This window comes from Ursus arctos, unplaced genomic scaffold (genome assembly GCF_023065955.2).
Source record: "Ursus arctos isolate Adak ecotype North America unplaced genomic scaffold, UrsArc2.0 scaffold_17, whole genome shotgun sequence".
In the NCBI taxonomy this organism is placed as follows: domain Eukaryota; kingdom Metazoa; phylum Chordata; class Mammalia; order Carnivora; family Ursidae; genus Ursus; species Ursus arctos.
Window position 1 is genome coordinate 31782567 of NW_026622841.1, and position 72089 is coordinate 31854655.

The 72089-nt window shown below is 38.0% G+C and overlaps 1 pseudogene; it reads left to right on the top strand.

The window, feature by feature from the left end:
• The first annotated feature begins 1270 nt into the window (after positions 1–1270).
• Positions 1271–31525, top strand: LOC113253202 (axonemal dynein light intermediate polypeptide 1-like; annotated as a pseudogene).
• Positions 31526–72089: the final 40564 nt, after the last annotated feature.

The window sequence follows — 72089 nt, forward strand, 5'->3', positions numbered from 1 at the left end:
GAAGCAAAGTAAACTGGAGAGAGGAGTCAGGTTGAGAGTGAATGTAGCAACCTTGACTCATACCAGTTGGCTTGGCAAAGATGATTTACCTCTCAGTCAAATGCACACTGTAGAACACTATGGAAGCAAGAGTTGAGGTGTCTGATTTGAAGCCCGCTCAACAGAGGTACCCTCTGAGTGAACACTCCCAAGTTGCAAGAAGCAAGTGGGAACCCAAGGCAGGCAGAGCATGCAGGCTGGCTAGTGTCCTGATTGATCTGGAGGCTGTACTAGGCCCTCGAATTGCACAGATGGGTCCCAGGAGTGGGAACATCATGGACACCTGCCACACACAGGCCATCATTGATGATGGGTCAAAGGCAGAAAAGCAGGGCACATCAGCAGAAAAGGATTAACATTATGCCCAGTAAGATAAAGGACATTTGCCCTTACCCCTTGTTTTGTCCTTGTTCCTCATTCTTGAGAAACAAACTGGTCCTTAAGAAAAGGACAATGACAAGAAAGTGAAAAGTGCCAGCCAGTCCTTGAGCCAGCAGTAACAGAGGAAAGCATTTAGAATCAGGTAAGAGATAGAGCTTTTCATGTGGACTGACCAATTTTAATATACGAAACAGATGGAAAGTAATAGAATCTTCCCAAGATGTTGTTAAAAGGTAGGAAAGAGGAGGAGGGGATTCAGCTTAGCACGCTTTGAGGGAATGTTTAGAAGAAATAAAATCATCTCATCTTAGACTCAAGTGGAATGAGATTCCTTGGTAAACAGGTTGGATTGAGTTCAGTGTGGCTGCTCTGGGTCCCCAGCCCAGCCCCCACCTCGCAACTTTGCGGCAATCTAGTGTCAACTTACTTTCAAGAGAGACAAATTTTTGAGGTCTTTCCTAAATGGCATCTGGGTCCAGAAAATGAACAAATTTCTCAAAGTAAAAAACAAATGTTCAGCAGTACAACTCAGCCCAGAATGAAGGAACTGTTTTATGATAAATACAGAACAAATTTTGTTTCATTCTTCATTTGAGAATATGATGTTTGTTTTACCTTAATGTAACCAAGAGTCTCCTTACCAACTCCAAGTCCCATGAATTACATTATCTTGAAAGGTGATGTCAAATCTTTACCTCTAGAGGATAAGAAAATAAAATTTAAAAAGTGAACAAGAGCAAAATAAAATAAAGCTGTATTTAGTGGTTAGTGATAACTTTGCCTCTCTACCCCATCTCCCTCATACCATGGGTGGGAGTGGTGATGGCCTGGCAGGGTGAGAGAGCTGAGCATGCGTAGAGATGAGGATGCTAAATTTGAGGTGAGGCTCTGGAGAAAGGGTCAAATATTTGTATTTAAAAAGAGGTCTTTCTCAGAAAAGGCCTCAATAGTTCTCAGTCTATTTGTGACGGCTGAAGCCACAGACATGGATGATGCTGCTTCAGAAGCAGGTGGGAAAGTTAAAAAAGGAGCCCAAAATTAGGTCTGAGTAGTTTTACATTAAATAGCAATTTTGTGCTTTTGCTAAAGACCTTCACTTCCTCATTTTATTTTCATTATTTTCATACTTGTAGATGAAACAGCTATTATTATTCCCTCTTCATGTTAGGAAACGGAGGCACACATCTTTCAATCTTAAGTGGCAATTCCAGAAGGACAAATCAAACATCATGTTTTCTCATCTTCTGTCCTTTCCAGTATGGTGCCATTAATCTGTCATTTTTTTCCTCATGTGGAACAAGAATTTTAAGCTAACTTCTCTGGATAATAGTCCTAATTCTCTAGTTGAATGTTGAGGAATATCTCTAAGAAGTTGACTAATTGTCAAAAGAACTTTTAGAAATCTGTGAACTTGCGTTAATTGATGACCTCACATATGTTGTCCTTGTGTATTTAACCAACTTAAATACAGAATCATCTTTGATTTGATGCATACTTCAGGTGGTAATTTTAATAATATTTTAGGACACCTTTCCCATGCACGAAAGAATTCACAAGCATTCTAAATATCAACCTCCAACTACCCTCCTCAGGAAAGTGATATACTGCCTCTAATGAGCCTGAACTCTGCGATCCATTTAGAATATTTCGTTAAGCTCTATTTAGTACCAACAGATATGGCACACTCTGGGCGGCCAGTCCGGTCCCCATCCCCTCAACCCCAGTAGAGATGGGAATTTATACTTCGGTTCCTGGAAGAGCCCTGTGTTCATCTTAAGGTCCTTGCTTCTACTTGGAATTAAGAGTGAAATGCTTTTTTTCTCTATCAGCTGTCAGATTGTCAAAATGCACTGAGCTCGGTCGGATTTGGGGTATTGGAATGGTGGGGAGACCATCTGCTTTCTCTGACATGATGACTCCCCATCTTTTACAAGATGTAATTATTCAGTCCCTTGTACCCAGGCTTTCTCTGAGATGAGGCATTCAAAATGTCCAGCATTAAATGCTTTTCAAATAGAAAACAGGATTTTATGACCCTGCAACTGCAGGCTCAGTGGTTTTATGCTCCTTAGCCTTTGTGATAATGTGTGTCTGCTTCCCCCATGCAGGCTATGCTGTGGTTAGTGTTGATTCAGTAAAGAATTTTTTGTTTCGTTTCCACAGATATTGTGTCTGTGGAGGACAGATTGTATTTCCTGATAGAGCTTCCTGGTCTTAAAGCACACTTCACTAATCCCAGCTCTCATTTGTGGTTTTCAGTATAAAACAAGGAAACTGATTATAAAAGAATCGGCGAGAAACGAGGGAGGAGATAGAGGAGGCATATGTACAGAAAACAACTGAGAAATGGAAGCATTTAAAAAGCACTACATAGTATAAACTATATATATTGATTTAGTTAAAAGGATATATATGTCAGGAAAGCCTCTGATCTTACTCTCCTAGACAATAGATTGTGGTCTGGCTTATTGCATAGATTTTAATAGGACGTATGTTACTGAAGTTAACATTCTGGAAGATAGAAACTTGTAAATTTCTACTTATACAGAGTTTTACAGTTAGAAGAAGAATCATAACCTTTTTTGACCTTTAGAAATCTGTCAGCCTTGTGTGCTTCATTGTTTGTAATACTTTGTATAAAAAAAAAATACCTTTAAAAGCAGGAGGTGTCTTCTGACACGTGTCCTCTGAATCTCTGTAACGCGGATCCTGGTTATAATGAGAACTCCTTGAAATTGCTCATCTGTGCCATTGTTGTGTTTGGCCCATTAAACCCTGAGCTCATGAAAGAAAGGAGTTACATCTAGTCACTACTAGGTCAGGGGCATATACTTCCCTAAGAAAAGTGCTGGCTAGAAAGAAGTGATTGATGGGGTGTTTTGAAGTGTTTATATAAACACGTGAACTGGGTACATAGATATATTGTGCCTGTGGCCTGAGGAGACAGTAATAGAAGTGGCCGTCTGACAGCCTGCATTCTGTCTCAAATTTGCTTTTTTGGAGGGGTGGTGATAGAGGGAGAGGTGACTTTTCCACAGAATGAAGTCTGCATGTACAAGATCATTTGTATTTAAGGCAAAGTAACCACAAGGGTAATTTGCAAAGTATTTACTATTTAGTGACCTGTTATTCCTTCACTTACCTAGTGATGTGGAAATAATGTTTCTAAACATTAAAGTGATTGGTCAATCACTTGATGATCTTAAAATAGACTTCCGAGTGAAACTGGAACCTTTGCAGTGTCCACCACGGGCAGGTGGAATACCACTGCTCCCAGAAGGATAGAATTTTGCAAAGTAGGTGATGAGGTGTATTCCGTGAGAGGAACCAGTGTTCAGCTGAGGTGGAATTGAGGGATGATTCTCTCTGACAAATACAATTCTCCTTGTGGCTATGGTACAGCAGAGAATATCCGGCATGATAAAGAGCAGCCACACAAGGACTCTGAGGTTAAGGAGAAAAGCTGTACTTAGATAAACAAATTAAGGAGCCATTTTGAGGTGCATAATGCAGTCCTGTAACTAGTGAGAGGTGATAATGACCTTGAAGCAAGATGCTAGCTGCCCAAGGAAAACTCTCGTGGAACAGAAGCTGTGTAGGACACAGGAAGAATTAGGAGATCCTAGAAGACAACATATCCAAATTTACCCAGAGCTGATTCTCTTTTATTGCCATGTGGGCAAAGATTCTCTCTCAGCTCTTTAGTAAGAAAAACAAAATTATATCAGAAGCTTTGCACATATGTTGTATGTGTAAGTATAAATACAAAATAAATATGTAGTGAAGGTTAAGTGTTCTGTGAAAAAACGTGCTTTAAATGTATGTGATTTTAAATCCATTACTAAAATATTTCTCAGGCTAAGGTGGTGAAGACTTGTAACTGCAAATTTGAACATTTTTCAGGATAGAATTATTTGTGGCATGGTATTGGTGTAGAGCATGGGGTGCTGCTTACTCATGTCTGAGTGTATCGGGATGGACACAGGTGGACACTGTCGGAAGAACTTTGGCCTTGCTTCAAGTCCCCACTTGGTCCATCTGCATAGAAATAAAGATGTCATTTAGTCATTAAAAATATTTATTATGTAACTTTATTTTCTTAGAGACTATTACCTGCATTCTTCATTTCTTATTAGCTTACAGTACACCCTTATTCATAAATTTGGTAGTTTCAGATTTTATGTTTGCTTAGTACCTGTGAAGATGTATACATCTGATTCTCAACCCTGGTTCCCTCACGCATATTAGAATCGTCTGGGACGCCAAGCCCCCTTGCCCTGTACACACATGTATCTACTACATATACATGTAAACACACATATACACCCATGCTCACAGGGGTCCACATGAGCACACATACAAACGTGCGTGCACACACACACATGCACACACGCATATGCACCCCCACCCCCAAGGGCATAGTTTGAAAGAATCTGGCTTCATTCCACAGGTGGGGGGGGGGGCTGAACATTGGTATTTAAAAGTACCTCCCTATGGAATTCTAATTTGCAGCCAGGGTTGAAACCCACTGGTCTACAGCATGTAGTAATCTGCAGTTTTGCTGAGGCACAAAATTGAATCGCTTGTGCTTGGAGTAAGTGATTCAGTTGGGGAAGGAGGCTGGTCTGCCACTCAGCCTCTGGACCTCTGGACAGCCTAGCTTTAGTCTACCTGGGCTAGCACACACACTGACTTTTAGAAAGCAAACAATGACATTTCTGAAAAAAGAGCAAACAAACAAAAGCAAACCAAAATAGCACTCTGCTTCCTCTTCTTTGTGGGGAATTGGCTGAACAGGAAGAAACAGTCACTCATGTCTCAGATGTAAGTGAAAAGATTGTGAAGGAGTCCTAACAAAGCCCAGTAGTTGAAGATGCATTAACTGTGCTCTAATTAAGCAATCTTATATTACCTATATCCTCCTTATCTATAGTGTGATCCTTTTAGAGTTCTAAATTAATGCCAAAAAAGCAAACGATTTATCTGACTAGCTAGATGTTAGATGTCATTGGCTCCATAATGACTAGGATACATCATAGGAATTAAAACTGGTTCCAGACTGGCTCAACAGTGAACATTCTGAACAAAGATGGAATTAGCTGGGATTTTATGCCATAAATTTGCATGCATATGTATGTATATATATGCACACAAGCAAAAAACGAGAAAACAAAGAAAATACTTCCTTCATATTGAAATCACTCCTTCCAGGGTATGCAGTGACTCACAACCGTGACAGCACTGATTTTCCCTTCATTCCAAATTAAAACCTGTTTTTCTCACAGATCTCTCTTTTATTTATTATTATTAATCCTTTGCACCTTGAGACACTCACTGCACACAGACTCTACAGAGTTGGAACTATACCATCTATCTTAGGAACGATATTATAAGATCTAGAGGAAGGGATGGGGCGTCTGGGTGGCTCAGTTGGCTGAGCATCTGCCTTCAGTTCAGGTCATGATTTTGGGGTCCTGGGATCGAGCCCCGAATTGGGCTCCCTTTCCTGCTCTCCCTGCTTGTGCTCTCACTGCCAAATGGATGAATAAAATGTTAAAAAATATCTAGAGGAAGAGGATTGACAAGTGTTGTTGAGAGAGATTTTCTTATTTTCTGTTTGTTTTTAATAAATTCAAATTATACTCTATCTACTAAAGAACCCTTTCTAAACACTGAATCCACACTTTTTGATGGGTTCCCATTCAGCTATGGCACCTCTTTTCTAATTACTAGCCATTCATTAAATGACTTCTTACTGGAACTGCTCATGACCTCTGTTCCATGGAAAGCCTAAACAAGTAAGGATAAACTGACCCATTGCTCATGTTTCCTTGATCTGTTTCTTATCTTGTAGACACTCCTTTATGCCATAAGATATGACCCCCTTAAAGTGCCACGTAAATAGATATCTGAAGCAAAATAAGCCTCTTCATAGATGTGCCTGCCTTTTTCTATTTTGAAAAAATCCTCTTCAACATGTTCATGAGTTCAAGGTTCAGCTATGGTTCTTACAGTTTTCAATATGATGGACAAAAGATACTGCAGTAGAGGTTTTGCTTTTACAAACCTTACTTGTTTAAATGGCATCCAGCATGTGCATAGCGAACTCTCTTCCACACGCCCATCAAACATGTTGATTTTTTTTTTTTAAGATTTATTTATTTATTTTAGAGAGGAAGAAAGGGAGAGAGAGACTGAGAGAGAGAATGAGGAGGGGCAGAGGGAGAGGAGAGAGAAATCTCCAGCAGACTCCTTGCTGAGCATGGAGCCCAATGCCGGGCTTGATCCCAGGACCCTGAGATCATGACCTGAGCTAAAATCAACAGCCGGCCGCTTAACTGACTGAACCCCCTAGGCGCCCCTTGAGTTCTTCACCTGTGGGAACCAGGAATTGTACAAACAACAGTTCTGCTCACTGATGCCCAGCGATAAGGCCCTGGCAGTGCTTCCACTTAAGGAATGACTTCAAACTAGCACCCCTTGACATCCTCCTTATTTATTTGTCCAGAAGAGTGAGCAACAATCTCTGCGAAGTCTTGCACAGCCCCCTGCTAACAATGTAATTGCCTTCTGCCCATGTGCTGCTTGCATTGAGCCTACATGTCATGTTTGAGTAGTCCTTCTCACTAAGACCAATGAGACGCTGACACCTCATATTCTCGCCCCTACATATCATTGACTCTCCTGCTGCCACATCCAGGTAAGACCCACTGTAGACCCTGATTATAAAAATGGCCCATGGCATAAAACTTGTGTTTGTGGTAGGAACCTCAAGTCTGACTGCATCCATGAGCAGTTCCAAAAGTAAGTCTACACTCAGCATACCTACAAACGCTTCATTGCCCTGTATTGTGTCCAGTTTTATTTCCCAGTTGAATTTCTTTGGGTAAATAAATGGATTATGTCTTATCCCTATTTGTGGCTTCTCATAATGACTTGTACATGCTTTAGATATAAAATCCTTTATATTAATAAATAAATCCACAAAACCGAATCATACTTTATTAAATTCACAGTCCTTGACTGCAGTTTAAAACATTTCAGCCCCACCTCCACCCCCACCACACGCACTTTTGGTTTCCTGGATTAAGGTGAGTTGTGTCTCATTCAATGTTTCTGAAAAGTTTCTTGGGATTTTCTAATTTTAATTTCCTCCAAGCTAGGAAAGCAGGTAACTAAAATTTGTAGAATTTGCGTTAAGTTAAATGGGACACTCAGAGTCTGTGGAATTTATACCTCTAGAAATATATGTGTTTACCATATTGATCATAAAATTGAATGGGAAAAACAGTATCTTCACCCACCTGAAATAGAGTAAAGCACGGGAATTACATAGGAAAATAGGGTTTGAACACATCTAAACATCTGAATAGATTAATTCACTGTAAAGAAGACAAGTAAAAATTTCTGGTCTAATATATTTCTTAAATATAATACTAAATGTATTTGATATTGTCCCTAGTCCCTACTCCCTGATACAGGAATGAGTGAAGAGGATAAAATATCCTGTAAGTGATATTTAGTTAAGTTATTTTAATAGCAGTTTCATTACATCTAGCCATTGAAGAGGGTGGAAAGTGAACCCCAGGGAACTGTAATGACTTGACAAAGGTCATTTTAGCAGTAAATGACATAGAAGAGAGTGGTTTCCAGAGACCTGACCTCTAAACCCTGCCTCCCCATTCTGCTTTCCCCTGATACTGCCATAAATGAATATGCTATTTTGATGGTGACAAAGCAATAGAAATGCTTCTTATTTTATATGGAAAATGATGGGTTTTTTTACACAAATAAAGTGATATGGCAATACCTTAGAAACACAGGTACTCGTGAGATGTACCTGTCCTTACAGAAGTATGCATAAATGCCTATAAAGCTGTACTCTTTTTTTTCCTGTAATATAAGCTTTTTTTTTTAAATTATAGTTGACACACAATTTTACGTTAGTTTCAGGGGTGCAATACAGTGATTAGACAAATCTGTACATTATGCTATGCTTACCACAAATGTAGCTACCATCTATGACCATACAACACTATTACAATACCACTGACTACATTCCCTATGCTGTCCCTTTCATCCCCGTGAATTTTTTATTCCATAACTGGAAGTCTGTACCTCCCACACCCCTCAACCCATTTTTGCCCATTTCCCCCACCTTTTCCCACTCTGGCATCCACTAGTTTGTTCTCCGTATTTATGGGTCTGTTTCTGGGGTTTTTTGTTTGTTTTTTCATTTATTTTGTTTTTGAATTCCACATAAAAAGCTGTACTCTTGATGTGCCCTACTAAAACCAGTTTTTTGCTTCTTAACAAAGCTGTGAAGGTTCAAGTCAAGGTCCCATTAAAGGGGGGGGGAGGAAGGGAGGGAGAGAGGAAGGAAGGAAAAGAAAGGAAAAGAAAGAGAAGGAAGGAAGGAAGGAAGGAAGGAAGGAAGGAAGGAAGGAAGGAAGGAAGGAAGGAAAAAAAGAAAAAGAAAGAAAGAAAAGAAGAAAGAAAGAAAGAAAGAAAGAAAGAAAGAAAGAAAGAAAGAGAAAGAAAGAAAGCAAGCAGAAGGAAGAAAGAGGAAGAAAAAGAAGGAAAGAAAATGCTTATAATATTTCTTTTCTTCAGTTGAGACCATAGCTAAATGAGTCAATATACAATTTGTGTTGTCAAAAATGTTTTTAGCTCTCAACTGTTCTGACCATTCATTGCCAAACAGTAGAAATCAAGATAAAAAGCATTTTCAACTCTATCTTACTGTGTGGTGAATCTGTGAGGCCCTCAAAAGCATGTTCCATAAGGAGAATAAAAGGCCAGATCTTACCTAGACATACGAAAGATGATAGTCATGCAGTATGATGCAAGAGGGAAACACACGTAAAATCTGCCTATTTCTCTGTTTATCATTCTCATATTATAGTTTCATTTCTTTGAAGTCTTCAAGCCTCAATTTAACTATTTTTTTTTCTGAAAGATATCATACTTTAAACTTAAAAGTGTTACTTGTTTAAATAGCTATCACCTTAACTGGTAATTCATTGGCCAAATAAAAAACAGAATTTGGCATAACTTTAAGGAAAGATGCCTATCCAGCTGAGACTCAGCTCACAATCAGTTAGCTCATGTGAAGGAATGGAATGGGACTTGGGGGTAGGAAAAAAAAAACAACACATCTCAGTGAGAGAGCACTAGTAAGTGGAAGTTTTGGTACGCATGTCAGTAAGTGGAGGTGAAGAGTTCCTGCCAAGAGATTGGTGACATTTCTACCAGCCAAGCTGCCCTCTCTCTGAAGTGCTCCAGTTGTGATGACGTGGTAGCTTTCTTATTAGGACCTTCACCTGAATGGCTATTTTTGAGTCTATTTGGGAAGCACTCATTTAAAGACATTTCTCCATGCTGTGTTATAGCTAAAAACAAAACAAAACAGAATAATTTTAAAAATCCACTAGGCAGCATCTTCTTCAGAAAAACACTGTTCGTAGACAGTCATAAATTAGGGAAGGCCATCATCACCTTTTAACTTTTTCTTTAGGTAATTTTCTGGTGTATCCCCATAATGATATTGTTTCTGTTTTTAGAAATGCTTCTGATTTTCTCATCTTTTCTTTAAGTAACTGCAATTGCAAAAATTCTAAATGTGAAGTAATAAGTGCAGAGAATGGGGAAAATACTAGGCTTATTATGTTGTATATCATGTTTCTTTATGATATCCTGAATTTCTGTTGATATTTCTTATAATGGCCATATATTAACAAATATCATTCAGCTCTAAGGCAGTAAGAATCATAAGACCAAATACAAAATAGAAAACTATCTCATCCCATCATTTAAAATATGCTTTTTGATTAATCAGCTTGACAAATAATATCCATCAATGCATCTACCAACTGTCCATACAGTTCAACAGTACTGTCCAGCGGTATAGAAACATGGGGAAATAAAAGATAGTCTCAAGAATCTGAGAGTACACTGGCCATGATGTAGTGACCATGTGTGTTGTTTGCTATGTTCTTTTTGCCCCCTACCCTTGGGCTTATGGTGGGATTGCTCCTCCTGACCTTTTGTTATTTGAGTAGAGTAATGTGTCCAGTTCTTTCCAACAGGTTGTCAGTGGAAGTAAGATATTTGAGTGCAAATTCTAGACCCTCCAGATCTTTTATTTCCCCTTTTAGAGAGGGCTCCAGAGTGAGGATAAAGCACAGAAGAGTATCCTGTTCTCACACAATGGATACGTATCGTGAGCAGGGAATAACATTTTTTTTTCAAAACACTGAGATTTTTGTTACTGCAGTGTGACCTAACATCTGCTGACTAGACTAATAGATATAATCACCATCTGAACAACTATAAACAGAAAAAAGATATTTGTATTTGTAACAAATTTATTACATATATATATTTCTTGATAAATATATTTTCTAAGTTGATCAAAAGTTAGGCTTAAACTAAAACCTTGCCTATCCTAATTTCTGGACCAAGTATTTGATGGGCAAGAGGATATAATCTTCATTTATCAAAAACAAACATATCAACTGTATTAATTTCCTAGGGCTGCCAGCATTAATTATCACAAAGTGGGTGGCTTTAGACAACAGAAATTGATTCCCTCACAGGTCTGGAGTCTAGAACTCTAAAATTAATGCATCAGCAGGGCCATGCTCCCTTTGAAGCCTCTAGGGAAGAATCCCTTGCCTCTCCCTAACTTCTTTTGTCTCTTGACAGTCCTTGGTGTTGCCTAGCACGTAGCCATATCACTGCAAGGTCTGCCTACACCTTCACGTGGTCTTCCTTTATGTTTGCCTTATATGGTCTTTTTATCATGACAGCAGTCACTGGATCTAGGGTCAGCCACATTCTGAGGTTCTAGGTAACACATATGGTGGTGGGGGGAGAACATTTTCCACTCAATATGCCTGCACTGCCCTAAATATAGTTTGAGCTTCAAATATTATCTATATAATTATCGGGTCAACATCACAAATGAAAGACAATTATTACATTGGATTTAGCATCTATTCTTTTTTTTTATTGCTGATACTCTACATAACTTAGAAAAGAAAATCGAGGAAAAAGACCAATTATTACTTGTCCTTGTCTTCTCCATAATTAATAGATACGAAATAAATATTTGCCAAATGAACAAATTGATTGGATACATAAAATTATTCTTGATCAAATGACAACTAGCTTTCTGAGACTGAATCCACAGAGTTACTGATTTTATAATTCTGCTGCCATCTGGATAATTAGAAGGTCTGTAATAAGCCTGCTTATTTCTGACTTAAGTTTTTACTTTGCCCTGTATGTTGTATAATTTTTTTCTTTATGTGGTAAGTAGGTCTGTAGTTCAGACATATCTGTAGTGCTGTATTTGAAAATTGTCAATATTGACTGCATTGGCATCATTTTAAAATATGAATTGAGTATCTACTCAGTGTTGATGATGACAAATAGAAAGGTGAGCTATTTGAATCCAGTTTTGAAAAATGAATGACCAGATTGCTTTAGGCCATTTAGAAGTACACTAGACACAGTTTTGAGGATGATAAATAGAGAGAATACAACTCTCTTAGAGTATCATCGGCCTGAAATTAATTTCAAGGATTAGGTTTACCAAAACAAGCTTCATTAAAGATAATTTGTACTAGGACCTGGGTTAAGGCATTATGTTGTCTGAGCAGAGTATGTCTTTAAGGAATTAATGCTTTAGCTCCTTTAGTTTATCTGACTAAATCTATTAGACCTTGAAGTAACGAGACTCAATGGTGAATGAATTTTGGTGAGAAGAAAGGTGGGAACTTAATGCACTTTTTGGTTATCAGAACTCTGCAATTTAGAACTATTAGTTTCTAGTAGATGATAGCTTAGAGACAAAAGGAGCTTAGTCAGGATACCTGAAAGGATGAGCCGTATGCCCCGGAAAAAAATTTCATTTTTATGGCAGTTTTGCTAAGGGCTGTCCTTAAAAGCTTCGTAAGTCTTGGTTTCCTTGGATCTTATTTATTGCCTAGAATAGTGCCATGTTGCACTCTCATTTAGCATGGAGTATATGATGAATTTTTTTTTCTGCTTTAAATCCCTGCAGAGCACAATGATAGAGACATAATGCATCTGCATACACATGCAAGGTAGTTTGAATTTAATGCATTTCATATCATTAAAGTTAACATTTCATGTATTATATTTCCTTTTAGAATACACTTGCATACATCCATATCCATATAGATATATGCACGCACACACACAAAATCCCATTATGTAGATCAATTTACATGATCACAATGTTCATATCCATAAAGCAGTGAACTTCCCAAATCAGATGCATGCATAAAAGCATTGATGCATAAAATTTCCATCTTGCAAGTACAGAGAAAGTTCTAGTAGGCATTTAGTGCCATGACAGGTCACTTAGGTTACAACTAGCTATATAGGACATGCTAATAAGATTTAACCTTCTTTGTCTGTTGCGGAAGAGGAGGGAAGAGGGGAGGGGTGAGACCTTCTTATCTTTGAAGATATCAAAGAAAATTAAAAACAACCACTTTTCCTCTGATCCCTGTGGCTGAATGTTTTTGAGCTGCATAAATGAGGTACACACAAAAAGAATATATATTTAAGGAACAATATGAGGTCTTAATCCATTCGCTACTGATCATAGCATAAGTGACATTGATAAAACAGAATTTGATGGAGTGTGTGTATAGAATTACTTCCATCTCCATACTTGATGTAACTTTTCATCTATAGTAAACTCCATTGAGATTAATATTTAAAATGGAGAACTAAAAACCCAAAGTGCCATGTGACAACACTTAAGTAAAAATTTATTAGACTTGTCATTTCTGTTAATTATTGTCATTTCAGCTAATTACTAGCCATTTCTGTTCGTTATTAGACGTGTCCTTTCCCCTTCCAAGCTGCCATCTAGCACCATGTCTGATTCCGGTCTCACTGCTCACGCTAAAGCAAGGGGTCAGCAGCCAGCCCAATGGATCTGAACTCCAGAAGAACAGTTCAGAATTGCTGCCAAAAGGCAGAATGATTAGTGAAGAAATCCTTAACCATTCGTATCCTTCCCACTTGCTAGGGTGAGAGCGAGGGAGGTGGCATCATTTTGTTATAAACAAAACAACAAAAGCAAAAGGGGTTGTCTATGAGCTAGAGATAATCCATGAAGAGTTTATCAATAGCTTAACCAAACTCCAGAAATCTCTTGAACTCAGCAACATTCACTTCCCCAGGGTCTTACAATCTATATTGGACAATAGACTGAGAGGTGTCGGCTGAAGGGTAGCTTAGGGAGAGCAGCCTGACACTGATTTCCAATAAAAAATCCTCCCTGTCTGAAATGCTATCAGTGGATGTTAGAGAACTCTGTGTATGTGTGTTTATGCAAGTGTTTATTTTCCCTCGGTTTTCATAAAGTATAATCTGGTGATAGTAATAGAGGGTTTAATCTAGGAATTGCATCAATGAAATGAAATTCAGGCTTCACAAGAAGGAAAACACAGAAATGCAAACATTGTGTTTAAAAGAAATGTCAATGGACTTTAGCATCCCTAAACAATCAGTGTGGACACTCGATTTCAGTATCTTTAGGGTTTGATTGGGAATCATGGCATGGTCCTCATGAATAAGGCAGGTTGTGCTAATTATAAAGAATGTTCATGGCAGCTGTGTTGGATAGCTGGATAAATGCCCTCTCATTACATTTTGGTTTTATATGTAATCAAAATAAAATGGAAAACTGAAAGATTATTTTGGAATATACTCAGTAGAAGTAGCCAAATTCATCAAATTATTTTGTTGTGGAGGTTCTTCTCCAAAATAATCCAAATACACTTCAATTTGCCACTGTAGGCCCAGAAATCCACACTCCCCACAAAGGCTGCCTTTGAGTTCCTAACTCATTCATTTTCTAAGAGACCCATCTATGTTCATATTATATCATCAGTGTCCCCTCTACACATCGGGCTAAAGTAGCCATCCCTCATCCCTTTGAAATGTTTGTTCAGTGTTAGGTGAGGCGATAGCATTTTGGTCAAGACTACTGTTATTAATCAGAATTCAATGACATCTGCCAAACTTAGGGCAAAAGAGTGAAGGAAGGGTAAGGAGTGCCTAAGATTTGCCATAGTCTAAGAAGAACTTGGGTATTCTAAATACATGCACGGTATTCTCAGGCTTTATTAGATGCTTCATAGGGAGGCAGTGACACTAGAACAAAAAGGAGAGTCCAGCCATTCATTGGACTAAAACCAGATGTTTCAGAAAGTATCTTGTCCCACTAAAAAATCTTGTTCCCACAAAGGCTGGCAGTTGAAACGCCTTGCAGAAGACTGAGATAGGGAATAGCCCGTTGGTCATTAAACAGTTAAAGTTGGTCCACATTTTATATCCCTAGACTGTCAGAACTCAAGTATTGAGATTTGGACACACACCATCAGCTTGTGCATTCTGCAAGATTAGGAAGCAAAGAGCAGTCCCATCAGAACAGGATTCCTAGGGACAGGCAAAAATTAATCAAATGCTGATGAAATTTACAAAAGGTACAAGAGGTTTTGAAGGCAGGAGAGGAGTGTAATTGCTACAAGGCAAGGATACACAAATAACTTTAGGGAGCAAAAGATTACATGCAAGTAGAGGTAGAATTTTTTTTTTCTTGGGGAAGAAAACAGAGTAATGGGAATAATACTTTCAGGGTATATATTATAGAAGGTTGGATTTACTAAATGATGAAATCCGACGTTTGTACTTGGATTAAAGGCTAGTATGGTCAGTACCATGCACAAAATTTCTGCTCTGTTCAGTGTAGACAGAACAAAAGAAACAGAAAGGGTTGGGGAATGATAGAAGAATTCTCTCCTAAACATAATTGTTAGGTACTATTTAGGTTGACTTTCTAATCTGTCTCAGGGAACCGGAATAAACATCATGGCAAAAACATGAGAAATTTCTCTCTGTATGAAAACAGCCAGTAGGCACAATTGAGTTGTTTGTAACCTGTGCAAAAACTCCCCCTCAAGCTTGAGAACTTTGTTTCTATCTTCCTACCCCAAACAGGCAATTGGCTACAGGTATTTGCCTGGAGCAACTCCGGGACAAATTGGAAAGGGAATAGAAAAATAACTTGCTGCATGTGAGTGTGCGTGCGTGCTTCACCACAATCAATCACATTTTCTCTGACATTGCTTCATTTGTGGATTATTGCAAAAACACAGGAAGAATGTGAAAAGATAATGTTGTAAAGCCATCGGAATGAAATTGGTGGGAGGAACCCATTTCTCACTGTGTTCCCCAGCACCTCTGCACTCAGAATCCCAGCATTGTTTAAACCTCCATTCTATATAAGAAAGCTAATCAAATGACACTCAGGAAAATTGACTTGGGTTTTCAATCTAGTTTCAGATCTCTAGTGTACTTATTTCAAATGGCATTTGTTATTCTCTGCATATCCTTAGGAACATGCCCTGTCAAGAAATGCCATACAACTTCAAACCATGTTTTTTCCCACCTCTATAACTTTTTATGTATTCCCTTTTTACATTTTATTACAGCATAACATCTAAAAATGAAATAAAGATTATAGGCAATGCTTCAGGACCTAGAGTTCTATGCCTTGCCCTGAATATAAAACCGTGTTGATAGGAACCGCTGTTATACCTCTGTAAATTGCTCAAATCTCCCCACTGACCATCACTGTAATTATTTCTGCTTGGAAATGAAAGGTTTGATCGGCAGAGGGGTCTTTTTTTATGTCTATCTTTTCTTCCATTCATCCGAACTACACATTTCCCCTTGGTGGTGAATTACGGAGATTAAATCTATATTTATTTATAATACTTATCTCTGGGAGGGGGATAATCAAACAGAAATGAAGAGAAAAACAAGCAATCAATTTTTATAACTTTTTAAAGGTAACAGTATGAGAATTTGCTCTTCATTTTCATGATTTAATGAAATAAGAGTAATTGGTGTAATTGTTCTCTCTGAAATTGTGTATTTTGTACAATGGGGGAAAAGGAAGGGAGGGAAGAAAGGAGAGAGGGAGGGAGGGTGGGAGCGACGCATGGAGGGAGGGAGAGAGGTGTGGAGATTTCAAAGCAGAAATGGAATTTTCTAGAGACAGGGCAACTTCATCCAAAAATGTCTGCATTAATACAAAGGTTTCTGTAGTCAGCTAATTTTAAAGGCATGGAGTTTGTGATAAATTTATAGAAAAAGCCCTTTAGATTATTTCCCGTAGGTTTAAAATGTTTGTGTCAGATCTGTTCTCCATTCTTTTGCCTCTGCTCCAACTTTGTAACATGGCTCTCCTTTTTGGCCTCTGGCTCTATGCCAACATAGGGTTGATTGGTTTCTCCTTTCACCTGAATACCACTCTTTTTTGCCAAACATACCCGATGACTGGACTCTTGCTTACATTTTACAGGAAACAGCAAGCATTCAAAGATGGGAAGGTGGTGGGATAGGGAAGGTGATATGTGTGTGGATGGAGCAGATAGGAGTCCTGACTCTGCCAGTTACCAACTACTTCCATATTCTCATCTGTCCACCCTCAAGGATTACTTGAAGGATCAAAATGAGTGAAGATTCTCTCCCCTACCTAGTAAGAAGGTACTCAAGAGGTATTAGAGGAAATAACTTTAATTAATAATAAGACAAAAGCATAACTAATAGGAAATCAGGGAAAGGAGGAGAAATAGAGAAAGTTAGAGGGTGTCAAAAGTTGTTTTCTTCTATTCATAGGGCAAGGATAACTATGGCTGTAATGGTGGTTGTATACTGTTAACTCATCCACTTTCCCCAAAGTCCCAGAGAGCAGGAATTTTTTTTTCCCCTTTCTTCTTTTCCATCTTTCTTTCTACCATTTTCCTCATCTTCCTTTCCTTACCTTGTTCTTTCCCTTCTCTCTCTGTCTCTCCCTCTTGGTCTCTGTCTCTCTCTCTCTCCCCCTTTCTTTCCTTACCTTTCTCTCCCTTCCATCCTTCTTTTCTTCTTCTTTTTTTCCTTTCCTTTTTCTTTATCTAAACTGAATTTGATAAGCCCCATGAAAGGGCAGTGACCTCAGCATACATTTCCTGGAGAAAAAGACCCTTTTGAGTATGGAGGTCCTAGACTAATGAGACCCAGGCTGCAATGTGGTGAGATGCTTTCTCCAGCATTCAAATCTCAGGGGATGAATAAAAGTCTATCCAAACCTTTCTTGTTTTTTTTGTTTTGTTTTGTTTTGTTTTGTTTTAAATAAGAATGGAAAGACTCTCAATATGATCCCAGAGGACGTGCATGTCCTGGAACTGAGACTATATAGATTTCTTCTATGAGCAGAGTTTCTGAGGAAATCCTATGCTCTGCACATGTATCTTACTTTGATGTGTAATCTCTGAGTCTTTTAGACTATGCACACAATGCTAAGTTAGTGGGGTTAAAAACAAAGCACGTGACTGCTTCTTAGAATCATTGAATTTAAATGCTATCTTGCTCCGTTTTACAGATGAGGAGACTAAGGCAACTTGCCCAATGCCACAGACTTAGTTGGATACAGAACTAACACTAGAGTCTTTCTGTCTGCATGTTAGGATGAGTAACACTCTAGCTATGTAAGTAGAACTGATCTCACTGGGTATACACAGATGAGTCCGCTAGTAGACATCTATGGAACACCATTAATTACCAGCGAGAGAGCCTAATTAGTGGAACAGAATGTACCAGCTTGATTTGACTGTGGTCATGCAAAGTCACCTTTGGTTTTTAGTAGACTAAGAATGCTTTAGCAATGACCAGAACCTTAAAAGCTTCCAAGATAAAAGCAAAAGTCCTTGCCTGAAAGAGGAAAGGGTGTTAAGGAAATTGTTAGTGTGATTCAGAAAGAATACCTGCCAGCACACTGATTTCCCCATGCTTTAGTTGACTTCAGGTTTAAGAATTGTTTTTGATATGCATATCACTGCCTCTTGTTCGAGTTAATTTGTTTAAACATTCATGAAGGGGAAGGTTTTTTAATAGAAATGTGCCAAATGGTTTTTTTTTTTTTCAATTACAGACAAACTGGGGTGTTTGCTGATCCATGAACAATGTGAATATTCAGTTGTGGGGAGTTTTACTGCCTAGTAACAAAGTTGTTGTTGTTGGGTTTTTGGGTGTTTTTTTGTTTTTTGTTTTTAATTTTTGCCCTCTCTATTAAATGCCAAAATCTGTAAGGAAAATGATGGCAAACGATTTAGCATCAGTGTCCTCACAAATGGCTTGTTTTGAATAAGGCAGAGGTTGGACTGTGGCTTTATTAAGTTAAAGCAAAAAGAAAACAATTCTGTATGGGCGAGAGGCAGTGGAGGAAAGGATTTTGTGGGCTGACAAAATCAGTGAGGATGGAGGGAGATCAGCAACAGGGTTGGTGCTGTTAAGTTCATTTTATGATCCATTAGGTTTAGGACAGTGTTGTAGGAAATTGAGTCAGAGACTCCAGGGAAAGTTTGTTATCAGAGGCATGTTAGCTGACCTATCTTGGGGTTGGAGATCAAGGAATGGTCAGTGGATAGGTGAAGGTTCTGTGAGATCTGGCCAGTTTCTGCCCTGATCTTAACTTCTTCCTAGCCCCAACAGAGCATTTGGCAAATAGTGGAAGCTCAGTCGATATTTTTTTAATGAATCAGTGAATGACTACAGGAAATGAACAATAGAGGTTTGCCTAAGCAGACTAGCATTTGCAAATAGGAACATATTTTTAGTTGCAAATAACTTGGACCCCATTGGGAAGACTGAGGTTCACAAACAGGATGGCTCTGTAAAGAATTAGGCAAAGGTTTATGCTAGTGGAGCTAGGGTATAATATAACAATTTAGTTATAATTAGATGGCAAGAATTTAGTTTTTATGGGTAGAAGGATCATGAATAAGATGCACTTGGCTTTGAGCTGCTGAGCTTCTAAGCTAGTGACTAGGCTTCTTAAATTCCCTCACCCTGAAGACTGGATCGATTCCAGAGCCCAAGATTAAACAGAAGTGGGGAACGGACACCAATACAGAACTGTAGAAGAACCGAAAGCCAGGACACAATAACAAGTGATTTCGATCCCCTTTTATGGAACTTTGGGACACAAAGGAATATCGCTTGACGGATGTTTCTTCCAAATTACTAGCAGAAAAAGACAACTTTGGTTTTCAGAACCACAAGGGGTACTTCAATTAAAATTTCTTCCATCTTGGAATCTCTATGGATTTCATTGGCTAGAAAAGCTATTGTTCAGTTGAGCCTCATCATCGCAATCCATATCTTCTGCCATTTTCTGGATGCTGCTATCTCTGAGACAGATCACATAGAAGTCTGTGCCACTGAAGTCTCACAACCAGCAGAAGAAGGCGTGGCTATTGTTAACCATCTATCTTTAATGACAAGTCATTACTACTCCCCTTATCAAGAGATGATTGGCAGAATCTGCAAGAGATGACCTTTCCTTTCATCCTCAGGGAAAGAATGACTTTCTGTGGTATTTGCTCTGTTATAGAGTATTGGATAGGAACCCCTTCTCTCCTTCTTTAAATCTTTCAGGAAGCAGCCTCAGAATTATAGTCCTTCTCTGAAGAGTGGGTCAGAGGAGGGGTCGTTGGCATTTTTATTTTCTAATGTGTAGTATTCCAGGTTGGGACAATACTCTGGGTACACATAGGTGTGAGAAACTTACATGGAGGACAGGTCAAATTCCTGGGGAGATTTAGGACAAGTGAAGGTAGGATGATGCTAGTTGGTTGTTCATATTCAAGTCAGTCTTCTTGATGTCGAGCCTTGGAATTGAAACGTAGATTGGGTCATGTTTCAGAGGTTCCAGTAAAGTTGGGAAGGACAGTAAAGTGTTGAAGTCTAGTTGTATGATGTTGGGTTAACTGGTGGCACCAGAACTTCCAGAAAATACTGTGTGTCTCTTTGGGCATGAGTGTTCTCTTTCTGCAGAATACTTAACATTAACAGAAGTGGTAGAAGGCTTTGCTGAATGCACTTGAGCATATCAAACAACAGTTCTGCATTTGCATAATTCTTGAACCTTGAAAAAACAGGAGTTTTAGCAAAAGACAAAGAAATGGAGAGAAATGGAGATAAACTGTAGTGAATAATAGTCATAGATGATGAAATAAAACATGGAGTAGTGACCCCCAGTGGCTTTGAGTTATGAGAATATATAGGTAGGTGTTTAAGTCAGCAGTTTGTAAAGGAGAGCCTGAGAAACAGTAGAAAGTAGGCAATGTATTTGTTGTGTTTTTATGGGAGAGGGAGATGTTAAATTCCCACATTCTCTATCTTAGCCTCTCCTTTAGGTCTTTGGATCTAAAATATGTTCATTATTTTTGTGGTCATGTTTTGCAAACCTCAAACTGGAACCTATAGTCTGACACTGACAATCAGAATATTTAAACCAGGGCATACCTACCTGGAATCTTCATTTCTTTTTTTTTTTTTTTAAGATTATATTTATTTATTTGACAGAGATAGAGACAGCCAGCAAGAGAGGGAACACAAGCAGGGGAAGTAGGAGAGGAAGAAGCAGGCTCATAGCAGAGGAGCCTGATGTGGGGCTCGATCCCATAATGCCGGGATCACGCCCTGAGCCGAAGGCAGATGCTTAACCGCTGTGCTACCCAGGTGCCCCCTGGAATCTTCATTTCTTGATACCTTGCTCTCAGCTGGCAATGGAACTGGTTGTTGCAAATAAAGTAGATCCAATGCAATATCTCTGCATTTTTAAATTGACCTAATATCTGAAAAATCTATTTTGACAAAATACAGATCACTCTTAACAGAAGATTCCTCCATTCTGATAAGTTTTATGCCATGGACAGTTTAACTTCCTTCATATTTTCATTTGAAATATTTAGTAAAATCCCCATTTTTTACTCATTTTAAAGGACATTTTCTTTTAAAGAATGAGGAAGAATGTACAGGCATAATCCAAGGTCAGTATAATGGTGAATAGTGGCTACCCTTGGCATCTGCCATTCCTAGGTTATCAATGATATTAAATGATGCAGTAGTATGTGGAACTCATGGAAGTGCCTGATTTATAGCAGATAAGCAGTGACCCATTCTATTTATATGGCTGATCTTGTTTTAAAATATCTCAAATTGTCAATTTAAGGCCAAACCAAAGAATTTAAGTTTGTTCTTTGGTTTTCCTTGAAACTGTGTTCGCAGGAGCACTAGTATTCAAAGGAGATGCCTGGGGACTAATACAGAGGTAAAGAAGAGAAATATAACTGGTAATCAGGTGGGGTGGGACACATGGCCTCTGCCTTTATTCAAAGTAGTTTGACTTTCATTTGTTTTGGATAATAGCATTTTGCATGATATTTTCCTTTCTTAAAATATTGTTCTCTTGCCAATATGGAAGTTTTTCATTTAGGGAAGAGAGTGCAAAGGTTTATCTATGAGAGAGTTCTTAACAATCTTTATAAACACAGAAATGAACTTGGCGACTAATAAAGGTTTCTTCCAGTCTTCATCAATCTTTAGCTCAAGACCTTTAAGACTTACACAAGTCGGACTGAAAAGCCTTGATGGGTGAATGTACCTTCCCTTCAGAATAAAAAGACGCCAGTACTTAAGGCAACATGTTCTAGTCACAAATTTTCAGCAACTCTTCCCAGGAAATCCTCCAAACTAACCCAATCAGAGTTCATCTTTCCAATCCCTCTGCTCAAGCTAGGGAATGGTCTTTGAGAAATAACACTCCTGTAACTTTGGGTGCCACCAATAAGAAATGTTCTGTAACAAGAATTTTGGCTCTACTCTACCAATCCTTCTCATCAGCTTCTGTCATTTCTCTCAACAATTTCCGAAAAATCACTGGCCTGGCAGGTACCCTAACCACCAAGCCTGACCTCAAATCCTGTCTTCAAAAAACTTTATACACTAATAAGAAAACTCAAGTGATTATTGATAAAAACCCATCAACTTCCTTCCTCCACCGTTGTGAATAGAGCTCAGTAGCAATTCTTACCTGCTTTCTTTCAGTTCAGAAGATAAAATATCTCTCTGCTTCTTCAATGCCACTTCCTCACCTGTACTTAAATTTTCTCTAAGGCATCAATCAATCAAAAATTTACTTCTCTTCCATGCTCCTGAATTTTTTCCATCTATACATCTGTTCAAGAGTATCCCATCTTCATTCTGCCTTTGACTCCATGTTTCCTTCTAGCTACCAATAAGTTTACCTAAAGCAGCAATTAAAATTGTGTTTGTGTGTGTGTTATATTCTGTGGCAGGTGTTTGTATCAGAGTGTTCTTAAATGTGATAACAAAAATACAACTAGTATAAGAATGGAAACATAAAGGTTTTTTTATTACTTTACATGCCTAAAATTCTGGAAGTGTGGAAGTTGGAGGTTCCAGGGCTAATAACCAGATGTCAGCTTTCATATGTAGCCTTGTCCCTCTTGGTTACAAGATGACTGCTACAACTCCAGAAATCATAGCCTTAGGTGACTCCGTCCAAAGGCTAGAAGATGAAGAAAGGGCACGACCCTTTTTGTATCTCTCATTTAAAACTTTCACAGAAGGCTGTGGCATGTTTCTTCTCATATCTCCTTGGTCAGGATCACCACTGTGCAGGATTCATCCCTGGGGTGACTATGGGCCCAGAACCCCTAAAGTTTATGGCCACTTGATATCCAAACTAAATTAGAGTTCCTCAAGCAAGGACGAGGCAGGGGTGGAGGGTGGGTGCCAAAATGTTCCTTAAACTATGCCTTCAGTCAATCAGAATGTCAAGCCTGGGCATCACTGTTGGGTGCAGTTTTGCTGTGCTGCTCACACGGTCTGACTCCACTGGGGTCTCCAATAGGATATTTTGTTATTTTTTGTTAGTTGGTCTTTGGATTAAAGAGAAAATAAGTAGGTATTAGTATGTGTATGTTTGCAGATGGAAAAGAGAAATGAGGGGGCGCCTGGGTGGCACAGCGGTTAAGCGTCTGCCTTCGGCTCAGGGCGTGATCCCGGCGTTGTGGGATCGAGCCCCACATCAGGCTCCTCTGCTATGAGCCTGCTTCTTCCTCTCCCACTCCTCCTGCTTGTGTTCCCTGTCTCACTGGCTGTCTCTATCTCTGTCGAATAAATAAAAAAAAAAAAAAAAAAGAAAAGAGAAATGAGAAAAGTAGAGAAAATTCAGTAAAATTCATAAATGCATGACTATGTTTCTGAACTGAATTCTTAATTATTTATAACACTTGACTGCTTCATATGCATGTTGGGAAATCTACCATTTGAATAGCCATATGTCTATTGGTCCAGAAATAGAAGATATTAGGACAAAGGATCAGGTTGAAATTCAGGCTGGAATAAGCATTCAACATTACTCTAATTCATAATCCTTTCGAGTTATACACAGCTGTGACTATAAAGGAACACTTTCGACAACACACAGAGATGGATCTCTATTCATACCTGTGTTCCTCCAGGCTGAGGACCTATGCTGACTTTTCAATGATATTATGGACTGTTGGAAAATTTAAGAGGGATCTCACAGTGAATAGTAGTCTCTGCTGGAGGCAAATTTGAAGATAAGTCAAGTTTGATGCTTAACTATGTTTACATAGGTTTGCCAAATCAATATCATTTTTCTCTGTCTTTATTCTCGGTTCTTTTCTGGCATAACCTCATCTTCCCTCTCCCTTTTGGCGTCTCTACTCATTTCCTCTTGTCCTCCTCCTTTTCCTTATATCTGGAATTCCTTTTTCTCCTTCAATCTTTCCTTCTTGACTCTTATCTGGATTCCTTTGTTTTTTCTCTCCCCATTCCCTTCAACCTTAGGAGTCAACTAAGTGAATATTTGTTCCCATTGGACCAATTTACACGATTAGGGGTCCTCCCTGTTTAGTCTGCATTTCAGCTTCTGGGAACATCAAGGTAAACTGCAATAAGCAAAGTCCTTGTTTGGTCAGGTTTGACTATGTAGACAAACAATCTAGATAAATAATTCCCAACCTCGGCTCACAAAAACACCCTTTTTCTCCTTTGTAGTGTGTTTTCAGGCCTTAAATTTTTTATGTTCCTGCTTTAACACTTCACTTCACAATGCCTCCATAAAAAAGTAATGCCTTTTCTCTTTTGTTAAAAGAGGAATATCCTCCCAAGCAGCTATCTCTCAAGATGTGTTGAAATCCCAAGAGGAATTGTGTTTTACATTAAAAAAAAAAAAAGCCTTCCCATCTATTATCTTGTTAGATAATCCCCCAAATCATGTGAGGTAGGCAGTGAGGCATACCTGCTTGAGAGAAGTTGGGTAACAATATAATAGGCTAATTGAGTACAGAACCTAGATCTCTCTCAGCCTGTACAGTACTGATACTTATGAATTTACATTAGAATAATTGTATATGAAACAAGCACATATAAAGACAGTGAATATGGAATAAACACATATGATTTTCTTCTCTTTATTTTCAAGGAGAAGTAGCATTTGCAATTACTCACCCCATGGAAGCTGGAATTGCTTCCCCTGGGTGACAGACACACCCTTATCTCTACAGGTCCAGCTGCATTTCTCTGTCCTTTAGTTCATTTTATTCAGATGCTTGACGTGGCATCAGGACCAAGCCCCAAAGGAGCATTGGTTTATTCTCTCCTTCCTCTCTTGGTTCTTTCTTTCTTTTTTCTACTCTCTTTTTCTCTCCCTCTCTCCCTTCCTTCTTTCCTTTTCCCTCCCTCCCTTCTTTCCTTCCTCCCTTCCTCTCTTTATCCTTGTCTCTGTCTCTACTTTCCATTTCTTTGTTCCCACCCCCACTACTAAGAAGTGATGAGAAATCCTTGATTCCCTACATTCATGTTCTCTTTGCTTTTATTCTTTTTTTTTTCCCTTGGTCCAATAATGTAATGCCAATTATTAGGAAATATATTTCACTGTGTCTCACACTATTATTTATAATCGACTTGAGCATTTCCTTCACATTCTTAATATCCCCAGTGTCGGAGAGAATTACAGCTGGAAAGCTGACTGCAGGCCTTCGTGTAACGAGAGGAGAAAAGAATGTTGTTTTCACAGGCAGATTTTCTGTTGCATGGTGGGGTTTCATGATTTTCCTAGAGAAGTTGGACTTTTTGAATGCATTTACAATTATTTTTGCCAAAAAAGAGACTTGATGATTAAGTTTTTCTTTGCTTTCTTCAATAGGAATAAAAAGATTAAAATGTTTCAGTAGATTAGTTTAAAGGAGAGAAACTTTACAAAGAGACTTACAAAGATATCCAATAGATGGGGATTCCTGGGCAGTGTAGATCTGTAATATGGCTCATTCTGTACATCTAACTTTCTCTGGCTCCTGGGTTCTCTCCTCTCTCTCTCTCACCATCATTCTCTTTCCACACTTCTTTCTCACTTAGTCTCTACACACACACACACACACACACACACACACACACACTACATTAAGGTGAACTCTTTGAAGATAAATAAAATCTATATCTTTCCTTCAAAATTCAGCAATCAGCTCCATCTCTGTTCTGGGAACTCTGTTTTTTAAATTTTTTTATTTTATTTTTTTGCCAAAGACAAGATTTATGAACTTACCAGGAGTTAAGACAGAGCTAGACAGAAAAGAGAAATAGAAAAAAAATTATTTTGGCAATAGATGGTGAATAGGAAAGGAAGTGAGAAGAGCACAGAAGATAAAGACAAGGTAGAGAGAAAAATTAGTCCCTCCTGGGCAAGCAACATGCCATCTGTGACCGAGACACGAGGGAATCCCAGTGAAATTTAATATCAAGACCTTGGGTCCTTTGTCAGGCCGGGACACACACACACACACACACACACACACACTTTTTCTTTCAGGGCCACCAGCCCCAGAGACTTTGTCTCTGTCCTATTTTTATATTGCAAGCATGCACACATCCTCTTGTACTACTTCTTATGTAACTCAGGGGTAGACAACAACCTCTCTAGGTACCTGCCCTCCTCTTGTCCTTGTCCTACTCTTCCTGGAAAAAGCAAACAGGTACTTATATTTGAGAATTTCTGTGCTAACCAGGATAGGAAAATAGATAATAACAATAATAAACTAGAAGCAGTTACAAACATTTTCAGATTTTATATATGATCAAACTGTCTAATGTGCATTTTATAAAATCCTCTATAATTTGTCCACCCATTCAAAGAAATGATACCCTTCCATACCATTTTTATAAAATAGGTCATGGTCCCAGTGGAATAATTTTGATTTAATTATAAATATTTTCTTAACATTGGGCTCCATAGTTTAGAATCTTATTTTTTTTTTGTTTAGTTGTCTTTTCTTTATTATTATAAGTAGGCACAATACATTTGTCCATATGAAATAGACTGAGTCGTATAAAATCAACCATTGACTCCATGAAACATACTTCCTTGGACTGTAGGCAAAGACAAATTCAGCAATATTACCAATGCTCAATGGTAACCAACTAAGATATGGTCTCTTAATTTCCTAGGGTTGCCATGACAAAACACCATGAACTGGATGGCTTAATTAAAACAAGAGAAGTTTATGCTCTCACATTTCTGGAGGCTAGACATTTGAAATCAAGGTGTCAGCATGGTTTGTTTCTTCTTGGGGGTGAAATGAATAATCTTTTCCATGACTCTCTTCCAGCCTCTTAGGTTTGCTGTTGGTTGTCAGCATTCTTTGGTTTATAGATGGGTCAGTCCAATCTCTGCCTTCACCTGCTGTTTTCTCCATGTGTCTGTGCCAAGTTTGCACAAGTGTCACATTAGTACACATTAGAACATGGTGTTTCCTCTATGCATGTTTGTCACATTAGTGAGAACACAAATCATATTGGATTTAGGACCCACTTTAATCCAGTATGACCATGCCTTAACTAATTACATCTGCAAAGATCCTATTTCCAAATAAGGTCACATTCTGAGGTTTCAGACAGATATGAACACTATTCAACCCACAACAGATGGTAAACAAGAACCCTTCTACTTACCTGAAAGGCAAAATAAAACAAGATGGTATTCTTGAATATTTTATTCCATTATCCACTTAGTCTGTATTTTATTCTTCTGCAGAATAGTGAAGTTTACATGTACTTTTAGGGTGAAACAAGTCACATTGACAGCTACTTTACCATATCTAGATCATTCCTTGAAAATCAGTACAAATGTCAGAGTCACATGCCCAGTGCCTGGGGTTCTGACAATAAAATGTACTTTTTGTTTTGATTTAAAGTTGTGTATTTGTAATTCACATGACTAGACAGAAAAACTTCTTCTTAAAATTTTTTTCTTTTTTAAATTTAAATTCAATTAATTAACATATAGTGTATTATTAGTTTCAGAGGTAGAGTTCAGTAATTCATCAGTTGCATATAACACCCAGTGCTCATTCCATCATGTGCCTTCCTTAATGCCCATCACCTAGTTACCCCATCCCTCCTCCCCTCCCCTCCAGCACCCCTCAGTTTGTTTCCTATGCTTAAGAGTATCTTAAAAAAAAAAAAAGTATCTTATAGCTTGTCTCCCTCTCTGATTCTGTCTTGTTTTATTTTTCCCTCCCTTCTCCTATGACCCTCTGTTTTGTTTCTTAAATTGCACATATGAGTGAGATTATATAATGATTGTCTTTCTCTGATTGACTCATTTCGCTTAGAATAATATTCTCTAGTTCCATCCACGTGGTTGCAAATGGCATGATTTCATTCTTTTTGATGCCTGAGTAATATTCAATTATATATATATATATATATATATATATATATATATATACACACACACACACACACACACACACACACACACACATACACACACACACACACATATATCTTCTTTCCTGGCTCTTTCTGTAGTTTGCCTATGGTGGACATTACTGCTATAAACATTGAGGTGCAGGTGCCCTTTCGAATCACTATATTTGTATCCTTTGGATAAATACCTAGTAGCACAATTGCTGGGTCAGAGGGTAGCTCTATTTTCAACTTTTTGAGGAACCTCCATACTGTTTTCCAGAGTGGCTGCACCAGCTTACATTCCCACCAACAGTGTAAGAGGGTTCCCCTTTCTTTACATCCTTGCCAACATCTGTTGTTTCCTGACTTGTTAATTTTAGCCATTCTAGACAGAATAACTTCTAAAATGACTTTCAGAGAACTAAATATTTCCTAACTTGATCTACTCAGGAGAGCTTCTAGTAAAGACCAGGAGTTAAAAGGAAGGCATATCAATTGAAATTGGTGAAAAAAATCATTCTATGTGGTGGTAAACCATAAAAACATAAATATTAACCCCCCCCCCCCAGGAAAATAGGGTCATCTCCACAGTTTGTATTATTTTTTTCAGAAGAAAATGTTTTATTTTCAAATTACAGTTTTATACCTGTTTATAAAACAAACACATTTGCTCTTTAGTCCCTCTCATCCCAGATTCTTGTCAGAGCAGATTTTCTGTCAATCTAGTTAAAATTTTGTATCAAACCTGTCCTTCCTCCCACCCCACCATGCTCTTGTAGTTTTATTTTGTTCCATAATAAAATAATTTGTGAATAGGGCTTAGAAGCGGCCTAGGGTAGCAATTAAGAACATTGATTCTGGAACTAGATGGATTGCATTCAAATCCAGTCCCCACCAGGTGTGAATTTGGGTCAGGTACTTGACCTCTTTGTGCCTTAGTTTCCTTATTTACAAGATGTGGATGGTGAAAAGAGTACGTTCTTTATAAGAATATTAGGAGGATTAAATGAGTTAATATCTCTAAAGCTCTTATGCATTATAGAGTATTTGTAAAATAACTAAACGTCTGCTAGAGCCGAGGCTTACTGATGATGGTTCTGTGTCTTGCATCTCTATTATTCTCTATGGCACCAAACAGTGTTCTGCACTTAATAGATATACAACCCAATATCTATTTGCATACTGTATAATTGAATTGAGGTGAATTATCTTCCCCTAGCAAAATTCTTGTCCCTACATATGGATTGATTTTATTTAGGGGGAAGAGGGATGTCTGTCCCTCTTGGAGGTTTACGGAGCTCTATGGAGTTAGGAACGAACTGATCAGTGCGCATCGAGCATAGCACTGAACATTTTGAAAAGGTCTTTTGCAAGTATCTTTTCTAACTTCTCTTGTCCGAGCTAAATAACCCAGCTCAAAACTTATCTGCTCTTAGAGTCTTTTACATTAACCTCAGAAATATAGCTCTTCCCCTGTATTCCTCAACATTATTTTTGTGTTCCATAAGAATATGATTTATAAAGTTACTATAGTTTGTAAAACTGGAAGGCATGGTAGAAGTTTCCAGGCCAGTGGTTATTGCCAATGGTGCAGATCACAATCCACGTGGAATTTCGATTTGTCTTTTAATACACATGACTGGGGCCCATCATCAGAAAATTTGGATTATATAAGACAGTAAGGTATTGGTTTCATGTTTAAGGTCTGAAGTCAGATAGGACTTGATACATAGTATGGCCCCTTTTGTTTGTCATCAAATGACTCAGACAGTGCTTGTCAAACTTTAATGTACACATGCATCACTGGGGCACTCTTAAAAGTGCAGATTCTGATTCAGCAGGTCTGCAAGAGGGCCCAGGATTTTGCATTACCAGCAGCCTTCAGCCAATGATGGTCCAGAGAACCATACCTTGAGTATTAAGGACCTAGAAGCTCATTGCTTAATATATCAAAATCTCAGTTTCCTCAATGTCAAATAGAGCCTCATATGTCAAATTAAAGATCTAATGTATAAGAAGTAGCTTTACCACATAGCCATGCATTAATAAATATTAGACATTTTATTAGCATCATTATTAAGGCCAGCTTCATGGGCTTGGCCCAGTATAGTTGCACAGAGCTCTGTCTTAAAGGGGCTCTGTATTTGGTTTAATGCTCTTGTCACCATCTTGAATTCTTTATAATTTTATCTTTGAACTTGTATTTTGTAAGTGAAGTTCAGTGGGGCAATGGGGCATCCATGTGAGCAGAGTAGATTCTTGAAATATGCATTATTACCAACATTACCTGCCAACCATTTACATTTAAAACTTACAAGTTACCAGCAGCACAGAATTCTGATGGACCCAAAATGAATCTGAGTTCAGTAAGACTCAAAAGTACAAGGTAAATGTGTTACCTCTATGACTAACTAAGGCCACGCTTTCCCCCCAAGAGACCATGCTTTCCATTTGAACAAGAACTTGCTCTGAATGAGGAATGAAGACAATTGCAGTCTAAGAATCACGAACATTCCAGGATCTCTATTATATCCTCTCCTACTCAAGTTACTTCTCTGTAGATTAGCTAACCACTTACACTGAAAATATGCCTTAGAAGGAAAGAAAAAAATAGGGCAACCCACAGTTCTTTCCTTTTCCATTATTTCTTATTTATCATTCAGCTGAAAGTGGAGAGTAGTGGTAGAACATATGTGTATCAGAAAGGGAGACAAGGAACCCCAAAGCAGGCGGGTTCCCACTGAAAGTCAGTCCCCAGCATCCTGGACCCTCAGGTCCAGTCCTACAGGCACCAAAGACCAAGCTCCCTTCAACTTCCTGTGTCCCAGATCCTACAAAGAAGGCAGAAGAAATCTTGAATGTCATCCTGCCCCCAAGGGAGTGGGAGGCAGACACGGAGCCATGGATCCAGCAGGCGTCCAGCACCGCCTGCGCTGGGATGGATGCGGTGCCTCCCTGCAGCAGCTGGGTCTGAATCTGCAATAGCAGCAGGCCCGGGAGGCCACCATCTGCCCGGTGCGAGGAGAGCTCTACCCGCAGTGTTTTGACGAGCTGATGCAGGAGGTCACCATCACTGTGCGGAGAGGGTTCTGCCTTTGCTGCAGGTCCGGGACCCGATCCCTCTGACCATCACCACCTACCAGACCTCACATGAGAGCAGCGTGGTGTTCGACTCGAGGAAGGCACTGCAGCCTGAACAGAGAAGTCAGACATGGAGAGGAAAATTGCAGAATTAGAAACAGAAAAGAGAGGTTTGGAGAGGCAAATGAAGGAGCAGAAGACCACGTGTGAGGCCACGGAGAAGCGAGAGGGCGCGGGGAGACAGGTGGAGGAGAAGCGGCACGACAAGGAGACTCCGTTCCTCAAGCGGACAAGTCGACAGCTGAACGTCCAACTGGAAGGCGCTATTGCACCAAAGAGGTGATGATTACCCTATGGGTCTGCAAGCACTGCAAGCACTGTTACCTACCACAAGCCCCTTCTAATAAAAGAGCTAGTTTCCTGAAGAAAACAAAAGGAAAATGCATATAGTTGTTCGTTTTGTGTAAGGTCCACTGTTCTGGTAAGAGCAAAATATATATGGATATGTGAGCTCAGACTGTGAAGCGTGCAATTTTGGTGATTCCACACATAAGTACTTTTATATGTGCACTTTAAACTGGCATTGTGCAATATAAAGATGAACACTAAAAGTCATGCAAATAATTTAAATTGGATTTTTCACTAATTAGAATGACATTAAATAGCAAATAAAACACACCATGACAGGTTGAACAAGAGACCACGGAATAAAGGGGAAAGCTTTATATTTTAATATCTTTAATGGATACTTTATTGCTCTGCTTTTTGAACTGGAGTCCCTCTAGTTTCATTTTATACTGAGCGCCAGAGATTATATAGCTGGCCCTGCCAACATTATTATAATCACTATCAACAGGTCTGGGTGGGGCCTCAAGTTGAAAATCCCTGATAAAACTAGAAGTAATTTTGCAAAATTATACAGATCAGGAAACTTATCCACAATTGAACACAATTCTCACCCTATAATTTATTGGTAAAACTAACAATATTTTTTACTTTGCACAAATATTGTATTCTGAGCAAAGTCTGATTATTTTATGCTGTGTTCAGATTCTCCTTTGGGAAGAAAATATCAGCATGGTGCTTGTTCTGTCTCTCGTCATCTAGAATTGGACCCTATCTTTCCTGGATGCACGTCTTATTTCAGTTGGCCACACCTGTGACACAGACCATGCTCTCACTTGCGTTGGGATTACACATCGTACCTCAACCCCAACTATACTGAGCCTTGAAGGCCTTCCTTGTAGCACCCTTCACCTTGGATAGATTTCCACACAATATTGTCTTTTCCTGATGAGTGAATGAGTGAATAGGCTAAGTAATTGAACAGACTGTGAACCCATTTTAATAATTACCAAAGGAAGAGAGGTCAGATTCTGAAGTGCTATGTTAAATTCTAGTTTTGACCACATTTATGCTTTCACCAGACAGGAAGCAGCCATGTGTCAGTTATCATAGAGTGTTGTCTTCATCTTTCTGGAATGAGGCTCTTTGATTCCACTATCTCAATTTATTATTGTGAGATAAATAATAGTTCTTATAATTGAAAGTGAGCAGGAAGACATGGGACACAATTTTTAAAAGTAAGAACTGCCTAAATTGGTCCTCAACTGATGTAGCGTCTGCCCTGTGTAGACATCTTTAAATCCATATTCCATTCATATAGTCCCAGCCTGAGCAGCTAAGACTTCCACCCCATATATTGCACAATTGACTCTCTGCCTTGTGTGTGGCGGGGAGGGGAGGTGGGGGAGTTTGCTCTCCTCTGGTGCTTCATGTATCATCCGGTGCCAGAGGCTATGAGAATACAACATTGATGGACCAATGGGCTGATCCAATATGGCAAATCCTATATTCCTGCTTGCGTACAAATGAATAACCTCATATAGTTCTGCACACATTCAACAAAATGATGAAAGGGAGAAAAAAACAAATGGAATTTCCTGATCATTGCATTCCACTTTATTTCTCTGTCCTAACTTTGTAAGTGAATTCAATGTCTGTAGAAGGCAATTGATGGCTCTAAAAGAAAAGGAAAGAAAAATGTTAAAGCCCCAAACCACAATTTGAGCATTGTTAAGCTTGGTTTTCTTTTCCTGCTGGAATCCTCAGCTGGGCTGCTCATGTTGCCGCCTTCAAAGGTCATCTCAGCATTTCAGAGCTCAGGGATTGTAGATTCTGCAGGACAGGGCTGCAGCCCTAGGTCTGCTGCCTCTTATTAGTAGGAAGAGCAAGGAAATGAGGACAAAGAAGGGAAGAATTGAGTAGGCATGTAGGAAAGAAGAAAGTGCTTCAGTTTGTCTCCAAACCTCTCAAATATGTCTTCTAAGGGATTATGCTCCATGCCCATCATTTCACTTTCTCCGCAGCCTGCCCTATGCACACTTTCAACTTCTAACTTTCTAGAATGCCCTACAATTTAATTTTTCTGCCTATCTCATTCTTGTGCTATACATTCTGTGTCCAGCCTCCAGTATGAAGTCTTCCTTAATCAACCTAGACTGCAATATTCCTCTGTCACTGTGAGTTTGAAGGATTTATTATATATTTCTTATTTGTCATCATGTTGCTCTACACCTTAATTTTTATTTTGCACAAACACATGTTTCTTCCTATTCAGTAGGTTAATTAAGGGAAGGTTTTGTGCTTTTCCTCACCTACAGTTCTGGGTAGTGTCTTTTACATCATAAATTCCTAATTAATATTTATTAACAAAAATTACTGTGTTGTCCTTAAAATAAGTATATGTAGGCCATTTGTTTTTATATACATATATGTATATACACACATAAATACTTAGGCATATATATACATATATGGGTATATGTGTATGTGTGTGTGTAGTGATTTTTCTAAGTAAGTAATTTTCTCCATAGTCAGTTGGTTTTCTTTATTTTGAAGCTCCTACACTGGTTGAAAATAGCTGAACAGAACCTTTATTTCCAAGGGCCAAGTGCCACCAAGCACTACCCTATTACCAGAACTGCCCACACCCCTCTCCTTACCCCCCTCCCCCCAGCATTGAGCATCAAGGACCAGGAAGTCTGATTCCAACTTGATTATATCTAGGTGGCGAAGGGACGAAGGAGGATAACCCATCCATCATACCCCAATCAGCCAATTTAAAAGATCAGGGCATATTAACCAGCCAAGAATGAGCAGGACAAATGTGCAAAAGGCCCAATGGGCATAAACAATATATGCAACGCAAGGAGCCAATACTGCAGAAAGAGCGCAAAAATAATTGAATGCGAACACTATACATAAATCCAGATGAGATTCAAGCTGTGACCTTGAGATGAAAAGCCTCCTTAAAAGGCAACCAAAGCTTTCTATTCTAAAGGGATTAAATCTCTGAAAATCATTCTCTTTCTCTGCATTCATGTTTCACACTTTGTCGTGCTCACATAAAAAGGGCAGATACACCAGCAGTTCGGTGTTTACTTTCTTGTGTTTCTTTTCTTCCCAGATAGCTGGTATCGGCTTTACCACAGATCAGAGTGGGTGAGCCTTTTTCACCTTCTGATTATGGCTTGTAATTGTCAATACCAGGTTAGCAAGCTTTCTAATGGAAATTACCAGTGCACGGAAGAATGATAAAGCAATCTGCTCAGGTGGGAGAAGTATAGGCTCCGGAGCTCAAGTCATCTTTTCTAGGGCTTACAATAATTATGAGAGCAAATTTAATAAACTTTTGCATGAAACTTGTAACAGAATATGCCTAGATTCTATTGTTGCCACTGCACTGCGAACTTGAGAATACCCGCAAAGAACTCACATGTTCAAACACAGGCTAGGCAAGGCTTTATCTTGACTGCTTTTCTATGGCCTCAGTGTAACATTCGAATCCAACTCCTAAGACAGGGTTGCCTGGAGCATTTACGAGTTTGATTTTTCCTTTCTCACCAGACAGGTGGCAATGATCACAGAGCTCAAACTTATTTAGAATGGCAGCTACCACAACAGACAGTGGTTTCTTAGTTCAGAGCTTGAAAGGATTAAAACTGGATTAGGAGGAGGAAGGATGTATTCCCAACGGGCAATATTTATAACAAGGAGAAGGCTTTTTTCCACCTCCTCTACAAGAATAACAAGGAGGAAAAATGAATCCCAGCAATGATTCTCAAAATGGCAAGATGTGGGCAGGACTTAAGAAATACACCTTTCTAATTCCCACGCAATTTATTGTGTGTATGCCTAAGTATCCAATTAGCAGGCACAGATGCCATTTTGCATTAAAAAAATATAGGGTTTTACAACTGCAAACCAGCTGTGCCCATAAATTTCACCAATCACTTTGCAGAGGTCTATCGAGAATTTAGACTTGAACCTCATGGAATTTATTTTCCTCTGTGTTAAAATAATCGAAGATTGATTGGCATTTTTTTGTCTAGTAAAATATTTTCCTCAAAGAAGAGTGAGGAATCACGATGCAGGTACAGTAATAAGCCTCATAAAAATCAACAGAAATAGATTATTCCTGACCCATGAAAAGCTTACATTCTAAACCAGCTCTGGCCAATGGAATTTTTTGCAATGATAGAAATGTTCTAAATTTCCACTGTCCACTATAGCAGCCCCTCAGCACATGCAGTGATTGAGCCCTTGAAAGGTGGCTAATGCAACGGTGGGACTGCATTCTTATTTTTACTTAATTTTAACTAGTTCAAATTTAAATAACCACATGAGTGGTTACCATATTGAACAGCACAATGCAAATCATTCATATTGTTAATATGTCAACAAATTAACAAATGATAGTCTGAATTCAAATAGACACCTGCTGCTTAATAGCCATGTGATAGCCATACAAGTTAAAATGGTTAACTTATTGTTTTTATCTGGTCAATGGCAATAATAATGGTTCTCCCAGTATTGTCAGGTGGTTAAATGCATGAGGTATAAATTATTTGACCTCCTGTTTGAAACAAAGTAGGCCTTTAATCAATGTTCTTATATCTTCCTTATTTTGTCTTTCCTTCTTTTCTTTTCTCTTTTCTCTCCTTCCTTTATTAGATAAGAAAGAATTAACAACAACAACAACAAAAACAAATGGACAATATCCTCAATAAGGAATATTGTTGCATCTGTCACTTCTTCAAGTGCCTTGTTCTACATGGGAATTTTACATGAAAGTTGCCAGTAAAGTACAACTAGCTTCTATTACAGAGCCCCTCTGCATTAAATGCACGTACTTACAGCGCCACATACATTCCACTCAGCTCTCCATTTAGCTCTTGGGTTTGGTGGTTCTCAATCAATTTTTTATCATCTTTCCAAATTCCCGGTTAGAGAAATCTAAATGGATCGAGATGATCCTCTCTGTTATTATCAAGATCTTGGGGTTCAGCACAAACTCCTGAAGAGCATCTGTCCAGAACATGGCTGAGATCGACTTGCTCTTTTTCTGCTTTAACTTCCAACTCATTACCCATGGCTTATAGGGAAGAGTGGGCAACCGAACAGGAGGACATTGACTAAGAGCAAATATGGAAAGGTCAAGAAATAATCAAAATATCAAAATAAAATATTTTTACTGATAGTTCTTGATATTTGCATAATCATTTTTACCTATTCGTAGAATTTTGGCATTTCTTATTCTCCCAATTTCTTTTATCAGCTTTTAGAAGGAGATCCTGCAAACATTATTTTCCCTGATTGATAGGTGCGTAAAGTAATAACCAGAAAAATTAAATAGAGTGCTCAGAGTTTCTCATGAGGGTGGCAGAGAGGAGACTAGAATTCAGTTACATTTTTTTTTCTGGTGCATTTGCCCCCTGGGGCCTTATATTTGATTGTGCAGATAATGTAAAGAAACATAATTCCATTAGGCTCCAGATAGGTAGGGACCCTCTACTAGACTCGAATCAAAGAGTATTTGTATATTAGGATGCAGGCCCTTATTTTTAAAGTCTGCATATCTTTGTATTTTTCTTTTGAAAAAGTCGTTAAAGCAAACCACTGATCTCCTGTGTTCTGACTGTTGGGATCTTTCTAAGAAAGGCATTGTGGAGGACTACACTTCATGCACATAGGATGATGGCAGCTAGCAGTCAGCTGTGCCTGCTGCTGTGCACTTCGCAACACGTTTTATGTGGCTGGGAACATTTACCTTAAGGTTAATTCCATTGTCAAAATGGAGAATCACAGCTGAAGGATGCTTAGCAAAGTGCATTGGTGTTTGGCAGGGGAAATGGAACTGATAAACCTGCATGTGGCTGGTCTACCAGCTGGTGGGTGGTCCTAGCCATGTTGCTGGAACACTATTCAATTCAATCCAACAAATATTTATTGAATAACTAGATGGTACAAAGCACCAGGGAGAGTGCTGACGGGGTGGCAAGGCAGCACAAACTTAGAAGGGTCTCCAATAACAAAAGATCTGAATATCTAGCAATGACCGCATGATTACCATATGTTCTAAACGTTCTACATGTATTAACCACTGTAATGTTTATAGCAACTCTATGAAGATAGGTGCTCCGATTTCCCTATTGTATCAATGGGGAAACTTGATTGGATAGTATGGTGCTTTTGCTAGTTTTCATAATGTCCCCTTTTTTGAGCATATGACAGAGCTGCATTCACTACTGCCTTGGAGTTGGCCATGTGGCCATGTGTCTTGCTTTTGCCACAGAAATGTGAGCAGCAGGGATGTGTGTCACTACTTGGGAAAATGTTTAAAAGCTGCCACACAATTCCCCTGCTGCCATGGTACCCACTGACCTTCCAGAGGATGGAGATTCCGTCAGTCTGGGTCTGTGAGCAAGGACAAACGAGAACAGGGACTTCACTGACATAAAATAGACATAAAGTAGGGTGTCATTTAAGCCTCTGAGATTTTAAAGTTGTTTATTATGGCAGCGTAATCTAGCACAGACTGGCTAATGAAACGTAAGAGTAAGAACAAGAGACATATGAAGTTAATTGACAAAAAAGATAGCACATGATTAAGTCCCAAGGAAAAATAGCAATAATAAAAGCAGCTACCATTTATTACATTCTTAGCAAGGTGCTAAGCTCATTACATACATTCTGTCTAGTTCATAAAACAAACCTACAACATTGTAATCCACATTTTACAGACAAGAAGCAGAAACTCAGGTTAACTGAACTACTTAAGATGACACAAGAGATACAGAACTATGAATAAAATCGGGTCTTTCTGTGTTCAAAGCTCACACTGCGTATAGACAGGCCCGAAAGGATCTCAGACAGCCTTATCCTTCAGTTCCTCCACTACAGAGCTGAAATGATTATAAGCATCTTTCCTTTCCCCCTCCTTCCTTTTCTTCCCTGCACCCTTTTGTCCCTTCATCTCTTTCTCATCTCTTGTCCTTTAATTCTGTTCTCTCTCACCCCATTTCTCCTCTCCCACTTCCCACTTTCCCATTTTCCCCCAATATCTATTGTGCATTTTCTTCATACCATGTAGGGGAAATGGGAATTTCCTCAAGTTTGCCTCCTCATTGCTACAATTTCTTGTGGATAGGAGGCCAGGGATGCTAGGAAGTATCTCAAAATGCACACCACCTCCCTGCAATAAGGAAATATCTAGCCCCAAATGTCAAGAGTGCCAAAGTGGAAGAATCCCGCTCTACATGATTAGAAAATGCATTACTAGCTCTTCTTCAAGTTTGAATCTGGGACGCCCTACGATACTTCAAGTCTTTTGGTTAATCAAAACTCCATTGCACTTCTTCCACAGGAAGAAGTAACACTTCATTTCTTTCTTCCCAACTCCTCAGTCTCAGGGGCTTCCTACTTATGTCTGTGTACTTTCTCTGGCTCTGGGTAGAAGATGGTGTGTGGGATCTCAAATTCCAGGTCAATCCTTCTAATAAGATCATATTATTCATTAGAATCCTAGGATTTCATTTATTTGTTTTTTAATTAATTAATTTATTTATTTATTTTAGAATCCTAGGATTTTAAATCTCATATTCCTCTATTTCCAAAAAATTAGATCCATGGAAAACGTATGTGCATAAGATGTTCAAATTCAATGAAACCAGAAATTTCAAAATGTATGTTATGTTTGGAAAATGCTATGATGGAATTCAAAAGATTTCTTTACTATAGAGCTTTTCTGAGCTTTTAATATGCATTATGTCTTAAGAATCTACAAATTGGAAATGATGTATGAGTGTTTCTTCAATATATTTTACAACAGAACATTTTTTTCAAAGATCATCTTTTTGGACTCTTGCTCTGTAGCACATAGTTTGCAAATTGTGACTCCTCCAACTTGCTCATTTGACTAAGGTCCAGAAAGTGATATGACTTATTCCAGTGTAAAGGGCTAAATCTTGACAGTGCTGGAATCTGAAGCTAAGAGTGCTGACCCTAATTCACTCTTCTTCTCAATACATGTCGGATAATAAAATCACATATCAATTCCAGTGCATCCCTACATTGCAAGCATTTCTATTTCATTCAATTATTCCTTTAAAATCAAAATATATACACATCAATATAAGAATAACTATGCTATTCTCTTCATGTATTTTCCTCATGTAATATTTAGGTTCACATCTTGTTTTGCACATGTTTGTTAGGACATTTATGCATGTCTAAAATATCTACAGTTTTGGTGAGATTTCCTACACATTATCATCTGAGGAAAAATTATACTTATCCTGATAGATTTACCTAGTTCTATGAACCCATAATATTTTATATTAATATAAGAATTCTTTGAGAATCTTTTATAGTGGAGTGTACCTTATTTCACTGAACATTCCACTCTCATACTTTTTTCTTTACGATGTTCCAGATCATTAAACACAGGTTATTATCTTATCTTGGGTCCATTGAAAGCAGATCTTAAGACAAAGAATAAAAGTGAAGAGAGGAAGGGAGGCAAGGAGAGATGGGAGCCATGTGATGGGATATGTTCTTACATGGCCACCACTGGATAATTAGCTGCCAACTAAACGCTATCTTTTTTACTCATTTCTAGTTTCCTACATTAACCAACATGACTTGCTTTAATTTGGCAGATTTCTAATCTTCAGAAAGTCTCAAGATGTTCTGCTTTATTTCCAAATTCAAATACCAAGTTTTCAGATTTTCCCTGACTTGTCCATAACTGGCCTTTATTTGAATCTTTTTGGAAATTTCTGAGCAATATATATATTAAGCCATTCGTAATGTTCCATGCTTTATAAAACGATTCCCTTTAGACATGTCTGATGTTTCTAGTAGATTATAGAAACCCTATCTGGGCAAATTATGTTGCCTTTTAAAAATCTTTGTATCTCCCACAGGACCTTGCACGTTGCCTGTTCTCAGGGTAAATTTGCTAAATAATTGCTTGTTTAACTTTGTTTACATTTTCTTTCAATATACAAATGTACAGGCTTTTTCTTTTTCCAATCCTGACCTTTCTTTTTTTTTCTATTTTTCTCAGGAAGTTCTTAACCCCTGTTGACATAAGGCAATTGAAGAAAATGCAAGTTAGAAAATTGTTTTCCTTACATAAAGCTTTAACAATTTTGCTGAAAGGAATAATATGAAGTAGTTACAAGTATAGCAGACCAACATTTCCAGTCCTTGCTCTGATGCTAATTAGCTAAGCAACCTTGAGAAAGTCATCTTACCTTTCTAAGCCTTCATTTTCTTATCTTTAAAATGAGCTATAGTGTTTTCTATATGAGCTACCACACAGGACTGTTTCAAAGAACAAACACTATCACATAAATACATTTTGGAGGTGCAGAGCACCATATAATTGCAAACACTATCATGAATAGAAAATAATAGTGTCTTTGAGTAGGGCAGTACTTTGAAAACATTTAGTCCTGTCCTCTTATGTTAGTGATGAGTAAACTGAATACTAGAAGGTTATAGAACTTGTTCAAAGTCACAGAACTGGTTGATGCCACAGCCAAAAACTGAACCAAAAGATTGAGTCATCCATTTGTATTTCTATTAAAATTCTACTTCCAGATCTCCAGCTCACCTGATCTCTCTAGACTATCAGATTTTTTCTATCCTCTGTCCCCAGTGCATTCACCTTCTGTGGTTCATGGTTATTTTCTTCTGATCCCTTGAAGAGGTCAGAATCACTATGTTTGGCATTTATATAGGCTCTGTTACCCTTCTGTAATTCAAGGCTTCTAAAATTTGACTTTAAACTGGAGTCCTGGCCAGGTCTCTGAGTGGCTATGTGCCCACATTGGCTGGCATCTTCTAGCCTGCCCATACTAAACCAGCCTGCTTTGAAGATCATAGACAGGCTCCTTGACTTTTCTGATTTGATAACTTGCCCTCTCACTTCCTGTGAGTTATTCTTTCCAGATAGAGTGTTTCTCCCACCTCTCTGTGCATTTGTACAACAAAGATAATTCTCTGGGATATTCTTTGGTAATTTGTCACTCAGGTATTCCCAGAGATGGAAGATTAGTTCCAAATTCTTTTAATTGCATGATATAGTCCATAGTATTTTAAGCAGTAAAATTAAGTACATTTTTTTCAACAAATTCTGGCCTTCTGACTCCTAGATGAGTTTTTTTTTAACATAATACTGTATTATTATTCTTATCATCAGTGCTACTATTATTTTCAAGAATATGAAAAATAGATCCATTTGTTAACTCAACTTGTATTTTTTCTCATTCTTGAAGAGGATGCTATATTAGTTGCTTTTGAATCTTATCAATCTATTATTTTCTTTGACAGTGAAAAAAAAAGTCAGAAAATCCAAGCATTTTCTGTTGGCAGTAGTCAGATGAAACTCATATATACGAAATGGAATGAAAAACTGTTCGATGAGCTAGACTTGAGGCAGGAGGACAGGCATCATATATCTCATTGTTTTATTTGCCTTCTTTGGTCCTCCAATAACTATTCCCAATTTTGTTTTGCATCATCTATTCTCCCAAAATATACTCCTTAGGCTCTTATATTTATAGGTCCTTCTTTCCTTCTCATTCCTTTGATGCTCTTTTTTTTTTCCCTTTTTTCTTCCTTCCCCAATTATTCTATGGGGGTTTTTATTGACTTTAGCCTTTGATAGCTCTATGTATTTGAAAGAAGCCATTCACCACCTCCTCTGGAGAAGTACCAATAAAGTGCAAAACCATTATCACAAAACTGTTTCTCAAAGTTTTGTCACATCCCAGACAGTTTCATGAAGATATGCTGAAAGGATTTGTTTTGTTTGTTTCTGCTTTAGGGATTGCTAAGGGCAACAGGCAATCCAGGAAAGGGGTTGTAAATCATGGATTATTGTGACACATCTTATTTGTTTCTGGGGTGTTTTCTTTTCTTGAGGCCAAAAAATTCAAAGTTTTGTTCAAAAATATTTTCTGATATTCTGTGCCATATCAGAAAAATAGTGCATGCTTACTTACTTAAAATGTTGAAAATTCTCCAAATGATTTTTGAATGATTTTCAATTCTAGGTCAGTAAGAACTACATTAAGTAGCAACAGATTTTAACTTTAAACAGTTCATAGAGTATTTTGTAAGAACAGTATTCAGAAGCCTCTTATGAAGTGCAGAGAAGGACATAGAATCAGCCTAGGTAGATAATAAAAATAAACTGACTCAAAAGAGGATACCCATTGTTAGGTCTCCTTTTAGAAAACTGTGGTGTTGTAAGTCACTAGGAATCCTCTTCATATGACTTTAGTCTGATGTTCTGGTGAGAAGTATCAACAGTCCAGAGATTCTGTTATCAGGTTACCTGAAGTGATGGAGGATGTGTGGATGTATTTTGAATGAAAGATGAATTTTGAGTTTTGGAAATCTTGATTGAGAAACCTGATGATGTCCATGCTGAGCGTTGGTCCATGCATCAAGTCTGGAGCTCACGAAGGAGATCAAAATAAAAACATAGGCCTTCCCTACGTTTTACTAAACTAACAACATCAAGCTGCTGAATGAGGACCCCCTGTGGTGGGCCCTAGAGGACCCATTAGTAAAAAACTAAAAACCAAAAAATAGTTCTTGACCTCAGGGAGTTTAGGTAGAGTAACACAGGTAAAAGAATTTTAAGCCATCCCTATGGAAGGAGCTAAAGGAGAAGGAGTCAGAGGAACAGAAAAAAAAGAAAACTGACATGGAATCCGTAGAAGGGAATTGATGAACATACAATTTTCAACTATATCCAACTCGGATAGGGTATCTTAGGAAGGTGAATATTAAGAGAAAGATATTGAAGTCAGTGAAGTTAGAAAGAAATACTTTGTTTTGTGGAAATACATTTTTTTTTGTCTATACTAGAAGAACCTTATCGACAACAAAAATAGCTAAGAAATCACCATTTTCTAAAAGATATCTATACTATAGATTATTTTTCTGAATTTACAGATTTGTTTTTCTGAATTCCCTTGGTATTTATTCATGAATATAAATTTTATCCTATACTATCTTGCATGTTTATTATTCGTTTAATATTCAACAACTCTTTTTTTTTGATTGATTGATGAAAACAAAATGAATATCCATTTCTCCCCAGTTAGCACAGATATCTTCTGACAGTCTAAATTCAATAAAGATGTACCAAGGACTTCTTAACTATGTCCCATACACAAGACTTGATGCAAACACTGAGCAAATGGTACAGATGTGTTAATTAATATACATGAAAAGTAAATAACAATTTGAAGCAATGTAGTAGGCAGTTCAGTAGGGCTTTTATTAGATTCATTTGATCTCTCATGCATTAGACCAATTATTCATTCCGTGTTTATCTATTGATATGACCTCTACATTTCCTTCTAAATCTAAGCATCTCTGATTATATAATTTGATGACTTCAAATCCATGCACTGGCTTAGGTTTGCCTTGATTTTTTTTTCTTTCTTTGTGATTTGTCTGATCCAAACTGCCTTAAGAGGTCTGAGGACATAATTTCTCTTTGCATATCCCCTAAAACTCCTGGCAGCATGTTACGAGAGCAAGTGATTTTCTCTCCATACCTACTCGCTAAATGAGAAAAGTATAAATATGTATATAAACACACACACACACAGATATACATAAGTATATATGTCCTCTAAATGAAGGGTCAGTATCTCACTAATATTTTGTATTTTGTTCTAGGTTCAGTTACTTATCCCAAGCAGTCTCTTGCTAAACTATGCAATCAAGTATCATCCAGGGCATTTTGATATACACCATTTAATATGGTGTCTAATGTGACCGTTTTTATTCAAGGGATTATTTGAAGAGCTTTCTTTCTTTTTTTTTTTTTTTTAATTTGGCCCCATCAAAATGTAAATTCAACGTCCTCTGTATCTCTTTGTTTTTATTTACTAGAGAAGGTATGTAAATGAAGTCTCTGATTATCAATCCATTCTTGATCTTAGCTCCAACACAATTCCCATCCCTGAGGCAAGGTGAGCAAAGGAGCCTTACTTTTCTCATTGTACATTCATTTCTGTTGTATTTGTGTGTTTCCTGCCTTTTCAAAATTCTCCATATTTCAGTTCAAATTACAGAATAAGTTAGTCTGACTGGCCTATTTAGTTACTATTAACCTTATTGGATAGAGTCATTTATGACTGAATACACTATTGTTCATCATGCAGTATCTGCCCAGTTCCCTTTGACTCACAGGGGCGTCTGATCCTGATTCAATCAGCAGCATTTCTGCCTAGAGAACACTTCAGTACCTATTTCCCAAGCACTGGTCTGTGGATAGGGCAGGTTCCTAAAGAAAGAGATATTAGACATAGTTTGGCTGGCCACAGGTGCTAATTTGCCTGAGATAGCTCCAGCTTGCATTTGCTGTTCTGCTTTCCTAGCCATCTAGCTCACTGATTCTTTTTCTACAGCAGTAGTGTAGATATTCTATCCTTCATGCCATTGGCTGCCATCTTGCTACATATACAGTTTCAAGGATGCTCCTGTCTAACATGATCCATGAGAATAAACATAAACACAATCATCGCCTTCCAGCAGGGAGGCAATTCAAAGACATCTTGGTTTACTTTATCCATAGGGAATATCACAGGCTCCTTTAAACGCTGTTTGTGTTGGAATCCACAGTCTCCATATGTTGTATATTTCTCCTCTAATTCCATCATAATCCCACCCAGATGTTACCAGATCATCTGTAAGCTATGGACTACATAGTAAATCTAGCTACCAATACATCTTTTGTGTAGCAAAAAGAGAATAATTAGAACACATATGAACAATAGCAGTAATAATTAGATACGATGAAAGCAATATTTTTTATTTATAATGCATGTCAAAACACCTTAGCTGGTATTATTTTCCCCAGGGCATATTATAGTCTTTGATCTCAGTCCAGAACTCCAGTTGGCCAGAACTCTTAGTCCAATGGTGTGAAACGCTTGGTCATCAGGAATCCAAGGCATATGTGGTGTTGCCTTTGAATGTAGTAGTAGACTGCTATTAATTTTCACCATAGATCATGGTTATATAAGAACCTCCATAGGGGATTCAGTAAGTTCCAAATTTATCTGTACCCAAATCCATTTCTGCATTGCACTATAGCACTTTTTAAAAAACCTGTTTCTATGAAATTAAGGAGTTTTGAGATGACTAACATGAAGTTTCAACTTCCAACTTACTGAAATATTTGTCCTTTTCCTGGGTTAAATTATCTTTCTTTTGGCTTTTATCACTATAGAGAACCAGCAAACAAAGATCTTGAGTCATTCTTTAATCATGAGATTCAAGTGGACAGCTCCAAACCATGGTCTCAGGAGTCAAGTGTTGTTACAGAGGAATAAGCCAGCAGCAAATATTAGATGACGTTTTAGAGCTCAGATCACAACTTGGAAGACAAGTTCTTCTGGGAAGAAGTGCTCATCTTCTCAGTAAGGAATTCTCCAGTAGTTTTTGTTTTGTTTGTTTTGTTTGTTTTTAAATTTTATGTTTTATAATGACAGTACCTGTGTATGACAGGCTACGAGACTAGTGAATCCCATTTGGATCAAGCCGCTTCCCTTCTGGAGCACATACTTTTTGTTGCCAATCCCAATGCTTATTTTCCTCTCTTGCTTTCTCAAAAGAATTCCACTTTTATGCAACTAACTGCCCCTTGGGGAAGATAACCCTATTCCAAGTTCTTTAACTAAGCATGGTAATTTCATTACACTTGCCAGTGATTGGTTTAGGGGTGTGCATATGACCTAATAGGTAGCTCTGTTGAGAAGCTTCTAAGAAAACAAAACAAAACAAAACAAAACAAACATCTGTACTCTTAAAAAAAAGAGACAAGAAACAGATGAGGTTTTTTTCTGCTAGATGTTATTTTCTTGTCCTTAGATATATAACTTCAGCAGGCCTTTGAAATTTAAAGGAAGGTAGCTAGCTTCGAAGAAAATACTGAAGGTGAGTCAGCAGACCTATATGAAAAGTACACTGCCCTACTGGCGATGTGCCCAAAGTGTGGGCAAACACCGAAGAAGAAGTAACTAACTCTCCCTTGGGGAGTTGTAAAATGTTTAAGCAAAGGTGATTTTTAAAAATAAGAATTCATAGATAAATAGAAGTTCATCAAGGGCGTGTGTGGCAGAAAGAGGTGGTCCAGGTAGAAGGAATAGAGTATACAGAGGCACGAGACTTAAAAGAGCATGTCATATTAGAGGGAAATTTTCCAGGGATTATTTAGGGAGATAGTCAGGAAATGAAGCTAGAAAAAAATTGATCAAGGCCAGATACTGGGGGTCAGTTTCCAAGTTGCTTTAAGGAGTATGAAATTCAAATGCAACTGATAAGGAGCAGCTTAAAGTGCTTAAAGATTACACATTCAAACTCACTTTTAAAAAGGTTTTTGAGAGGATGGATAGAAAAGAGTAGATTTAGGTTTCAGGGAAAACCATCAGCAAGCAGTTAAAGTAGTAAAATAGGTGAGAGAAGTGAGAGAGCTAATCAAAGATATTGGTTTCTCTTAATTTACTGACCCTTTCCTTTCAGAGAACTTCAGATCCTACAGCTGACCCAATACAATGTGTATTTGAAACCTGGCTTCAGTCCGCCAATTTCCAAGACAAGTCCTTTCATCAAATGTTCACAAATATTTTATGTTTTCAACCTATCACCACTAACGACTCTAATTTTTGATGTCCTTTCTCCAGTCTTATAGGAAAGCATCAATTGTCTTTATGTTGTTTTCCCTCTTTCCTAAATTACATGGAAAACTTCTGCCAAAGGCATAAAATCATCATTAAAAAAATTTCAGTCAGCCCATCTGTTGCAGAAGTGCCACCTTCCCTGAAGACCATGAACACATTTTTCTCCCTCTCCAGCAGTCAATGTTGCTTCTAAATTCCCCCAATAGAGTCTTTGAGAGAATCTCAAATTCTTCCCCAACCTTTTGGGTCTCACTCTCTAAAACATGGATGAGATTTAGAGCTGATAGATGAAAAGGACACCTCATCACATCACATTCTTTCAAGCTGGTATGACTTAGTCTTTTAGTCTCTCAAAATAACCACCATATCTTCTTAATCCTGAACCTTGCATGAAATTTGCACTTGACATGGGCTGATCCCACAAGTGTTGATGAACAGTGCCACATTAGTCTCAGGCTAATGACCTTTCTGACGCTCCTCTCTCCTGTGCCTCCGCACAGTGGGAGGTACCCATGAAACTGTGCAGATGTGCTCACTTGGAGCCCTTATTCCTCTTCTAGGCCATGCTCTATGTATCTTGGACTTCAGCATTCTTTGTCAAATCAGCCCCAAACTTCCTTATGAGGGCTGTGCAGGCCTCTTCCCAAGTCTTACCTCTGAACAAGTGGCCAGTGTACTCATTTCCAGGGTCAAGGGTTAGCCAAAAGGAAACTCTTTACAACAAGTGTAGATGGAGTTTGCTGTGCAGTCTCAAGTGATCACATGTGTGTATACCTGCATTGCTGGACAGAGCCAGTAATAGGAAGGGAAAGAGATAGTCAGCTTTTCCCACACTGCCGTGTTTCTTGTCCAGGACACTGAAGAGTCAAAGAATTCTAAATTCAAAGGTATCTTTCCATGTTTTTATGAAAGTACGTATTTTAAAGTAGGAAGATCAAATATAATTTAATGGTTTGTTGGTTCGACTTATAAAAATTTAAATATTTAAACATATGTTATGTGGATCTCCAGTTGTACTCTTGCCCCAGGAACTGCACACACTGGAAAGATTAGATGATGAGGTATGAGTTGATGGATCCTAAATAGCTTTCTTGTTCAAAAATGTTCCTCTATAGCCAGTTGCTGTCTCTGAGATCACTATTCCTTGTTCAAATGCAAGCTCACCTGAGAGCATCATTTCTGTGGGATTGGCATTTCCAAATTCTCTCCAGATGGTAGGTTTGAAGAACAAATTTTAACAACTGGAACATGGAAATGCAATGGAAATAGGCCATAACCATGTGGGTCTGAGATATACTTGGGGAAAACATAGAGGAAGGGATTATCAAGGAAACACACGAGTGACCTTGCACAATTTAGTGAGCTTCCTAAGTGGCTCTTTTCCAGAGGCTTGACAAGTTCACCTCCATCAGATCACCATCCCCAATCACTGTACTTTGCCACATTCTTCTGAGGCTTGGTCCAGAGCTACTGCTTTTCTTGGGATTTATGGCATGGTGAAGCAGATGGGCCAAGGAGTGCTGCACCCAGTGCCATCTCTGACCCTGTCGTGGCCTTAGAAATAGATCTTTGCCTCCCATTTCCTCTTCTCCTATGATGGAGATAACTTTCCCTAACAAATGTCACTCATAATGTATTTTCTGATTGGTTTGACCAGTTCATTTGTTTTCTTTTGCTTTTGTGAAACTTAGATGAGAATGAATTTAAAGAGTTCTATAAAAGAAAAAGTATTGTACACAAATGACTGTTAACATTCTTTTGTACCCAGTTTTGTCTTGCTTTCCTCATTACTGTAGAGTGTGTGTTTGTGTGTTTGTGTGTGTGTGTGTGTGAAGCAACCTTGGATTACTAATCATGGTAAAGGCAGGTGCAAGAAGAGCACTACAAACCAATGGGTTCAGGTAGCTGTAATTGCTGTGGTTTGACTCAAGAAGGGACAACCTGGGCCACCTACTTCCATCATTCCCAAGTGGATAGTTCACAGAAACAGATTTAAAAGAGTTCATCAAAAGCCAAGTCCCTAAGCCTACTTTCCTGATTAGCTGGAAGCTGGAAAGAGCCCTAAGGCAATGGATGGTTTCAGGGCCAGAGAAGATTTAAAGGGCGGGATGTCTCCTTGAGATGGTAGGAAGATAAGGGGTGTTACCCACTAAGTGCTTTTTAAGGCTGTGCTTTGTCTAATTAAAAATATTCTAAAATCAGATCATATTCCAAATAATGCTTATAATTAGTATCATGGTTGAATGCTTATTCCGTACATGATATTAGGCAAACATATTGAGGACTTAGCATGTGCCAGGCATGTCTTAAACAAAAACATTATCTCCTTTTGGCTTTATAACAATACCAAGCATTAGGTAAAATTTCTATTCTCATATATTAGTAAGGTTCAGGCAGGAAAACAGACCCCAGGAAAGAATGATTTTGATGTGGAAGGAGAAAATGCAGTTAGAAGTAATGCCTAAATGAGGAATAAGTAACTGGGGATGCTGTTTGGAAAGATGTCAGCAAAGCAAACTGCCAAAGCCAAAGTGTGCCATTTCAATTCTAACCAAGAATCATATTTCTAGTGAAAAAATTGCAGCAACAAAACAACAAAACATTGAACACCTAATATGTGCCAAGGCAAAGCCTAGAGTCTTTACGGGAGGTGAAAATATAAAATAAACACAATTTAAGCTTCCTATATGAAAGGCAGATGTTCAGACACATATTGAAAGAAGGTGTAGTAAGTGCCAAACAGTGGGATGTACAGAGAAGGGGCTGAGTAACTCAGCATATGGGGACTGGGGATGGCTTCATAGGGGAGGTGACAATGGGTCTGGATTTTGAGGGGTACATAGGATCATAGTCACACATCATAGAAATTATTGGTGACATAAGCTACATTTAAAAAGGGAAACTTTTATAATACCTAACCAAAACAGAAAAGAACACATATTAAAAAATGATTAGGGGCACCTGACTGGCTCAGTCGGTGGAGTATGCAACTCTTGATCTCAAGGTTGTGAGTTCGAGGCACATGTTGGGTGTAGAGATCACTTAAAAATAAAATCTTAAAAAAAGAAAACGATTAGACAAAAATTACACTGTTCTTACATGTCTTATTGGCAAAATAACTTTTTAATAGAGTAAGATGTTTATTCTTCCATCTATCAGCTATAGTATTTTATGAATCAAACTCTCTCAAAATTATTTAAAAAAACATATGAAGTAGAGGAAGGTTGATTTTGGTTTCCTCCAACTATTCCTTTAAATACCCTTTTCCTCATGCTTCACAACCCCCTTCCCTTGGAATATACAACCCCACATAAGGTGATGGCCATTCCCAGATAAATACATGCCCCCAAGCACTGAGTAATATTCACTATTTCTGCTTAGGTGAAATCTCTGACATCAGAACAAGTGGTGGGGAAAAAAGTTGGGGTGCTGCTTGTTGCCATTTGGATCTTAAGAATCAAGGAAGCTATATACACCCTGGAAGGATGAATGAGGTCAAAAGAGCATCTGAAAACAGGCAGAAGTTGAGACAGCCCATAATAGGAAGCTATAAAGTGCTACCCAAACAGATGAACAGAGAAATCAAGCAGAGAGAGAGAGGCAGAAATGCTGCTGATGACTTTGCTCTAATATAAATCTTTCTGTTCGGGGCTTTGTTGGTATTGCAGTCTCTAGTGTGTGTGCTATGCTGGGGACCTCTGGTAGCATCTGATTAGAAAGGTGCAGTTGTCAGTGCATTTCTACTCTTTGGAAATGTGAAGTGATGAAATATCAAAGTCAATATTTTTGCCAATCTTCCCTGCCCTTTGCAATCTCGCATCTCTCCAGGGGCCTGAAATCTGCCGGCCCTGGAGCGGATCCATGTGTGACTGCCAACAAAGCCTCTCAGAGGAGAGGCTGTGTTTGATTCCACATTGGGCAGAAAAACATGCTCCCCTGTGCTCTCTCCAGTGAGTGGGGGAACCTCCAAAGGCAGGCACAGCGATGGAGCAAAAGGTTCTGTAGCAACGAAGCAAAAGGTTCTACTGTGATTTTATTTTCTTCCTTGATTTTGTTTTTCCTTCTCTACTTTTATTTTCCTTTATGAGAAAATTGAATGTAAAATGAATGTTTTGAAGAAAATGATGAAAAAATCAGTGCTTGAAGCAATGTTATAGAGGAAATTCTGCATATTCAGTGGGGTGAAATTTGCCCCTACTGACATCACTTTTAGTAGAATTTTGTTCCTTTCACTTGTATCTAAGTTTTACACTGAAGCCTGGTTATCCTATTGTGATCTTTGACCAAATACGATCTCAGGAAATATGGAATTCTCTCGTATTGGTTTATCTCTCTCCTTTGTTTTCCCACCGTTTTTGCTTTCCCCTCAACATCTACTTTTGTTCTCGATATTTGAAATATTAACCACGCCTAAAAGTGTTACGGTCCTTACTGTTTTCTGCACTCTGAGTTCCTTACATGAACTAGAAGGAGGTTGAATCTGTGATGTAGAGCTCTGATTGTCTGTAGACACCGGGGCTGATTTTGAGTTCAGATTTGACAATGATGAGTTAACTACATGTTACCACTCAGGAGGTGTGTTAAGTATACATGCTCTGAGGACAAATCCCTGGGGTCCTGGTCCTGTATGTGTATTTGGGTGCTTCAGAATCTGATTTTTAACATGTGCCCTAAATAATTCTGATATAGGTATTCTTGATATGTGAATGCTCGTCTAGAGTAGAATGCTTCATATTCCTTAGTAAGCCCTTCACAATTGGCTGTTGAATGCAAGGCTACTTCTCAAAATTTCAAACTGTACCAAAGAGGTTGAGAGCTATTTTCCCACCCTCTTCTTCTCCCCATGCCCTCTTTACTTTCCTCAACTTACTTTGTAATATCACATGTAATGGTGTTTGGAAGTTTTAGTATAGACAGTCTTTAGAATCAAAAGCTTTTCCTCTCTAGCTTCATGACTTCAGCTTCACAACCTTATGGAAGCCAGTTAACACTTTTATTCTGCAGTTTCGTCATTTGTAACATGGGGATACTTTAGGTCACCATATCAATTTAGGGCCAGCTTCATGGATCCAACCTCTGCAGTCACACATGACTTCATATTTAGAAGGGCCCATACCTTGTTTAATGTTCTACTTTTGTGACCTTGAGGTTCATAATGGTATTTGAACAAGTAGTCTTACATTTTAATTTTGCAGTGGACCTACACATAAGTGTATCCTGTTTATATTGAATGAAATAATTAGGTAATATTGAAATGTCATGGACACATATTTATAGTTGTTCTTGCCATTCTTGCATTTCTCCGTATTCTGACTTGGATCCTGTTAGGTGGGACCAGTCCTTATTTAAGAATGTTGCTCTATGGATCTTCAGAGAAGGAAGATGCTGAGCAATCAACAATACTCAAACCCAGAGCTCTCCAATATTGACCCAAGGCAGTTCTACCACCTCTAAAGAGACTAGATACATTTATCTATGGTTCAAGTTCTCTACGGTCCAGAGTCAATGTTGTTGACTAGTCTCTGTCTTCAGAATGGTATTCTTGTACTAATCATTGGACTGATAATTACTTATATCTGCTTTGTGATTTCCAGAAGTTTTTTATTCCCTTGGACTCCTAAAGTCAAAATAACTGTAAACTCTCCAACTCAAATTAGCAAATATAGGATTATACAAATAACTGAATTGAGAGTCCAGAGGTAGGCCAAGCCATATATGATCAAATGATTTTTGACACAGTTGACAGAATAATTCAATAGGTAAATGAGAGTTTTATTCAACAAATGGTGATGGAACATTTGGGTTATCCATAAGGAAGAAACTAAACCTTGACCCCTGCCTTACATGACATTAGCAATTTAACTTAAAATGGATGCAAGATCTAAATGTTAAAGTTAAAAATTATAAAATTTCTAAAATAAAGCATAAGAGAAAATTATCACAATCTTTGGATATGCAAAGATTTCTTAGGATGCAAAAACCATGAACCATAAAAGAAAAAGTGAATAAATCAGACTTCTTACAAATTAAAGACTTCTGTTCTTTGAAAAACTCAATTATTAAAATGAAAGAAATAGCTACAAAATTGTGTCAGTTACACTTTTCCAATTCCCAAAAAAAGAAGACAAACCCTTAAAATATTGTGCAAAATATGTGGACAGACACTTCAGAAGAGATGGATGACTAGCCAACAAGCATTGAAATATCATCATTATTAGTCATCAGAGAAATACAAATTAAAACCATAATGAGATACCACTACACAACCACTAGAATTTCTAAAATTAAAACAATTGTCTATATGATGGTCAAGGTATGGAGCAAATGAACTTTTATATTTGTTGATGGGAATTTATTTTTTTTAAGATTTATTTATTTTAGAGAGAGAACATGCATGCAGGGGGTTGGGCAGAGGGAGAGGGAGAAAGAAACTCAAGCACACTCCATGCTGAGTGCAGAGCCCTACACAAGGCTCAGTCTCATGACCCTGAGATCTCAACCCTGAGATCATGACCTGAGCTGAAACCAACAGTCAGATGCTTAAGTGACTGCACCACCCAGGTGCCCCGGTTGGTGGGAATTCAAATGGTGCAACCACTAAGGAAAACTGGCAATTTCCCATAAAGTCAAATACACACTTAGCATATAACCCAGTAATTTCACTGTTAGGTATCTACCTAAGAGAAATAAAAACATCTCCAAACAAGGATTTCTTCTCAAATTTTCATAGTAGTTTTATTTATAATAAAGTTTCCATCCTAAATTCCATCAACAAGTAAACACGTAAATAAAACATTGTGCCTTCACATAATGGAATATAGTAATAACACAGCAAACCACTGATACATAAAACAATGTGGTTCTCTCTTTAAAATATCATGCTGAGTTAAAGAAGCCAGGTATGAAAATGTATGTATATATGTTTACGTTTATATGAATTTCTAGAAAATGAAAATTGAGTGCAATTAGATCTGTATTTGCCTGGTGCAGGGTGTTCAGGGAGAAGGAGTGAGTGAATTTGAAGGTGCACAGGAATATTTTGGAGTTGAAGGAAATGTTCTATAAATTAATAGTGCTGGTAGTTAAATATATGTGTATAGGTTTCAAAAGTCTCCAAAATGTACACTTAACATGCATGAGTTTTATTGTGTCTACATTTTACCTCAAATAAGTTAAATTGGATTTTCTGTGATAGAGAAGTAGTATTCAGATTAATTGAGTTAATTAACTGTAAGTCCAAGTCATTTTGTTTTGTTTTGTTTTTTATATAAAGCATACATTGTGTCAACTTAATATTCTACTCAGAGATGACTATATCATACTGACCTAAAGGAAAGTTTAAAGCTATTTATGAATTTAGTCAAGAGCAAAGGGTGTGATAAGACTTAAAGCTAGGGCAGAGTACAATAAATTTATCATTGAAATTCAGGGGTGTGTGTGTACACATGTCTGTGTGTGTGTGCATGTGTGTACATATACGTGTTTACCAGTCATATCAGAAACTGCGTAGTGGAAGGGGGTTAGGGGAATTACAGACTAGAAAAGGACTACTGCTAGAGCAAGAAAGTTGCCCAAAAATGCAAATGTGCTGCATCAATTGAAGATTAATTTGGATTAAAGAGGACAGTTAGAAGATACCAATTTTACCCATTCTGTAGCCATTCAGATTGTATTATCAATGCTCAGACTACCTAATGAAATCAAGGCCTGGATGTTATTTGACTAAGTAAATGAAAAGTCTGATTAGAGTGGCGGGTAATTTTATAACTGTAGTTTTTGGTGGAGAATGCAGATATGAATGGAATGGCACATGCTTTGAAACTCAGAATTTCTTGTTGACTGAAGGTAGAAAAATGTTATAAAGAGCAGTAAAAGAAACTAGATTATCAACTTGCTGGTGTTTAGTCTTGCCTATTAATAACTTCACATACATACTCACACGTTTCTATTTAATTGATCTCTTATTAATATTTCTCAAAATGTGCTCTGTATTGCACCTGCAGAGAATCACATTGTGGATTAAAATACTGTGATTCCAGAGAGTCCCTCAAGCATACTGCCCTGAAATCTTTGTGTGTTTTCTGTCTGAGAGTCAACAAGCCTGTTTTTGGTTTGTGGGTGCCCCAAAGTTTGAAAAACCCCGGGGATGATTGCATCATTTCAATACTGAGGGTATTTGGTAAAGTTCAGCAGCCCATGTTACAAAAGTGAAGTCCTGGTTTTGGTCATTTAATTCATACGATGTCCTGTGAAAGAAGTGTGAAAAAGAGATGAAGGAACCCCAGTGAGAATGCCTGAGGAGTCCACACCGTAAGAGAATGACATTATAATCGTTTAATCTTGAGGCATGAAATGACCTCAGGAAATGGGTGACTGAGAATATTATGGTTCCTGAAACTGAAACACACTATGAATGGGAAACTAGGAATATATATGTAACCAATATATAATATATATACATGTGTATATTTTAAATACAGTATATGTATGTTCATTAAAAATAAAAAAAAATAACACCCAACAATTTCTTCATGAGCAGCCCTATTAGTTAATTCATTCCTTGTTTCCGCCATTCCTCATTATATATTTACTGCCTAGTCTAAGGCACTAGTGACGCTCTAAGATTAGTATTGTGAGAAATTTTTAAAAAGATGCCATAAGCAGAGGGGATTATACTGCATTCGATGAGACCAGACTAGTGTACATCTCTTAGAAAGCAACAAAAGTTATATGCAGAAGTATACTCTAAATAAATATCATACAATTAGAGAAGAGATGAGTAGAGGTCAAAATACTTGAGGAGAAATTTTCATAGAGAAGATAAGAAATGACCTGTTCTTCAAGGTTGGGTAGGATTCAAACCAAGGTATGTGGGATAACTATTTCTTAGGAAGGGACAGTATAAGCAAGAAATAAAGTGCAGGATATAATACTTCTGTGGTGGGTTTAGAGAGGCGAAGGGGGCATACATACACCAAAGGGGCAGCATAATGGAATTAAAATAGGACATGAAACCAAACTGCCAAAAGTATTATTTTAGGGGGACACAAGTCTTATACATCACCAACACTGGTAAAGAGTCAGTGATCATTTGCAGACGGAAGGGTGCATCTTAGGGAGGAAATCCTCATGTTATCACATCTGTAGCTAAGCTTAGAAAGATGAGAAATCCATATGAGTAGGAAAAAGAAACCACCACCTCCAACAACAGCAACAACAAAAGGAAGGAGGGGAACCAAATCGGCACTGAAAGAGACGAAATCTGGGGATGTGGGCAGGGCCTGTACTGTAAGGTGTCCCAGGAGTAGCAGGGAGGTTTCACTTATCTGATAAGTCAGAAGAGGCCTTGAAGGCTTTTCATCAGAAACTTAACACTGTAGATTGGTATTATGTGAAGACCAGAATTGCCACAGCATGGAAGGGAAAATAGAAAGGCCCAAGTGGAGGTGGCAGGGCCAGTTAGAAAAACAATGTGGCACCCTAATTCCTATCAGAACCGGCAATGATTTCTCTAGGGGGAGTGAACAGAAAGGAGAAGGTGTGGGAATGGAGGGGAGTAATGGGAAACAGCAGCAGAAATGAGTAGGGTTTGCTGTCATCCGCCTCCACACCAGCCAGGAGGCTCTCGCACAATCCTCATTCCTCCCTCTTTTGAGAGCAGAGTATGCATCTATAAATAAGTAGATATTTTCCTTTGTTTCTTAATCAATTCTCTAGTGCCCGTGGGTATGCTTGTGTGTGTGTGTGTGTGTGTGTGTGTGTGTGTGAGAGAGAGAGAGAGAGACAGAGACAGAGACAGAGACAGAGACAGAGAGACAGGCAGAGAGAGACAGGCAGAGAGAGACAGGGAGAGAAAAAGAGACATGAAATGGGGGTGCGAATGCCTGCTCCAAACACAGGGGCATTTATCTTGGACTGATGTAACATCTTGTTGGCTCAACAGAGATGCCTGTCATCCTTCATTAATAAAAATTAACTGCAAATCTCCTTGCTTCCCACAGGAGGGCCTTTTAAACATTCCATCAGGGGCTTGCCGAGGATGTCTGGCGGCGAGTCAATCAAAAGGCAGCATGAACTGGCAGCAGAATCAACGAGAATTTTTAAAATATACATTTATATATACATTGATATACTCTTTTTGTCGCCCTGCCAGTCCTGGGCAACCCTTGTCTGAATTTGTTTCTATGGCCTCTCCACAGACAGTCTCTCTTGCCACCCTCCCATCACTACCCCCTGTTCTTCCCTCACCACCCCTACACCCCCACCCCCCGCTGTCCTCCTAGTGCTGGAGACCTGTGCAATATCATTTTCCGCATAATGAAATCTGGAGTGACATTAATATAAGTGTAATTTTATAGAAGGGAATGGGCCTGGCTGATAGTTTCTACCTGCTGTGTTTTGATGATAGACATCGGGATGTCACCATCTGTGTAATGAAATTTCACCTCCGTAATGGTTCAGATTATCAAACGTTCTTCCAAGCTGGCTCTGGGAATCTACTTATTTATTTATTTACGTATTTATTTATCTACGAATGGCGCTGTAGGCCTGTTTATCATAGAAGGTATGGGTGAAGAGAGTTTTAAGTGCATTAAGCAAAGTAAAGGCGAAGTGAATCTAAACATATGCTATTGCCCCATAGATACATTGATCATAAGGTGAAGTTACTATTTCCAGTCCTGGACAGAAGTTTCTCTTCTACATAAACTCCCAGAGCTCTCTGAGTGGAACATATCACATTGACGGGTTAATATCATGTGACTTCAAAATTAAGGTAAGAAAAATGCATTGTTTATTACATAGATGTTTATACATTATATCATTTAATTTTCAAACAGTGTTGTCAGGATACAATGAATTAGCAGGTCTAAAGCTCCAGTAGGCAAATATAAGACAAAATGTCAAATATTCACCAAAAGGTAGATGCTATTACTGTTTTAAGCAAAAAATGAGGCTCAGAGAGGATAATTAACTTTTCAAGATGACTTAGGGATGAAATATGTTTTAATTCAGATGTGTCTGCCTCACAAATGCATGTCTTTTTCATTACTCCAAGTTGCTTCCCAGGCACTGAGGCCAAATTGGGGCAGGTGAGCTGGATTCAGTAGAGAGAATCAGCTATGTCCAACTGCCCCAATATGGCTCAATATATTCAAGTTGTGATATCAACTACCTGTGTCTTGAGTTACCAGCATTGACCTAGAATTCACTTGTTTTCTATTTCCCTAATGTCTAGCTGAGACAATGTCATCGAGAAGATAAAAAGGAGAGGAGAGAAAATAAGTATTGATATGTAAACCCATCAGATAGATTGCAAACTGCTTATTCCATTATATTATAAATCCATTTTTATAGGAATACTTAAAACTACATTTCAGATTATATCCAGAAGCCTAGTACACATTTTTGATAATCAATTGCTGAATATTTATGGCTGATTATATCTTCTACCTTCTTTTTTTAAATAAAAAATAGTAGTAATATTATTTCATGATTATTTAGTGTTTTACCCTTTTTTATTTCTAACCTAAAAAACCTCAAAGATTCAAAACTCTCAAGTTTTTCAACTGGTGTGGATTCTTTGACTTTGAGTTGAGCTACAAGTCATATTAAGAATAGTTAAATCCTCAAAATATTCAATAATTTGCCTCTTGCAAATATGTTATAATTTTTACACACTTGCAATTCTCATATGAATTCTTGAGTAGGAAAGAAAGGGATAGAGCTCATATTGTTTTCCGGTAAAACCAAAGCTTCTTTACTTACGTCATAGCCTGTAGCAGTGTGGAACCTACATGAAAGTTACATATCAAGTCCTGGCAAAAGCCTGATAATAGTGGACCTACTCTATTAAGGACAGCTGGCTTTTGAGTCCCTCCTCAATAATGTCAGGTTTTTTTCATCCCCTCTCTCTCATCCTTTCTGCATAGTTTCTCTTTTTGTGAGGACTTGGTTTATATCCCATCCCGTGCACTTGTCTGACACCCCCAGTTTTCTTGAATACCCTCTGAAGTAAGGACTTTTACCCATCTTTAAGTGTACTGTGACATCTAGCACAGTGCACTGAACAATCAGGGGCTCTTTTTACACATGTGTTCAATCATCCTCTTTTAACCAGTATTAAAGCTAAAAGAAGTACCTTAGTTTACATATGTTGGAGCATAATCCTGCTAGAACTCAGATTTTCTGCCTCTAGTTCAGTCTACCTCCTAAGTGGTCATATGTTATTGCTTTATGTCACCCCTGGTCTTCAGATTCTCCTGCATAGACCTTGAGCCTATCTTCATTACCTCAGTTAGGAGTCTCTGTGGATAGAGATCGCAAGATATCATACTTGATAACCATTTTATGGGAAGAATCAAAATACTTAATACCTGGACAGATGGCCTTAGAGTCACTGGAGTGTGAAACCAGCTATGTTTTGTTGGTGGTGAGCACATGCTTATCCACTTTGGAATAAACAAACTCAGTGGTATAGGTTTGTTTATCAATAGGGGGTAAAGATAGAGGAGGGGGACAAGTTTATTTTGTTGACACCTTCCATCTGGGTCTTGGACAAAAACCCCTGCTAACTGAAGGTTGGAATATTTCCCTTAAAACCATGCTTTTCATGGCCCTGAAATCCTTGCATGGACAGAGACCAGAACTTAGGGTACTGACAATGAGTTAACAAGAGCCCTCTAATGACTTTTGTCTATATCTGGGTACAACTATAGTCTCCCAAATCCCAAATTATACTTTACACTATTCCATTTGATCTCCTCTCCAAGTCAAATCTAACTCCATCTAGTTTCATGTAACCATTAAATGAGGATAACATTTGATTGTGATTTATATCAAAAGAGATGGGATTATCGTAGCCAAGACTTGCTGGCAGAAGCCTGAATTTTGCCTACCATTCTTTGTTTTGTTTTGTTTTGTTTTGTTTTGTTTTTCACCTACCATTCTTTGTCTTAGTTTCCATCCCTTGTCTTAGGTTCTTCAGAACCCTCTCATTTCCCTTTTGGTAAGATATTTTCCAGAGTTCATCAAGAGAAACGATTCACCAATAATTTCCCATAAATTTTGACTGTTATATCCACTGAGCTTTCAATCCTGAAAATTCAAGTTCAAATACTCATATGTACATACACACACATGCACATACTACCATGCACACACACTATACAATACATACTACACATGCCCATGGAGTCTATTCTTCATTTTTCTGGTTACTTTTTGTTGAGTCATCATTCATTATTGGAACTTCTCCAGTTGTATTGACATTTGCTCACTCTTTACATGGTAGAAGTGGAAAGATGAACAGTTCAGATGCAGTCTACTTCCCTCATATCACATCAGCAAGAAAATTCCAAGTAAGGGATGAGCTTCAATAAATTGGGGCTCTGGGTTTATAAACTCAGACTAGAAAATTTTCTATTGCTAGAGGTTATGAACAGGCATGAGCAAAGAGTGAAGGTAACTCAGGAAAAGAGGAGAAACAGGAAGAGCCAGTGACCATTAACTATGCGAGCAGATGGGCTTCTAAGGAGCAAGAGGCTCTTGTGTTTCCGAATAACCAAGAGGACAGTAATCAAGGTCCTATCCTATGATAATGAAAGGGAGGTAAAGGGATCAGAGCAGGGTACCTTATTAACCTGCTGTGAAGTTAGAAATAAGGGATGATTGTAACATGCCTCAAATCACTGGAAGTTTCTGAGTTCATGCAAAGTATTTTAGCTTTAAGAATAATCTAATCAATTTTCCTACTCCTCTGAATCTACAAGTCAGACAGAAGAATGCAGTTAGGCTCAATAAACTAAGAACAGGGAAGAACTTCCTTAACTTGATAAAGAATATCTTTAAAAGATCTACATCTAACATTATACTAAATTGTAAGAAACTCAAAGCTTTCCCACTAAGATTAAGAACAAGATAAGGATGTCCCCCCTTTTCACCACTCCTTTTCATACTGTAAGTATTAGCTAATGCACTAAGACAAGAAAAGGAAATGACATGTATATAGATTGAGAGGGAAGAAATAAAACTATCTTTGTTCACAGATAACATGACCATTTATGTAGAAAATCTGAAAGAATCAGCAGCAGCAACAACAACAACTCCTGGAACTAATAAGCAATTATAACAAGGCTGTAGGCTACAAGGTGTATATACAACAGTTTTCTTTTTTTATTATATTATGTTAGTCACCATTCAGTACATCCCTGGTTTCCGATGTAAGGCTCGATGATTCATTAGTTGTGTAAAACACCCAGTGCACCATGCAATACGTGCCCTCCTTACTACCCATCACTGGTCTATCCCATTCCCCCACCCCCCTCCCCTCTGAGGTCCTCAGTTTGTTTCTCATAGTCCATAGTCTCTCATGTTTCATTCCCCCTTCTGATTAATCATTTTCCTATATAACAGCAATGAACAAATGAAATGTGAAATTAAAGATACAATATCATTTACATTAGCACCCTTAAAATGAAATACTAAATAATAAATGTAACAAAATATATACAAGCTATATTTAAAGAAATGTAAAAAAAACTCTTATGATCAAAAGTAAAGAAGAATTAAATAAATGGAGAGCTATTTCATGTTGCTAGATAGGAAGACTCAATATTGCCAAGATGCCAGTTCTTCACAACTTGATCAATAGATTAAATGCAATTCTAATCAAAATTTTGGGGAGTTATTTTGTGGACACTGAAAACCAATTCTAAAGTTTATATGGAGAAACAAAAGACCTACAATAACCAAAAATTATTGAAGAAGAGCAAAATCAGAGGACAGACACTACCTGACTTCAGGACTTCCTATAAAGCTACAGTAATCAAGACACTGTGGTAGTGGTGAAAGAACAGAGACATAGATCAATGGGACAGAATAGAGAGTCCTGAAATAGACCCATATGAATACAGTCAAATAATTTTTGACCCCCCCCCAAAATGCAGTCAGATGCAGCATGTCCTTCAGTTCTTAGCACTTTATTTTTTTTTAAATATGCTCAGCTACCCTTTAATGGCATTTTCTTATTTTGCAGTGAGAAGCCAGGGATCTAGTTATGACCATAAGATTGTCCCTTCTATATACCTGTGGGTAAAAATAAGCAAGAGGGGGAAAAATTCTGATTTAACAGGATAAGGAAAAGAGACACAATAGCATATATTATTTGATATTGTATCCCATTTATTAAAATCTTGATTATAATATACCTACAGATTTAAAACTTTACATATCTAGTCTGTATTTTAGGTAAGCTGTTTGATGTTAAGAATTTGTACACAATGTAGGTAACCACAGTTGGGATTACTTGGAGCCTCAAAATCATCTTTCCAAAATTGTTAGAACTGCAGAGCTCCTTGTAGTTAAATCACCTGGGGAACTAAAAGGGATGCTCTGTCCACCCAGAATATAGTAAACTGATGAATTATACTTATAGGCATTAGCAAACTATAGTCCATGGAATCTAGCCTATCTCCTGCTTTGACAAATAAAGTAGTAGTTAGGCACAGTCACATTCATCCTTTTATGTATTCTCTATGGCTGTTCCTGGACTATAGTTGCAGAGTAGTTGAGACATGTGGCCTAAAGAATTTCCTATTTGGGCCTTGACAGAAAAAGTTTAACTGACACCTAAGTTAGAGAATGAGGACATCAGAAAGTGTCCCCTAAGCATACTTTAAGTGACTGTACAAAATGAAGAGAAATTACAAATAAAATTAACAAAAATACCGTGCATTTTGTTTTATATAACAAGCAGCTAATGAAAACTATAAGTAATTTGACAAAAATACTAAAATTAATCTGGAAGAAGAGAGACATAACACCAAAATCCTTAGTTTCAGGATGCTCCATCATTATAAAATTTGGGGATGATTTGTCCCGGTTTACAGAAGTAAAAGAAAATACAACTCAATTAAAAGAGAGAGAGAGAGAATTTTTTTAGAGGAATGAACAAATGCCGAAATAGAAAAAAGTACCTTGAGAGTTATTAGAAGTGCATTCATGAGGAATAGAACATCAATGTTACACACATTATAGAAAAGAAATAAAACAGGAAGATAGAAATATAGAGATAATAATCTACTATATCAAACTGGTAATTGTCAAATACTCATTTGATTATTGGATAGTGAGAAAATAGTTATAAACAACCACTCCCCAAATCCTTCCTCCATAGTAAGCACATAAATGATGAACAAGCACTAAGTACTAGTCAGAAAGTACTATAGAAAGCACAGGGTATTATATTATTGAAGGGATGGTCACTGGGGTGGCCCAGACAGTTAGCCATGAACAAATATCTGCTAGAGATGCTCCTGTAACGAGCAGATGGAAAGTTTGGGTTAATGAGATTTCCTTTACCAGTAACACATTGGGGTACCTGCTCATTCAAAAATCTATATCTGGGTTTTTAATGAGGGATTTTCCTTTTCCATCTTCTTTTTCTTTTACATTTTTCCCTTTCAAGAGCAAGAAAAACTTTCCCAGAAGCTGTCTACCAGACATTATTTTCAATCTTATTGGCCAGAGTTGTATCACTGTCCTTCTTTTAAAGAAATCATATGAGTAAATATACTTATATTAGACAAAAATAGACCATTGACCAAAAACAGTAAAAGAGACAAAGAAGCTCATTATATAATGATGGATCAATCCATCAAGGGGATATAATATTTGTAAATATTTATGCACCCAACATAGGAGTACCTAAATATATAAAGCAAATATTAACATATCTGAAGGGAGAAATAGCAATACAATAAGAGTGGGGGATTTCAATACCCCATTTCAACAATGGATAGATCACTCAGACAGAAAATCAATAAGGAAACATTGGATTTAAACTACATATCAGACCAGCTGTACCTAACAGCCCTACACAGAACATTCTATTGAACAGCCCCAGAATACACATTCTTCTCAAGTGCACATGGAATATTTTCCAGACTAGATCATATGTTAGGCCACAAAATACATCTCCATAAATTTAAGAAAATTGAAATCACACCAAGCATCTTTTCTGATCACAGTGGTGTGAAAGTACCAATCAATTACAAGATGAAAACTGGAAAATTCACAAGTATATGGTGATTAAACAAAATGCTCCTGAATAATTGATGAATCAAAAAAAAATCAAAAGGGGAATAAAAAAAATATCTTGAGACAACTGAAACTAGAACTACAACTTTCCAAAACTCATGGGATACAGCAAAAGCAGTTCTAAAGGGCAGTTTTTAGCAATAAATGCCTTCATTAAGAAAAAAGAAAGATCTCAAATAAGCAACCTAACTTTTCATCTTAAGTAACTAGAAAAAGAACAAACTATACCCACAGTTAGTTATAGGAAGGAAATAACAAACATCAGAACAGAAATAAATAATATTAAGACAAGAAAAAACAGTAGGAAAGACCAATGAAACCAAGAGCTTTAAAAAAAAAAAAAAAGATAAAGTAGACAAACCAGGAAAAGAAGAGCGAGGATTCAAATGAATACAATTATAAACAAAAAAGGAAACATTGTAGCCACAGAAATACAAAGGATCATAGGAGACTATCATGAACAATTTAACACCAAGACATTGGACAATCTAGAAAAAAGGGTTAAATTCCTAGAAACATACAACCTACGAAAACTGAATCATGAAGAAGTAGAAATTCCAAACAGACTGATTACTAGTAAGGAGACTGAATCAGTAATCAAAAATCTCCCAAAAAAGGAAAGTCCAGGACCAGATGGCTTTATGAGTGAATTCTACCCAACACTTAAAAAAGAAATAATATCAATCCTTCTCAAACTCTTTTCAAAAAATAGGAGATGGAATACTTCAAATTGAGTTTACAATTACCCTGACATCAAAGCCAGAAAAGGACATTATAGGAAAAGAAAATTAGGGGCCAATATATGTTACAGTGTTCAATAAATGGGAAAACACTACCCAAATATTAGCTATTATTATTGCCATTATTCCTAGCATTCACATAATCATAAATATAGTTCATATTTTCTCAGTAGTGGGTGTACAGTGAGGATTATTTGCTATATTGAGCTATCAATTTATAATTTTGTAAGTGTTTTTAAATGCAGAAATTACCTATTTAGCATTAGTTGCCACTAGATACTACTACTACTACTACTAATAAAATAACTTGATGACTCAAATTTCCTGGAGGTATTTTATAATACTTTTATAGTTGTTGACTTCACATACATTTTAGTGCCTTGGGTCTCAATAATGCTAATTGTATAACCATATGACAGGAACTGGGTTAGTTGCTCTGTGCGCTTTATCTCCCTTAAACCTCATAATTATTCCTGTAGTGTAGATATAATCACATTTGAGTTTAAAAATGTCTAATTTTAGAGATAGCTCTTGTGCTTTCCTATTTCTTTAACTAGACCTTGTAGGTGCTCAATATACATTTTTGAATGAATGAATGAATGAATGTTTTCTGGACAACCTTCGATCTGACAACCTTACAAGCTCACAATTCCAGAAGGGAAAAGTGTCGGGATTCCTACTATCCAGATTGTGTACACAATAATTCTCTCTCTCTAACATTCCACCATCATCTCAAATTAAAAAGGTCCTTATTGTAAATCATTTATCTTTCAAGGAAGATTTGTTCCCTTTCCTGTGTTCCCTGACTTAACTAAGAAGTTTTTCTCTCCACCCGGTTGCCTGCGTTAAATACCTGAAGTCCTTCCTCTGCCTCATCCCTAGTTAGAATCAATTTCTAGATCATGTAAATTCTCCTGTGAGGTATCTCAGACCCCGCTACTGCTCACATTGGCTCCAACGGTCACCAGCTCTCAGCGGGTTACTGTAAGAGATGCCTAACTCGTCTTACCCGCTCACATCCATCTCTCTGCTGCTGCTGGAGGGTCTCTTCTACATGCAGATGGGATTATGTCGTCTTTCTGCTTAAACTTTAAAAGCCTTCCTGTTGCACTGAGGACAGAGGTCAACCCGGCCTATCAGGATCTTCCCTATTTTCCTTCTCCAGTTCACTTCATTGGCCTTGTTACTTGCCTCCTCACAATTTCCACCACAGAAGTAATTAAGCAGTTGCACTTTTCGCAAAAGCTGTCAATGTCCTCATAACTTCTGCCCTTCCTTGTTCCTCTGCCTGGACTGCCTTTTCCCACACCTGGCCTACCTAATTCCTAAAGCATGGCGAGCTGTTAGAGCACCATCTTCCCGTTAGCTTTGCCAATCACAGCAGACACAACTCTCCCCATACACTCCTGAATCTAGCCCTATTATGACACTATCCTACTGCCGTGATTGCTTGCTTGCCTCTGTCTCTACTAAGTGAAATCAGCTTGAGAATATGGGGCAGGTCTTTTTTATGTTTATATTATCAGAATTTAGCATGCTTGGCACCATTTTGAGGCTCAGTAAATGGTTTCAAATAACATAATAAATGAATAAATAAATGGATGAATGGGAAGGAAGGAAAAGGGAGGGAGGGAGGGAGGGAGGGAGGGAGGAAAGAAGGATGGAAAGGAAGGAAGGAAGGAAGGAAGGAAGGAAGGAAGGAAGGAAGGAAGGAAGGAAGGAGGGGAAGTAAGAGTAAAGAAGAAAAATTTATGTCCTTTTGCCCAAGAAGAATGTAAAAACCTAACACCGTTGGTTTTGGGGTTATGGGGATGGGATCGGAAGCACATGCTACTGTAAGATGCAAGTGTATTTTTAGAGAAAATAAATTATAGTGTGTTTCTTGTATAGCAAACTGTAAACCTATCACCTCCCGCTGTAAATCTGACCCTCTGTGGAATAAATCTGTCCTGTAATCTCAGTGTTTTTCATAAGATAGTATTCTATTCTTTAAAAGAGCAAAATGATCTAATCTGCAGTTCTCAAAAAAAAAAAGGATTATTGAAATTTATAGATTTGGCCATGGCAAAATGGCATTTATGTTTTTCAGAGTTAAAATGAAATAAAATATATAACTTGTTGGGTTTTGCTTTCATGACAAATAGGCACTGACAAATACATACCACATTACCATCCTTGATTGCTCTGATGGAACTCATTTTCATCTTGTGTTCCTCTAATTACATGAAAATTGCATACTTTTTATGCATGACACATTTTGCACAGCTTTAGCAAAAGGTTGTGAAGAGAGGGGGAAAAAAACATTTATCAGTTTTTTCCCCTTTCACAACAGCAATTGATCATCTTCCCAGCAATCAATCTTGCTTTATGGGCCTACTTTTCTCCACTATTGTTGTAACCAAGTGGCAGCAGAAAGGCACTGTACACAAAAAAATATGGTGGAGGTTTTTAGGTGTTTTCCTCTGTTCTTAATAGATGAGATTTAGGATGCCCTTGCTTTCTGGCGATTGTTCTGAGTTGTTTTCTTTGCTCCTCACTCCCCTTTCTGCCTGGATTTGAAGCTTTTCCCCTTAGAAAGAATGATAGGATCGCTGTCTGAGAATCCTGTCCCACTCCTTATTTCTCATTCAAACTACTTTACACTTACAGAGAATATTAAAAATTTTAAAGTACTTTCTTATCCATTTTTTTTTCTTTTTAGCTTCATAATTAAATGAGATCTAGTTAGAGAAGATAATTTTAATCCGCATTTTAAAGTTGAGGAAATTGAATGATTATGACTTGTGACTTGCCTAAATTGATTTGATTTATTTGTTTTGAATCTTGAAGTTGACTCAGAAATCCTGGTTTCCAGTCCCAGCATTTTCCAGAGGGTTCAGCTTCTCTTCACTGAAGACCTGGAAAAATAATTTTTCTGCTACCTATCCCTAAAATGCATACAAAGAATACATCAATAACAAATACCAGAGCAAATTACAGGCAATCAATTGGGTGTTTCTTTTCCCATTCTTTATTTCTATTCTTTCTCAGAAAGAAGGCATTGGCATTCACGCGAAGCTCAGCATCATTGTATTTAACTCGAAAGGGATTGTGGAAGGCACATCTCATTCCTTGAAAATAATGACAAATTATGCAATTTTTGTTTTACCCAACTAGATTGAAAACGCCTGGGGAATAGCCAAGCTGCCTGGCAAAGGGAGGCATTTGATGTTCAGGGCTTTGGAGCTGAGGGAGCGGCATTGCTTTTTAAACAGGTGCAGGCTCCTAAAGCTTCGCTTGCTTCCCTTTTTTGGGCAGGCGCAGCACCTGACCAACTTCGGGAGAACAAAGCCTCCATCTGGACCAAAGGGAAAGAGAGCTGGTCGCCTGTGGAGCGGCAGAGAACAAGGCTCTGCTTCCCTTTGAAGCGCTGGCATTCTTCTTAATCACCTGGCAAAGTCTTAATTTAAAGAGGGACTCTTAGAGAAGAGGGGATCTCAAGTATATTTGACTTTCATATCAAATCTACTTACCTTTCATCAGGTTTATTAAAATTGGTGATGTGTTAATTGTGAACCCTGTTTGTCTCTGAATATGAAGTACTGCCTTTAGGGTCCCCCTCCTTGCTGTTTTGTCTTAGGATACACTCACATTGCTGCCTTGGCCACGGAGTAATTATTTCTGGGGAGAAATAGTGTGAAATCAGGCTGCTGGGTTACAGTTGTTGCAGAGTAAACACAAGAGGACATTAGATTCTTCGAATGCCTAATTAGAAAACAAAAAATGCATTGTGGGATGGCTGAAAAATACAAGCCTAGAAAGTATTTCATTTTTCACCAGTGGATATTACATGCATTGAAACATTTTATATCTTTACTCTTAGGAAGCAAATACCGTAAAGGAATTCTCTTACCTTTTTTGGAAAGATACCTGAAAGGTGCACTTTGGAGAAATATATAAAATCCATAAAGTTACGGTCTTAGGAGGAGTATTCAGTTCCATACTGTGAGCGAGGAAAATGTCAGTGATTCCAACATATGCACCTCACCCAAATTCCACCATGGAGTGCTTTTTTAAAAAATAAGGGATAAGTGATTTTTTTATTTTATACTTGGTATTGGGTCCTGGATATAGCCATATGTTGGGGATACAAGAACCATAATGTACTTCTTGTTGTAAAAGAGTTTATAACCTATATGTGGGAAATGAAATCATCTGGGAACACAAGTACAAACATAGAATTGAGCATCACAAATATCAATGGGAAATCAGAAGAAGACAATTTCGGTCAAAGATATAGGTGACTGGGCTCATGGAATTGCAGTTAGAGGCAAGTGGAAGCGCTGGAAGCGCATAGAAATGGAAACATCTTTAGGCAGTTATCAGATTGGAAATTAAAAATGAAGGTCGACTTTTGCTTGTGAGTGGAGCATGTGCATAGGCGTGTGTGTGTGCATTTCCACTAAACTTGCTCTCTTCACACATGACTCTACAGATCTTCACCCAAACACAACCCCTTGGTGCATGATGCATACTCCAAAATGTTCTTCTCTTTCTCCCTCACAGCAATCTTTCTCTTTGGGGCCTGTTTCCAGTTGACAGCAATGGTAGGAGAGTGATCAGCAAAATGAATTTACACCAGGATGTAGATATATGACTGCCAGGATGCTTAACGCTTCTCCCAAGACCATTTATACGGATGAAGGGTGTTTGCAACTCAAAGAAACAATGGGATGTTCCTTCAAGGAGTGGATGACTGAGGAACACACTTGGGGAAAAGGAGGACATCCCAGTGTCCCTGAGTTCTCGCCACATAAGTTGTCTACTTATTGCCGTGTACCCCGGGACAGAAAAGGACTCATTCTTCAGACCCACAGACATTCATAGTCCCGTAAGCAACGATGTCTGTCACATGGAGTGTTGGGAGTAGAAAGATGGGCGGGGAGATGTTGCTCACAAAATCCCATTTAGGGAATTATTTATTATTCTAGTGTGTAGTTTATGCTTATAGCATCTGTAATAAATAAACATGCTCCAGAAGAAAGCACAACTTAACAAGGAGTAGAAGAGATTCAATGTGACGACTCCAGCCCTGTACAAGAGGCACTGGCCCATTAAATGAATGTGCACAGTTACTTCTTAAAGCTCTCCCTAAGTAATCAATTTCTGAAAATACCAAATAATTTTAAAACAGCCCAGTCTGACCTCACTCTCCAGTGATGCTGGACCAGCCCTTGCTGATTTGCCTACCTAGTTTTTAATCAATCAGATTTGACATTTTTGGGTTTTTTTGTTTTGTTTTGTTTCTTCCCCTTGCCTACACCAGCACCTTTTCTCTTCCCTTGGCAATATTAAATGGCATCTGCCCTCCCTCGAGGTTAGGGCCCCAAAACATAGCTTAATATTTATAGGTTTGGACGTCTTTTGAAATAGCAGCAGAGGAATCTAAATGCCATTGCAAGAGGCTAGAACATTCTGATGCTGTACTAGGATTTGATTTCTATCCAGATAAAAAGACCCAGGATGCCCAGAGTCTGAACACAGATGGAATTTGACGAAGAGAAACTGTCAGCCTGAAATATCTTCTATCAGACTTTCAAACAGAGTATGATTCAAGAAAAAGGGTAAAAAAAATCTGATTTGAGCCTACTTTCTCTTTTTGACTGATTAAATTCTGCAGGTCACTTTATTTTTTTTTTTTATTTTTTATTTTTTTAAAGATTTTATTTATTTAGTCGACAGAGATAGAGACAGCCAGCGAGAGAGGGAACACAAGCAGGGGGAGTGGGAGAGGAAGAAGCAGGCTCATAGCAGAGGAGCCTGACGTGGGGCTCGATCCCAGAACGCCGGGATCACGCCCTGAGCTGAAGGCAGACGCTTAACCGCTGTGCCACCCAGGCGCCCCTCTGCAGGTCACTTTAAAAGTACTTTTCCTCAATTCCTGGCTCATAGGAGATAATATTTGCAAAAGAGGTTTATAGATTATCATTTTAAAATATAATATTATATTATTATATTACAATCCTGTTTGTTTCTTCTTTTTTGGTCTCCATTCCCTCTTACTACTTTCTGCTTTCTTTATTCTTTTAATCTTATTACCCCTTTTCTTCTTCCCTTTGTCATCACCCTTCTTTTGAATATAACTATATGTATTTGTTATGGATTAAATATTTGTGTCTCATCCCAAAATTCATATGCTGAAGTCTAACTCACAACATGACAATGTTTGGAGTGGGACCTTGGGAAGTGATGAGGTCTGAGGGTGGAGCCCTCATCAATGGCATTAGTGCCCTTATAAGAGTTCCCAGAGTGTTCCTTCACCCCCTGTGAGAACACACGTGAAAACAGAGAGTAGATGGCTGTCTGTGAACCAGGAAGCAGGCCCCCTTCAGACACTGAATTTACCAGCATGTTGATCTTAGACCTCTCAGGTTCTAGAACTATATTTCAGAAATAAATTTCTATTATTCCTAAGTCCTCAGTCAATGGCATTTTGTTATAGTAGCCTGAACAGACTAAGAATCATAATGTGTCTCAGTGGGTATGCAACACTAGGGGAGGGGGCAGAAAGGGAGTTGCCATAGAGGTAATAGGAGTTCATGATTTCATACTGGGGAGAGGGGGAGTCAAGGTTAATAAGATCAATTTAGTAGTATTAATAAGATTAGAAGTGATTCTCTGTTTAAAAAAATTAAAATGCTTTAGACAAGGGAAGAAATTTCTTTGACAGATGAGAAGATGGCAATTCAGGAAAAAAATTAGATTCTCAGGAAGCAGGTAGATAGCTACCAAAAAATTAACTGTGACAATATGGGATATGCCTAAGTAGTAAATGGTTGTCAAACACCGCATCACACAGTTCTGTGTTCGTTCTACAATCGCTAGAATGAGTGGGCCAAGATCTTTGCCTGTTCAACATGCATAACCTTAACAAGTGTTGAAGGTCAGTAGTTATACTACTAGCAAAGAAGGTGGATCTAAACCAGTGGCCTGGGGGACTTTCTGGTTGGGACACAGCTAAAATGATGGC